Here is a 57,044-nt window from a genome sequence, read left to right on the forward strand (position 1 = left end):
TACATGGTAAAGAGTGGGAGAGTGTTTTAACACTCAAAACGTGAATTACACCTGTTGAGGGAAAGATGACACCAAGACTCTAATATTACTGCAACTCCTAAAATAGAGCACAGTTAAATTATTTAATTTATAACATCCATCCATCCATCTTCTTCCGCTTATCCGGGGCCAGGTCGCGGGGGCAGCAGTCTAAGCAGAGAACCCCAGACTTCCCTCTCCCTAGACACTTCCTCCAGCTCTTCTGGGGGGACACCGGGGCGTTCCCAGGCCAGCCCGGAGACATAGTCTCTCCAGCGTGTCCTAGGTCTTCCCCGGGGTCTCCTCCCAGTGGGACGCGCCCGGAACACCTTCCCTGGAAGGCGTCCAGGAGGCATCCGGAACAGATGCCCGAGCCACCTCAGCTGACCCCTCTCGATGTGGAGGAGCAGCGGCTCTACTCTGAGCTCCTCCCGGGTGACTGAGCTTCTCACCCTATCTCTAAGGGATCGCCCAGCCACCCTGCGGAGAAAGCTCATTTCGGCCGCCTGTATTCGGGATCTTGTCCTTTCGGTCATGACCCAAAGCTCATGACCATAGGTGAGAGTAGGAACGTAGATTGACCGGTAAATTGAGAGCTTCGCCTTGCGGCTCAGCTCTTTCTTCACCACGACAGACCGGTACATCGACCGCATTACTGCAGAAGCTGCACCGATCCGTCTGTCAATCTCCCGTTCCATCCTTCCCTCACTCGTGAACAAGACCCCAAGATACTTAAACTCCTCCACTTGAGGCAGGAACTCTCCACCAACCTGAAGTGGGCAAGCCACCCTTTTCCGACTGAGGACCATGGCCTCGGATTTGGAGGTGCTGATTCTCATCCCAGCCGCTTCACACTCGGCTGCAAACCGTCCCAGTGCATGCTGAAGGTCCTGGCTTGATGAAGCCAACACGACAACATCATCCGCAAAGAGCAGAGACGAAATCGTGTTGTCACCAAACCTGACCCCCTCCGGCCCCTGGCTGCGCCTAGAAATTCTGTCCATAAAAATCATGAACAGAACCGGCGACAAAGGGCAGCCCTGCCGGAGTCCAACACGTACCGGGAACAAGTCTGACTTACTGCTGGCAATACGAACCAAGCTCCTGCTCTGGTCGTACAGGGACCGGACAGCCCTTAGCAAAGGGCCCCGGACCCCATACTCCCGGAGCACCCTCCACAGGCCGCCGCAAGGGACACAGTCGAATGCCTTCTCCAAATCCACAAAGCACATGTGGACTGGTTGGGCAAACTCCCATGAACCCTCCAGCACCCCGTAGAGGCACTCCTCCTTGAACTGCCACCTTAACGTGGTGGAGGGGTTTGAGTACCCGAATGACCCTAGGAGCTATGTTGTCCGGGGCTATATGCCCCTGGTAGGGTCTCCCAAGGCAAACAGGTCCTAGGCGACGGGTCAGACTAAGAGCGGTTCACAAACCCCTTATGAAAAGATCACATAAAAGGACCGTGACGTCGCCCGGTATGGCGCAGCCGGGGCCCCACCCTGGAGCCAGGCCCGGGGTTGGGGCTCGTATGCGAGCGCCTGGTGGCCGGGCCTCCCCCCACGGGGTCCGGCCGGGCTCAGCCCGAAGGAGCGACGTGGGGCCGCCTTCCCGTGGGCTCACCACCTACAGGAGGGACTGTAAGGGGCCGGTGCTTAGAGAATCGGGCAGCAGTCGAAGGCGGGGGCCTCGACAGCCCGATCCCTGGACACGGAAACTAGCTCTAGGGACGTGGAATGTCACCTCACTGGCGGGAAAGGAGCCCGAGATTGTGCGTGAGGTTGAGAGGTTCCGACTAGCGATAGTCGGGATCACCTCTACGCACAGCTTGGGCTCTGGAACCACACTCCTCGAGAGAGGATGGACTCTTCACCACTCTGGAGTTGCCCATGATGAGAGGCGGCGGGCTGGTGTGGGTCTGCTTATAGCCCCCCAGCTCAGCTGCCATGTGTTGGAGTTTACCCCGGTGAACGAGAGGGTCGCTTCCCTGCGCCTTCGGGTCGGGGATAGGTCTCTCACTGTCGTTTGTGCCTACGGGCCGAACGGCAGTGCAGAGTACCCGGCCTTCTTGGAGTCTCTGGGAGGGGTGCTGGAAAGATTTCAACGCCCACGTGGGCAACGACAGTGACACCTGGAGGGGCGTGATTGGGAGGAACGGCCCCCCTGATCTGAACCCGAGTGGTGTTCAGTTATTGGACTTCTGTGCTAGTTACAGCTTGTCCATAACGAACACCATGTTCAAGCATAAGGGTGTCCATCAGTACACGTGGCACCATGACACCCTAGGCCGTAGGTCGATGATCGACTTTGTGGTCGTTTCATCCGACCTCCGGCCGTATGTCTTGGACACTCGGGTGAAGAGAGGGGCGGAGCTGTCAACTGATCACCACCTGGTGGTGAGTTGGATCCGATGGCGGGGGAGGAAGCTGGACAGACTCGGCAGACCCAAACGTACTGTGAGGGTCTGCTGGGAACGTTTGGCAGAGCCTCCTGTCAGAGAGATCTTCAACTCCCACCTCCGGCAGAGCTTCGACCGGATCCCGAGGGAGGCTGGAGATATTGAGTCCGAGTGGACCATGTTCTCCACCTCCATTGTCGAAGCGGCCGCTCGGAGCTGTGGCCGTAAGGTCTCCGGTGCCTGTCGAGGCGGCAATCCCCGAACCCGGTGGTGGACACCGGAAGTAAGGGATGCCGTCAAGCTGAAGAAGGAGTCCTATTGGGCCTGGTTGGCTTGTGGGACTCCTGAGGCAGCTGATAGGTACCGGCAGGCCAAGCGGACTGCAGCCCGGGTGGTTGTGGAGGCAAAAACTCGGGCCTGGGAGGAGTTCGGTGAGGCCATGGAGAAGGACTATCGGTCGGCCTCGAAGAGATTCTGGCAAACCGTCCGGCGCCTCAGGAGAGGGAAGCAGTGCCCTACCAATGCTGTTTACAGTAGAGGTGGGGAGCTGTTGACCTCAACTGGGGATGTCGTTGGACGGTGGAAGGAATACTTCGAGGATCTCCTCAATCCCGCTGTCACGTCTTCCATTGAGGAAGCAGAGGCTGAGGGCTCAGATGTGGACTCGTCCATCACCCAAGCTGAAGTCACCGAGGTAGTCAAGAAACTCCTCGGTGGCAAGGCACCGGGAGTGGATGAGATCCGCCCTGAGTACCTCAAGTCTCTGGATGTTGTGGGGCTGTCTTGGCTGACACGCCTCTGCAGCATCGCGTGGCAGTCGGGGACGGTGCCTCTGGGATGGCAGACCGGGGTGGTGGTCCCTCTTTTTAAGAAGGGGGACCGGAGGGTGTGTTCCAACTACAGGGGGATCACACTTCTCAGCCTCCCTGGGAAAGTCTATGCCAGGGTACTGGAGAGGAGAATCCGGCCGATAGTAGAACCTCGGATTCAGGAGGAACAGTGTGGTTTTCGTCCAGGCCGTGGAACACTGGACCAGCTCTATAATTTATAACATAATCTATTTATATCTAATCTATATCTAAACGATCTTGTCTTTTATCTTTTAAATAGTACAGATTGGTATATCTTCTTAGTTTTTGACTGTGCAAATGTAATGTTCTACAATATGAACTTCACAAAAGACTAAAGCCCCTATTAGGGCGGTATTGTTTCTCATGTGGACCGCTGTGAAAATAAATTTACATACCACCTCAGTGATAAACTCATGGATTCGGATGGCGATTATTATTGTTGTTAATTTAAAATACAGTATTTATCAATGAATGACAACATAGTTTTATATGTGTGCATAAACAAGTGTGAAATACCTAATTACGTTGCTTTTTCCTATCACTTAAAATTCTGACTGTTGACATTGAAAATGATGCATATGTTTTTTCGAGGGTATCGGTAAATCAATTGTAAATCAATCAAATGTTTTGACGGTGACTGCTTGCATAACCTATTTTAATCATATTCGGGAATTGTCTTTAATGTATTTGCCACCATTTGATCCATGGTAAATTTATCTAACGTTATTATTTATTATTTAGTTTTATGGATTTAAAATGTCAATTAACACCTTTGACTGACATGTTGTATCACATTATTTTGTTAGTTAAAGTTTTGGGCGTTTTTTTGTTGGAGTGGGCGGGTTTTTGTGAGCTTTTGGGCTGGAAATCGTCCATCCAATCTGGAAACACTGTTTGCATGAGCAGGTTAGTAGCAGAAGCTGCTTGTGTTGTATAATAAATGTGTGGTTCTGACTCCATGTACATAGTCTATTGGATAAATTGCAACAGAAGAAACACCAGTACCAGAGCCGTTAAATATGAGAGTTGCGACACTCTTTGATCTCGCCGCCACGCTGTCACGTGGTTCATGTAGCTCTCAATAGTTCCAAACAACTCTGCGCTGTCAACCAGTTTGAATGGTTTTAAGCGGGACAGACAAGCTTCAACTATATTTGCAGCAATTATAGGTAAATATTGACGCATAATATGTATTGATTATTACGTTGACACTTGCATTACATACATATAATAGCATTTTTTTCTGTGGAGTGGCGGAAACACGGCATTAATCAGTTTTGTGTTTAATTTTAGAGGGAAGATCGGGCGGCAACAACTATATTACAGCATTTTCCCGGCAAATATTAACGCCTATGAACTGATTACTGTGTTTACTACACTTAAAGTGTGTTCTCTTTTTGCAACTGTCAAAGGACATGTTTTTTTTGTTGATACGTGTATTAATGTTTTTGTTATAAATTAATGTAAATTTGAGTTCTTTCAATTTAAAACAGTTGTGATGTTTAAAAGTCTATATTTATAATGTATGCCCTTTGAGGTCTTTAAAGTCAGAGGTTCTTTAAGATTTACGTCGAAAACGTGATGTGTCACATGACCCAGTTTAGTTTGGAGCGGGTCTGAGTCATCTTTGGGTCAGAACGAATATGAATGCAGAGAAACGACACGTAGCCTTGTCTGAGAAGGAATTGCTTGATCTGCATGGTTTGAGAGGCGCACACAAACTTTATAATGTTTATAGTGTTGTTTTATATTACTTTTACGTGTAATGTGATGTGCTATTCATGATGTCGTATTTCTGTTGCAACATTCACGTGTATTTCAACGGACATTGGCTCGTGGCCTTTATGAAGGACTAAGAAACGCATAGTTTGATTATATGTTTTTTATTTCTTGTAGTTTTCACGGTGTCTACGGTGTTTACTGAAGAGAGAGATACAAAATAAACTACAAAGACATCTGTATGAAGCGTGGCCTTTATTTCATCAGACCAATGCAGCTATAGTGAAAACGTGACGCCATTACAGTCGACAGCTTAAAGAGTGGAACGGCATCGGCTGGATGAGAAGAGGTAACGAGATCGAGGGCGCATCGCGTATAGAAGAGACGTCGGATAAGAAGAGAAAGCACGATCGCGGGACTATCGCGTGGAGAGAGAATGAGTCAGAGACGAGGCTTGCCTGCACGCAGTTATCACTGTCAGGGAAGTACTGTGACCCGACCAGTAGAGGGCGACATTTAACCGCGTGACTACAGCTTCGCGAGTATCCTTTCTACAGGCTTCAGAGAAGAGTGTTTGTTTACTTCATCACTGTTACAAGCAGAAGAGTGCTGCTCTGCAATTAACTGCAGGTTAGACTGTGCTGTTTTTTACATCTTTATGGACATCAAGAGAAGAAGAAAAAAGTAAAGGAAAATTATTTGTAATTATATTGTTTGATTTTACAGCCTAATTGGTGTATGCTTTATAATTGACTTAGTGGTGAATAATTACAAGGTTTTTTTTTATCTGAGAGTAGTAGTTAAGTAACACTAGTACTTTGCTAAAACTTTTGCAATGTTAGTTCGTGGAGAAAAATCACAATATGATGAATCAAGTGAACAAACTGAGTCCCTTCATGCAGAGTTGACTAGCTTAACTGAACAGTTACAATTTCAAACTGATGATGCTGAAAGGGAAAGATTAGAGTCACTCATAGCTGATATTCATGCTAAAATACTTCAAATAGCAAAACCTACTGCTTCCACTTCAAAAAGAGATGAACCCAGGAAATCTTCACGAGAGAGAAAATTAACTCCAAAAATGCAAGAGCTTAAGCAGCAAGAAGTTTCTCAGAAGGAGAGTAAATTCTTCAAGTTGTATGAAAGCTGGGAAGAACAAGTAAGAACTACCCGTACCAAACTTAAGGATGAGTGCTCTGACCAAGACTTGGGTGACATGATGGACAGTGTTGAAGGGCTCGAAACTCAAGTAAAAAATGTGTACGAGCTTATACGATCTCAATCAGTACCTTCAACTGAGATTAGAAGAAAAATTGATTCCTGTACAGCAGTAACTACAGATTTGATGGGGCTGATGAAAGTACGTATGAGTGAAGTGGGACAGGAGGAATTTGATGCTAGTGCAGAAGATGCAAGAATTCATATGGTGCTTGACAAAGAGTATGCTAAGTCAATATTTTCAGCTACATGCTCCAAGTCTACAATTCGTAGTCACCGTTCAAGCTGCTCATCAGAACAGCAAAGCATCTCCGCAAAAAGAGCAGAGTTTGCCGCTCAGTTGGCTGCAAAGCAGGCAGAAATAAAGATGGAGGAGGCTATTGCTGCGCAAAGACAAGAACTTAAAAGATTGGAAAATGAGCGTGATCTTCAAGTAATAGCTGCAAAGCTCAAAGCATATTCTGAAGCTGACTCAGGTGAATCTAATAACGAAGGTAGAATAGCACGCAGTGAGGTAGCTAATTGTCCTCCAGTATCTTTCAAGGAAATGAAAGAGGAACAAATAATCCATTCCGATAGGGAAGCTTCAGTAGTACAAGCCCTACATGACACAATGGTTCTCAGCAGACTTCCTGCACCTGAGCCCTCAGTTTTCTCAGGGGACCCACTTAAGTTCTTAGAGTGGAGAACAAGTTTCAAGGCATTGATAGAACAGCGATGCACAAATTTAGCTGATAAGTTGTTCTATCTACAAAAATATGTCAGTGGTGAGGCACGATCTGTATTGGAAGGAAGCTTCTACAGAAAGGACGATAAAGCCTATGATCAAGCATGGGAAGCTTTGAATTCTCGGTACGGCCATTCATTTGTAGTTCAGCGTGCTTTTAGAGAAAAACTGAATAACTGGCCAAGGATTGGTTCAAGAGAATCAGTTAAACTGAGAGAGTTAAGTGACTTTATGACTGCTTGCAGCAATGCCATGCCACATATCAAAGGGCTTCAGGTGTTAAATGACTGTGAAGAGAATCGAAAAATGCTACAAAAACTCCCTGATTGGGTGACATCTCGTTGGAATCGCCATGTTACAGTGCAGTTGAGACAAACAGAGGAATACCCTAATTTCAAGGAGTTTGCTGAATTTCTGGCACAAGAAGCAGAAATAGCCTGCAACCCTGTAACATCCTTTCATGCCTTGAAGCTCTCTGAAGAACGGCCATCTAGAGAAGTTAAGCGTTCAAAGGCTAATGCATTCATCACAAATGTGAAAGCATCAGACAAACCAAGTACAGTGCCGAAAACATACAGTGTTGAGAGAAGCAACTCAGTGGTTCCAAACAGACCCAATAAAGTAAGCGCAGCACCTTTATGTTCATACCCAATCACTTGCAGGTGTTGTGGGGAATGTCACTCCATACACAAATGTCAAACGTTTGCCAGTAAGTCGGTGGAGGACAAGAGAAAGTTCATATTTGACAATAACCTGTGCTTTGGATGTCTTAGGAAAGGACATAATTCAAAGGATTGCAAGAGTAAAGCTACTTGTAGTATATGCAGGAAACATCATCCAACACCACTTCATGAAGACCGTCCGTCTTCTGCAGCACTTTCTCACGTTATGAAAACAGAAGAAAACACATATTCCCTTTCCTGTTGTGTAGACAGTAGTAACGGTGGGAGCACATCAATGATAGTGCCTGTATGGATTTCTTCAATTGACAATCCTAAAAGAGAGACCTTAGTTTATGCCCTACAAGATACCCAGAGTAGCAACACCTTTGTAGACCAAGAGGTATGTGAGAGGATGGGGGTAGTTTCAGAGCCTGTCAAGTTAAAGCTTACTACAATGATGGGAAAGGATTCTGTCGTTCAAAGTGAAAGAGTTAGTGGGCTCAGAGTTAGAGGGTTTTCCTCTCATGGCATAATTAATTTGCCACCTTCCTATACCAGAGATTTCATCCCACTTGAACGTTCCCACATTCCTACCCTGAAACCGCAAGAAGGTGGATGCATCTGAATAAAATAGCACAGGAAATACCAGAGCTGTTGGATTGTAAGGTTGGACTTCTGATTGGTTACGACTGCTCGAGAGCTTTAGCACCTCGACAAGTCATCACAGGAGGTGATAATGAGCCGTATGCCATCAGGACTGACTTGGGTTGGAGTATTGTTGGTAGTTCACCACAGGTTGTAAAGTCGACAGAAGTCACTGGTCTGTGTCATCGTGTATCTGTTAAGGAACTTCCAATACTGACTCCTGTTGCTGTCATCAGAGCCCTTGAATCAGACTTTAAAGATACAAACCCAAAGGAAAAGAGCATATCGCAAGACGATATACAGTTCATGCAACTACTGAATGAAAAAATTCATCAGAATACAGAGGGACACCTAGAGATGCCACTTCCCTTCAAGACACGCCCACAATTACCAGAAAATAAGCGGCTGGCTCTTGTGCGGCTGAAGTACCTTGCATGTCAAAATGAAAGAGAGTATCCTGCAGCAGCCAGTTTCATCAAAAAGAATTTCTATGTTGATGATGGGCTCATTAGTGTAAAAAATGTGGACGCAGCTATCAAACTAATCCAGGAAGCCCGAAATGTGTGTGCAAAAGGAAAATTGCGTTTACACAAGTTCATGTCCAACAACAGAACGGTTTTGGAGGCAATTCCTGTCAGCGAAAGAGCCAGCGAAGTTCAGGATGTGGACCTTGGTTCTGACGAACTCCCAGTTCAGACTGTGCTGGGGGTAAAGTGGAGTATAAATAGTGACACCTTTTCCTTTAAAGTTGCCCTGGATGAAAAACCAGCAACACGGCGAGGAATTCTCTCCACTGTGGCTTCTGTGTTTGATCCACTAGGTTTCCTGGCTCCTTTCCTTCTATTAGGTAAAAGGGTACTGCAGGAGATGTGCCAAAAGGGCATTGGATGGGATGAACCTCTGCCTGAAGAGTTAATGCCACAATGGACAAGCTGGCTGAACGAGCTGAAGAACCTGCAAAATCTCCAGATTATGAGATGTTTTGCTCCTGAACATCTAGGGACAGTTCAGAGGATCGAACTCCATCACTTTTCAGATGCGAGTAGTCATGGCTATGGTCAGTGCTCATATATCCGAGTGTTAAGTGAGGACAAAGTGCACTGCTCCTTTGTTATTGGCAAGGCAAGGGTTGCACCCACAAAAGTCGTGACCATACCAAGGCTGGAGTTGACCGCTGCTGTGATCTCTTCAGCAGTTAGTAGCATGTTGAAGGAGGAGCTGGAGCTCAGAATTGATCAAGAATATTTCTGGACAGACTCGAATGTAGTCTTAGGCTACATTAACAATGAAGCACGTAGGTTTCACGTGTTTGTGGCAAATCGAGTTCAAAGAATTCGTGAAACAACTGACCCTGCAAAGTGGCACTATATAAACACGGATCAAAACCCAGCGGATCATGCCTCCAGGGGCCTCAAGGTGTCAGATCTGATTCACTCAAATTGGCTAACAGGACCCAAGTTTCTTTGGGAAAAGGATATTATCACACCAAAGACAACTCCAGAGCTGCTTGTTGGTGATCCTGAAATCAGAACCACACAAGTACTACGAACAAAGGTAGTAGAAGATGAGAATTTTTTGGAGAGGTTTCAGCGGTTTTCCAAATGGCACACAGCATTGAAAGTTGTTGCTCGTATTCAGCAATTAGCAAGATACAAAACCGCTAAACCCATAAATGTTGAAGACATGAGAAAGGCCAGTATCGTGCTTGTAAGATTGGCACAAAAGGATGCCTTCAAAGATGAGATGGAAAAACTGAGTCATGGCAAATTGCCACATTGTCATCCATTGTTCCAACTTGACCCAGTACTGCATGATGGTGTTCTGAGGGTGGGAGGGCGATTGATGAAAGCTTCCTTACCTCTTGACTCGAAACACCCAGCAATCCTCCCGAGAGATAGTTTGGTTACACGTCTTATCTTGGATTACTGCCATGAAAAAACTCAGCACCAAGGCAGAGGACAGACCCTCAATGAATTGAGAGCGAACGGTTATTGGGTTGTTGGCGGCAGCAAAGTTGTGGCAAATCACATTAAGCAATGTGTTACGTGTAGGCGAAATCGCAGGCCAACAGAGATGCAAAAGATGGCGGATCTACCAGCTAGCCGTGTTGATCCCTCTCCACCATTCTCTTATTGTGGGATGGATTGTTTCGGACCATTTTTCATCAAGCAAGGTCGTAAAGAGCATAAGAGATATGGTCTCATAATAACCTGTTTCTCCTCAAGAGCAATCCACATAGAGATGCTGGAAGATCTCACAACTGATGCCTTCATAAATGCCTTGCGGTGTTTTATAGCTATCAGTGGAGCTGTAAGAGAGATCAGATCGGATCAAGGGACAAATTTTGTTGGGGCGAAAAATGAGCTTACAAAAGCTTTGAAAGAATTGGACAAGGACAGATTGACTGCTTATCTATCCCAGAAGCAATGTGACTTCATAATGAACGTACCTGATGCCAGTCACATGGGAGGGGTTTGGGAAAGGCAGATCAGAACAGTTAGGAGCGTTCTAAGCTGGGTTCTTTCGCAGAGCTCTGGAAGATTGGATGATGCTTCCTTGAGAACTTTCTTCTATGAAGCCATGTCGATCATTAATAGCCGCCCACTCACCACAGATACAATCAATGATCCCAAGGGTCTAGAGCCACTTACCCCAAACCATTTACTCACCATGAAAACCTCTGTTCCTCTGCCTCCACCAGGGAAATTTGTGCAAGAAGACCTGTATGGAAGAAAAAGGTGGCGCAGAGTACAATATCTGACAGAGCAATTTTGGAGCAGATGGAGGAAGGAATTTCTAACAAACATCACTCTCAGACAACGGTGGCATACTCCAAGACGCAATGTGAAGATTGGGGATATCGTCATTGTTAAGGAGGAAGGGGTTCCACGCAATGAATGGAAACTTGGAAGAGTGCTTGATGTTTGTGAAGATGAAGATGGCCTGGTGCGAAAAACCACAAATAGGAAATAGAAAGTTAGGGAAAGAGGGTCAGCGACTTACTAATCCATCCATTCTTGAACGTCCTATTCACAAATTAGTGGTACTTGTAGAAAACAATTAAACCTTATGCAATGGAACTAATCTCTTTACTCCTCTATACAAGTTGAGAGTTTAAAGTATTAAGAGTTTAAATATTTGACTTGATGCCAAGAGTCAGAGAACATTCTATTTAGTTCTGAAATTTTGGTTTGTAAAATTACTAAATTTATTCAAACTTTGCAAGTTTACAAGTTCATCATAAATGATAGTAATTTGGTGGGAGTGTAACTGTCAAAGGACATGTTTTTTTTGTTGATACGTGTATTAATGTTTTTGTTATAAATTAATGTAAATTTGAGTTCTTTCAATTTAAAACAGTTGTGATGTTTAAAAGTCTATATTTATAATGTATGCCCTTTGAGGTCTTTAAAGTCAGGGGTTCTTTAAGATTTACGTCGAAAACGTGATGTGTCACATGACCCAGTTTAGTTTGGAGCGGGTCTGAGTCATCTTTGGGTCAGAACGAATATGAATGCAGAGAAACGACACGTAGCCTTGTCTGAGAAGGAATTGCTTGATCTGCATGGTTTGAGAGGCGCACACGGTAATTTGCCTTTATAATGTTTATAGTGTTGTTTTATATTACTTTTACGTGTAATGTGATGTGCTATTCATGATGTCGTATTTCTGTTGCAACATTCACGTGTATTTCAACGGACATTGGCTCGTGGCCTTTATGAAGGACTAAGAAACGCATAGTTTGATTATATGTTTTTTATTTCTTGTAGTTTTCACGGTGTCTACGGTGTTTACTGAAGAGAGAGATACAAAATAAACTACAAAGACATCTGTATGAAGCGTGGCCTTTATTTCATCAGACCAATGCAGCTATACTTTTCCTTAATACGATCCATAACATTACCGTTAACGGGATTCATTTCAGTATGGTTAACTCCTTCATTCTTCCCTAAACATAGGCTAAACCTTCCCGAAACATAAGTGTACTGTTAATATTAACCTACAGTATGTCTGTATACTAATAATATATACACATACAAAAAAAAAGTTATCCTTAGAACTAATTTGTCCTAATAAGGTTTTATGACAACTTTAGATTCATTTCAAATTATATATATATATATATACACACACACACCCACACATGCATATATACACATATGTACACTGTAAAATATTTCCAGGATTTCACAATATATAACTGTAATATTTCACAGGTAATTGCATTATTACCACTTCACAGGCTTTAACTGTGATATTTCACAATATAATACCGTATTTAGACTTTTACTGTGAAAATAATGCAGGCGCGGGGCTTTTACAAGAAACTACTGTGAATTCCGTCATTTTCGCGCTGCAACTGCGTCATCTGAGCTCCCCTGAGCTCCCTGGCCTGATCTCCTCCATGGTCTCACTCGACGGATTCAGTGCGGTAAGTGTTTAATTTCAAACGTTGTCAATTTGATGACTGTTTTTAATATGAAATTTCATGTTATTTAAAAGTATTAACCAAATTAGCGTTAGTTAAGTTCTGTTTCATGTTTTTGTAACTTAGCTGGCGCAGACCATAGACTGTGTGGCGCAGACTCGCGTCTAGGTTTGAGCGCCAAATTTGAATGATCAGACGTTGGTTGTGTTAATAAGTGTATAGCTAGTTGTACCGTATTCAGTTATTAACTGTGAGGCTTCACGTTAACTACACCGTCAAAATTTAACTTTAGCTTTGCTCAATGCTTTTCTTAGTTAACGTTCGTTACTCTAACAGCACTCTCTCTTTTCCCACAGCATTTTTCTACCACCGGGAAATAAAGTTATAAGGTAAGCTGTGGCCTTAATGTGTGTATTATGACAGTTATGATCAACTAGATACATTATAGTGTTGTGGATTTGTGCAAAGGTGGAATAAATTAATCTCAAATTAGTAATGTTAGCTAGCTGGGCGTCGTCCATATTTTTCTGCCGTGTGTGTGAAACGGAGCAGCCGTTGTCTGTCTCGTCAACAGAAAAAAATAAAGTGCATTTTATTATAAAAAAGATATAGGAAAATAAATGTTTTTATCACTGAATTAGTGGAGCTTCGTTAGCTGTGCTATTCTAAAGTAAAACAGGTCGACATCTGGAGATATTAGGAGCCATTTTGTCTGTGAACGGGTAATAATTCTAGTGCTGTGTTCACACCAAATGCGAATAGAGCGTCAAATTCGCGTCTACCGCGTCTAGTTTGCCGCTTGACCATTTTGAGATCATTCGCTTCATTCGCGCGAGTAATTCGCTTCATTCGCGCGTGAAATTAACTTCACAACACACGCGAATTCGCGTCTATTGGTCATGGGGGGGCTTCTGCCAGCTGAGTTCACGGAGCATTTTCAACCGCCATTTTTATTCGGCTAATTTTCAAAATATTACTGTTATTGTGTCATGAAATGTAGTTTTAAAAGTATTTCAGGCCAGAATGTAGTTGTTTTAAACTCAAATATGCGGTTTATTTATAATGACAGTGTCTATTTAAAAAATGTGTTTCGCTGATCTCGGAGATGAGCTCCATGCCATCAGCGGGAGCTCCGTCATCATGTATCGCACGTCCTGATTTTGCTGAGTTAGATGTGTTCCTAGGTCAACATATTTTGTTGACCCTGGAACAACATTTTACTCCAAAAATTTATTCTTGACCATTTCCCTACACCTAACCCTAACCATGAGTAATCCCTAAAATCAGAGGAAATGATAGATGAATGACACTGATGTACAAGCACCAAACAGTGATTTTAAGCATAAACTTCACAAAATCTATAAACTGGTTCTTCAAATCTGATTGGTTAATCACAATGTTGCTCCAGGGACAGCAAAGATGTTGTCCCAGGAACATGTCTCACTTGGTAAAATCAGGTTCTGCATCATGTATCCGCCAAGAGCAGCCTCACCTCGGCTAGATCTTCTGACATTTGCCGCTGGCTCTGATGTCTCTTTAGTGGTTCAAGTTAAAATATAATTCGTTTGGGGTAAAGCGAAACGTTTCTTATCTTTGGCCTTTATTCAATCAATCTATTAATATGTTTTATATATATATATATATATATATATATATATATATATATATATATATATATATATATATATATATATATATATAGGTCCTTTATTTTATTCCTGTCTCTATAGAAAAATGAACTTTTGTAATATAGCTCTGGTTGACTGCTCACTGACAACATCAGTCGTTCCTCCTTGTTGAATGAGTGTAATGTGTGTGATTAACAAATCCCACACATCTAACTTACTTTGTTGCAGGACTATTCTCGACTGTGTGTTTGTGATGTAAATGTTTTTCAGTTGCTGTTAAGTTATTTAAATGGTTGCTTCCAACTTCAGAACAGACTAACGAAACACTGTCTTTGTTTTAAGCTAGAATTAGTTATGCAGTAAGATGTTTACTTAAGCTATTAAAGGGTTAGTTCACTCAAAAATGTAAAGTCTCTCATTAATTACACTCCCTCATGATGTTCCAAACAATTTTGTTCAACACAAATTAAGATAATTTTAAGAAGTCCGAGAGCTTTCTGATCCCGCTTATAGACTGCAATGTTATAACCGCTTTCAAGCCCCAGAAAGGTAGTAAAAACATTGTTAAAATAGTCCATGTGACTACAGTGGTTCAACCTTATTGCTATGATGCGACAAGAATACTTTTTGTGCGTTCCGCACTATTAAGTATTTTTGCATCGCTTCATAACATTAAGGTTGAACCACGGTAGTCACATGGACTATTTTAACAATCTTCACTACCTTTCCGGGACTTGAAAGTGGTAATAACATTGCTGTCCATGGAGGAGTCAGAAAATGTCTTAATTTGTGTTACAAAGATGAACGAAGGGCTAACGTGTTTGGAATGAGGGTGGGTTTTTGGGTAAACTATCCCTTTAATCTGTTCTACGAGTTTAGACAGGCTGCAAAATGTCAAATTCATTGTTCTTACGTTTATTTGAATTAAACATGCCTTTTCAATGTTATAGGTTATTGATATGTTAGAATAAAAACTTTACAATAGTTTTAAGTGTAAATTTACATCACATTACTGGCTTACTGAGTTGCATTACTATGTACGCATGTCATGTAATTTTTGCTTAACCTCATTCATGTTACTTTCAGAGTCGTTTGGTTTGTTGATTTAATATTAATTGATATAGTACTATTCACATGATTTATCTGATTTATCATGAGTTTTACAATTGTAATTTCTTAAATTGTACACATTTTAGGATTAGTTTTACAATGCGAGTACCATACTTGCAGGTACTTGCACCACAAAGTAACTTAAACTTTTTGTCTTTCTTATCTTTTGTAGATAGTGGACAGAACCCATACTATGCAGGTGCCTGCTGCAAGGGAAGGAGTGAGACACCTGCAACCCTCTCTTTTCCCACCTTTTTGTCTTTTCTTCCTTCTCTCACTCTCTCTTTTCTCTCTCCTTCTTTCTCTTTTCATCTCCTACGTTGTGAAGTACCATTATCACATAGTAAACACATGCACAGTGCACACACATAGACACACATTCCTGTTACCCAGTGTTCATTCCTGTTACCCAGTGTTTATTCCTGTTATTAAATTGTATTTTTCAAGTACCATTATCACATAATGGTAAACACAGTAAACACATTCACACACATATTGACAGACATTCATGTTACCCAGTGCTAATTCATGTTACACAGTGTTTATTCCTGTTATTAAAATGTATTTTTCTTCTAAAAAAATAAAAGTTAAACCATTGTTTTTATCAGTTTTGTTTGGTCCATCATTTATGCTAAATCACAGTATAGACATGGTTAAATACAGTAATTCTACAGCACCTTACTGTTAAATTACAGTAATATGATAGACTAACTGTAATTGCACAGTAAAATACTGTAATTATACAGCAGCTTACTGCTAAGTCACAGTAATATGACGGCATAGTTATTGTGAAGTCACAGTAAACAGCTGTCATTTCACAATTATTTACTGTAAAAATGATACGGTAACTTGCTGTGAAAGTCATGCAATTATTAACCTGCTATTTATTGTAAATTTACAGTGAAATAATTAAGTGTACATAAACACACATACTTTACATATGAGTTTGTGTGTACACATATACACGCATGTATATAAATTATATATATATATACACACATAAACACTATATGTAATGTGTTTATTATACACACACACACACACATATATATATATATATATATATATATATATAATTAAATAAATGTATATATAATATAGAGTAGTCAAAATTAGAAATGGATCAAAAAAGTGAATCAAAGTTGTCTTAAAACCTGCTTCTTAGGAATTAGCCAGCCACTGGCTGTCTCCAGACGATAGATGGATGTTCTAGGGTCCAACAGTTTTCTGCAGCTCTGAGCTGATGGTACTGCTGGACATCTTCTAATTGCAGGGCAGGTAAGCATGATGTGCCTTTCATCTGCTGCAGTAAGTTTCTTTGGGTGACATTGCTGACCAGTCCTCAGTTTCTTTGTGCTCAACAGAGCTTGGGCAGCACATCTGAAGCAGCGCATCCGTCTTGTGTCTTGTTGCTGCGTCTTGCCGTGGTATATGTTTTTTTTTTTTTTTAGCTGAGTTTGGCTGTTCCTCACCCAGTTCTGTTAATGTTAATATTACTGTATATATTGTGTGTATTTAAAATTTTATTTTGATGCTTTGGAAATGTTCTTATAACGTTTATGCCAATAAAATTGAATTGAATGAATTTTTGTGTTGTGTTTAATTTTGAAGGGAAAAGGGGACTGCTCCGATAAGGTATAATAATTTACAGTATGTGCTGTATATATTTTTCTTGTGCTTCTATGGTCATAATTACTAACATCCTAAAGTTATGTTAAGACACATTCACATAAATATATACACATGCACAACAAGTGAATATCAATGAATGCCAGAAGCTGCTCAGTTTAAGTCAAGAAAAAATGTCAACAGTGAAAAATATACAAGTCAACCAATTGCATTCAACAAAACATTTAATTAAACATTACATCCTGTGAGAGGGTAGATACATTTTCCTTGAATGTTCGGTCTTCAAAGAGACTCGCTTGACTTCCAACAAGGAAGCTGTAAGTAATGCAATAGTTACTTGAATTTATATTTACAAAGATGTATTCTGCTTTCATGTGTATACATTCCATTACACAAACAGGACTGTTAGATTAAAGTTCAATGTGTTACCAGAGCAGCAGTGTACATGTGCTTCTTTCATCAAAAATTTTAAGAGCCATGAACATGAGTTATGCAGCTGAAATTCTTCACTGTATTCTAAATAACTATTAAAATCATGACTTCAGTTTTTTGGTCAAAAGTCAGTCTCAAATGGTTTCACATGTCAGCCTCTTCAATTTAAAAATAGATTAATAATCTTTCTTTTTGCAATTATACTTTTTATTTGCTGGGATCATCCACATTTATGTTACATATCCTATCATCACAATGCACTGTCTAACAAACAGTCTGTGTAACTTTAATGACTAAATAAACCAAAGAACAACCTTGCAAGATACAAGTTAGCTATGTTATCTAGTTGAGCTAGTAAAAATAAATAAAAAACAAATTCTAGTTAAACTAGCTAAAGTTAATTGTAATCAGGTGTACTAATACGGTCGCAAACAAGTGTTAATCACTTTAACAACAAATCTAATAACCGACGATAAACGTTGTATGCCAACGAACTTGAAGAAAATTTGAGGTAAATGTAGCCCATCATCAGATTATGGTAGCTAATATTAGTTAAGTGTTTGTTACTTAAGCAGCGATTAAGAGTGTACCTACCTCAGGCTCCAATAAACATTAATAAAGCTGGCTACATAAAATACAACTATTATATAGATTCATGAGAGGTCGGCTAATGCGTTCAAATGTCGAAAATATAGTGATTTCATCAATTTACCAGCGAGAGTACTTCAGAAACATTGAAAATTTGTGGAGTTCAGCGCTGGAACTATCAGTGTTTGGAACTATTGGCTGCTCCACGACACGCGTTACTTCCGCATTCCAAAGTTCCTATGGCAGTCTATGGGAGTGTCGCAACTCTGTTTTTCAACGGCTCTGACCAGTACATGTTGTCAGAAGAGTCATTTCATGAACCCGAGCCTGCGTTCAACAGCACTGAGACTTGACGAAGATAGTGAACTCATCCTGACTTAAGCTGTTAACTTTTTTTTTAATGTGGCTGACACTCCCTCTTGAGTTAAAACAAACCAATATCCCCAAGTAATTCATGTACTCAAAAAGTACATCACATGGTGTGAAGAGAGAATTGAAGATGAACACCGAGTCGAGCCAGATAAAGAAAAACAGACTGACTCGTTATCGAGTAGCCTAATTGTTTTTCAAATCCTCAAGCCACTTCTTCCTGGAGCGAACGAATGCACCCTCCGCTTTCCTTCTGTAAAATTCGTCTAATTTGTTATGCGATTCTGTTAATTTTAGCCGATCTTCTTCTGTCAAATGATCTATGCCCTTCTCTATAATGGAGGAAATATGCACTATAATATTATTTTCCTCTGCCCTCCTAGCCCTTACACACATATCTCAGGAATTTTGCGCATTCGTTGAATAGCTCCTTGTTATCTCAAACAAGTCGAGCACACCTAATCTGTTTAAACTGACGACAGACGGCAGACAGTCCCACTATATCTGCAGCAATTTCTGTTAAATATTAAGTCAAAATGTTTCTTGCTGTGGTTTCAGCAGCAGTCATTAATTCGGGAATACTGTGTATATAGCAACACTGTTACGTTTAGATTATAAAGACAATAGGCCTGAAATGGTTTCGCTCATGTGTATGAAAGTCTAAATGAAATGTAGTAAATTCTTAAATTGTGAATTTTGCCCAAACATGTGCCAAAAGTTTTGTAATAAAGTGGGGGTAAAAAAAACATGTCCCAAGATGTAATTGTCTTGCAAGTTCATTTACAGTCAAGGTTCAGCTGTGCCCTGATATCAGTGTGTCAATGACTACCAGAGCTCTACATACAATCCGAGTCAGTATGCCAGGAAGCCAACAACCGAAAACAGGAAGTCCAGCAGGATGAGGAAGAGGCCCTCAGGTGGAGGGGACTTCTGTGCTGTGAAAATAAAACATTTCAAGGAAAGCCTCTGACTGAGGAGAGAAGAGGATGCAATATACATTTAATGAGCCGACTTCCATATTTTGCTGCAGCGGATTACTTCCCAACCTCTATTCATCTCTACATTCTTTGCTCTAGAATGTAGGCCCTCTATATAACAATTTGTGAGTGTACAAATCAATCTCATTTGAAAAGTAGAGCAGATTTGAAAAATGTTAAGGGGGTGGGGGTTAATAATTTATTGGATGGATTTAGATCATATGCAAACAAAAACCACCAGCATGCATTCAGATACAGTCAATGTAACTACAGAGCCAGATTTCCTGGAAGCGATTCTGTGGTCACTTGTCCTCCGTGACAGAGAGCAAATCGGTTTCTTCATTTCTCTCTGTGGGACCGCGGAGCTTCATACGAGGCAGAAGAGAGGCCTTTCATCGTCGTTTCAAACCACGTTTTTTCCTGCTATTAGAACAAATCACTGGACCTCAGTGAGAATAATGACTGCCCTCTTGTGGGAATCAGTGGATATAACATTAGCCACAAATACCAATGCATAACCTTTATTAAAAGTCAAGTGACATTCAGCCAAGTATGGTGACCCATACTCAGAATTTGTGCTCTGAATTTAACCCATCCGAAATGCACACACACAGAGCAGTGAACACACACACACACACACACACACACTGTGAGCACACACCCGGAGCAGTGGGCAGCCATTTATGCTGCAGCGCCCGGGGGTTCGATGCCTTGCTCAAGGGCACCTAAGTCGTGGTATTGAGGGTGGAGAGAAAACTGTACATGCACTCCCCCCACCCACAATTCCTGCCGGCCCGGGACTCGAACTCACAACCTTTCGATTGGGAGTCCAACTCTCTAACCATTAGGCCACGACTTCCCCCTGAAAATTCATCAGAGGAATGAAAGATTCTGTATATTGTCTGTAATTATTATATCTTATGAAAAAATGCTTTATGCTCTCCTTTTTTAATGAAATAACATGAATTATATGATTGAAAATTAACATGCACTGTGCTAGTATAGCTAAATGTTATCGTGCTGTATTTGGGGTTTCAGCAGTTAGGAACCTCACTGTTACAAGGTTAGGTTTCATGTTAACCAATAGCGACATCGTCTGGTCACAACTTACAATGCAGCTCTCAGCAGCTAGAATTAAGAAAGATATTGTATAAATTTCCTATCTGAATATTGCCCATTGTATGGGTGCAATCAAGAGCCTCCACACACAGACGGGTAGAGGAATTTGCTGAACCACAGACAACATCAGAGGCGTCTTTCCAGTGCTAAGGAGAAGAAGAACTGGACTGTTGCCCAGTGGTCCAAAGTCCTCTTTTCAGATGAGAGCAAGTTTTGTATTTCATCTGGAGGAAGGGTGGAGAAGCTCATAGTCAAGTCAAGTCACCTTTATTTATATAGCGCTTTAAACAAAATACATTGCGTCAAAGCAACTGAACAACATTCATTAGGAAAACAGTGTGTCAATAATGCAAAATGATAGTTAAAGGCAGTTCATCATTGAAATCAGTGATGTCATCTCTGTTCAGTTTAAATAGTGTCTGTGCATGTATTTGCAATCAAGTCAACGATATCGCTATGAAGCGACCTCAACTAGCAAGCCAGAGGCGACAGCGGCAAGGAACCGAAACTCCATCGGTGACAGAATGGAGAAAAAAACCTTGGGAGAAACCAGGCTCAGTTGGGGGGCCAGTTCTCCTCTGACCAGACGAAACCAGTAGTTCAATTCCAGGCTGCAGCAAAGTCAGATTGTGCAGAATAATCATCTGTTTCCTGTGGTCTTGTCCTGGTGCTCCTCTGAGACAAGGTCTTTACAGGGGATCTGTATCTGGGGCTCTAGTTGTCCTGGTCTCCACTGTCTTTCAGGGATGTAGAGGTCCTTTCTAGGTGCTGATCTACCATCTGGTCTGGATACGTACTGGATCCGGGTGACTGCAGTGACCTTCTGATTTGGACACAGACTGGATCTGGTGGCTACGGTGACCTCGGAACAAGAGAGAAACAGACAAATATTAGCGTAGATGCCATTCTTCTAATGATGTAGCAAGTACATCGGGTGTTATGGAAAGTGTTCCCGGTTCCGGTTTACCTAATTAATGCAGCCTAAAAATCCTTTAACGGATTTGGATATTAAAAGCATATTAGTATGTTATGTGTAAGCCAGGTTAAAGAGATGTTGGTTAGGTTATTCCAGCGTTTAGGCGCCAAATAGGAAAAAGATCTGCTGCCCGCAGTTGATTTTGATATTCTAGGTATTATCACATTTTTTTGAGAGTTTTGAGAACGTAGCGGACGTAGAGGATTATAATGTAAAAGGAGCTCATTCAAATACTGAGGTGCTAAACCATTCAGGGCTTTATAAGTTATACGCAATACTTTAAAATCTATACGGTGTTTGATAGGGAGCCAGTGCAGTGTTGACAGGACCGGGCTAATATGGTCATACTTCCTGGATCTAGTGAGAACTCTTGCTGCATTTTGGACTAGCTGTAGTTTGTTTACTAAGCGTGCAGAACAACCACCCAATAAAGCATTACAATAATCTAACCTTGAGGTCATAAATGCATGGATTAACATTCCTGCACTTGCTAGAAACGTGGCTTTCTAAGGAAAGATTGTGATCAAATAGCACACCTAGGTTCCTAACTGATGACGAAGAATTGACAGAGCAACCATCAAGTCTTAGACAGTGTTCTAGGTTATTACATGCAGAGTTTTTAGGTCCTATAATTAACACCTCTGTTTTTTCAGAATTTAGCAGTAAGAAATTACTCGTCATCCAGTTTTTTATATCGACTGTGCACTCTCATAGCCCAAGTTGCTTGAAGTCCAGTGTTAAGTTTCCACAGTCCGTGATGATTTGGGGTGCAATGTCATCTGCTGGTGTTGGTCCATTGTGTTTTTTGAAAACCAAAGTCACTGCACCCATTTACCAAGACATTTTGGAGCACTTCATGCTTCCTTCTGCTGACCAGCTTTTTGAAGATGCTGATTTCATTTTCCAGCAGGATTTGGCACCTGCCCACACTGCCAAAAGCACCAAAAGTTTGTTAAATGACCATGGTGTTAGTGTGCTTGACTGGTCAACAAACTCACCAGACCTGAAGCCCACAGAGAATCTATGGGCTATTGTCAAGAGTAAGATGAGAAACAAGAGACAAAAAATGCAGATGAGCTGAAGGCCACTATCAAAGAAACCTGGGATTCCAGACCACCTCAGCAGTACCACAAACTGATCACCTCCAGCTCCATGCCACGCCGAATTGAGTCAGTAATTAAAGCAAAAGGAGCCACTACCAAGTATTGAGTACATGTACAGTAAATTAACATACAGTCGTGGCCAAAAGTTTTGAGAATTACATAAATATTGGAAATTGGAAAAGTTGCTGCTTAAGTTTTTATAATAGCAATTTGCATATACTCCAGAATGTTATGAAGAGTGATCAGATGAATTGCATAATCCTTCTTTGCCATGAAAATTAACTTAATCCCAAAAAAAAGGTTAAGAGGTTCAATTCTTGTAAAGAAGGCTTCAGTGCGTCCAAGAAAGTCCAGCAAGTGCCAGGATCGTCTCCTAAAGAGGATTCAGCTGCGGGATCGGAGTGCCACCAGTGCAGAGCTTGCTCAGGAATGGCAGCAGGCAGATGTGAGCGCATCTGCACGCACAGTGAGGCCAAGACTTTTGGAAGATGGCCTGGTGTCAAGAAGGGAAGCAAAGAAGCCACTTCTCTCCAAAAAAAACATCAGGGACAGATTGATCTTCTGCAGAAAGTATAGTGAATGGACTGCTGAGGACTGGGGCAAAGTCATATTCTCTGATGAAGCCCCTTTCCGATTGTTTGGGGCATCTGGAAAAAGGCTTGTCCGGAGAAGAAAAAGTGAGCGCTACCATCAGTCCTGTGTCATGCCAACAGTAAAGCATCCTGACACTATTCATGTGTGGGGTTGCTTCTCATCCTAGGGAGTGGGCTCACTCACAATTCTGCCCAAAAACACAGCCATGAATAAAGAATGGTACCAAAACACCCTCCAACAGCAACTTCTTCCAACAATCCAACAACAGTTTGGTGAAGAACAATGCATTTTCCAGCACGATGGAGCACTGTGCCATAAGGCAAAAGTGATAACTAAGTGGCTTGGGGACCAGAATGTTGAAATTTTGGGTCCATGGCCTGGAAACTCCCCAGATCTTAATCCCATTGAGAACTTGTGGTCAATCCTCAAGAGGCGGGTGGACAAACAAAAACCCACTAATTCTGACAAACTCCAAGAAGTGATTATGAAAGAATGGGTTGCTATCAGTCAGGATTTGGCCCAGAAGTTGATTGAGAGCATGCCCAGTCGAATTGCAGAGGTCCTGAAAAAGAAGGGCCAACACTGCAAATACTGACTCTTTGCATAAATGTCATGTAATTGTCGATAAAAGCCTTTGAAACGTATGAAGTGCTTGTAATTATATTTCAGTACATCACTGAAACAACTGAAACAAAGATCTAAAAGCAGTTTAGCAGCAAACTTTTTGAAAACTAAATTTATGTAATTCTCAAAACTTTTGGCCACGACTGTACTTTCTAGAAGGCCAACAATTCACTAATTTATTTATTTTTAATTGGTCTAATGAAGTATTTTAATTTGTTGAGATAATGAATTGGTGGGTTTTTGTTAAATGTGAGCCAAAATCATCACAATTAAAAGAACCAAAGACTTAAACTACATCGACTGTGTGCATTGAATTTATTTAATACACGAGTTTTACCTTTTGAGTTGAATTACTGAAATAAATTAACTTTTCCATGACATTCTAATGTATTGAGATCATCACCTGTAAGAATGATTTCTGAAAGATCATGTGAAAATAGAGACTATACAGCTTTTCTATCACAGAAATACGTAAAAAAAATATATGTAAAAAAGGAGACTATATAAAATGTATATTAAATATATAAAATCTGTTATTTTAATATTTCACTTTAATATTTTTACTGTATATCTAATCGAATAAATGTAGCATTGGTTAAAGAGATTCCATTCACACACACACACAAAGTATGCAGACCATTACAATGTACTATTTGATGAAAGGAAGATAAGGTCTATGAGAAAGAAATGGAGTTTGGTCTCTCATGATGTGACATGAGATTGAAATGAACAAAGAATAAAAGTAACACTCATTAGCAAATCACAATGGATTTTAATCCAGTTTGTTTTAATCCAGCTCATAACCATTGTATATGCATTGTTTTGTACTAAAGCAGTGGGTAAAACTCACTACATAAACATGCCATCCCAATTAAACAGAAAATATTGTATAAGAAATGTAGAAAAAAGCCCTTCATCGTCACTTCACCTCAGAAATACAGTTATCCAAATATAAAATTAGAAAAAAATGCATTTCAGTATGTAAACTAGAGTTCTAGGAGACAGCTTCTTGACAGAATACAAAAAATAAGACACTTAAGAAAAAGTATTAATAAATCTTGAATTATGAAAAATCATAAAGAGGAATAATTCATTTCTCTGTCACTTCTAAGTCTATCACATTACAATACAACTAGCAGTTTATTTTAACGGACCAAGCTAGAAAGATTTGTCTAAAAGCAAAAAAAAGTGTTTGGAAATGGCCTTAGGGACAGCGACCGGGACATTGTTTCCTCTTACTGTATCTTCTCAGAAGCAGCTTTGATTGCTTCTGTTCTGAACTAACACTTGGGACAGCACCAACACGGAGTAGGAATGTCACGATTAACGGTTTGATGATAAATCATGATAAAATTCCCCCCAGTTAGTATCACCCTTTCATATTTGAATTATCATTAAAACCATATTAAATTACCGTGATTTGAACAAATTCACAATAAATAAATACTGCCCAGCATAAAACACAGTTTTCAGTAGGCTACAGTCTCATGTTCACACAGCACGCAGTTTCGTTTTGAGTGAAAACAGTCACAATTAGACAGATGGATATATGAATGAATTAATTATATGAATTCAATGGCATTTTGTTTCCATCTTTGCTCCATATAATACATAGAGGAAGTGTTCTTATTCGCAACACTGCTTTGTCCACTGAGTTTGTGAAACAGCTATAATTCAGCTTTTCCATAAGCGCCACCTGCTGTCAGAGAGTGGATTTACAAAGACTTACATTTATAATCAGCCTGTGTGCAGTTTCTGACTGAACTGAATGAATTTGCATGCCCTGCTGTAAATTTTGATCTGTTGATAAGAAAAAAAAAGAAAGAAAAAAAAGCTTATGTGGATTCTACACATTTAAACAATTCTGATCAGTTATCTAGAATTATTGATGGAACTGCTAAAATTCATATAATGATCACTTATTTTGACTTAACCCTTTTCTTTATTTAAAGGCTGAAATGTAAGGTTTTACTTTTTTTAGCTTTATTTGAACATTTAGATGAGATATTTGAACATGCTATTAAACTGTTGTCAATAAGTTGTCATTTTTAAAATCCAAACATCATTGGTAATGTTATTGTTTAAGTGATTATGCAAACAAAAATTAATTTTATTAGTTGTTTGTTGACTTTGTTGGTGAAGTGAGTTATGTGTCGGTACTTTTTGAACATCTCCAGCACATTTTAACAATCCAATGATAATAATGATAATTTTGGTCAGTATAATCGTGAAAAGAAATTTTCCTGCCATTTCATCCCTAGACTAAACGCCAGAGAACAACTGCTGAGATGAACAACTCCAGGCTTACTAAACCCCAAATCTGACATTGTCTACATCGGCTTCACTCCAAATAATAAAACCGTAGACACAAAAATCTTAAAAAGAAGAAACGCAAAGATATGAAAAAGCCTTGCACAACTTCATCCCGCAGACCTGTTTTGGGTCAGCTGAAATGGGTCAGTATCTGGAAGATTTTGCTGTGTTGCTGAAGGCTACAGCTGAAGCTAGTCAGCAGGATCTGTATCTAATGCCTGTTAGAGACATACTTGAACAGTTTTTTTTTTACTTACACCAGCACAGCAGATGGATCGGTGGGATATGCACCCAACCTAAATCCACATTCCATCTTTACCCACATCGCACCCGTCTCCGCCCGGAGTGACCCAGCCCCAGATAATAACACTTCGCATACATGCAGAAAAGCCATCAAGTGCTGTCATAACTAGGACGTAGTTATTCAGTAAGTATAAACCTCACTGAAGGATTTATATACACATAACCAAACTGAAAATACACTATTCTAAAACAATAAAAATTATAAAAAAAAAACAAGTGTTGATTTTCCCCTCTAGTTTATACAAATCATTTTAAATGAGCTAATAGCTCACTCCCATTTCAAACTCGCTGTTAACTAAAGTGCTCTCAGATTCAACTAACAATGAAAACCATAAATGAAACAGTCACCGTACAGTATATGTAGCTATACAAATTTTAAAGCTATTCAGACCCTGCAGAGCACTAACAAGAAAAGATCACTAGTTTCTTTAAAAGAAAAAGGTACAACAATCCTGATCGTAAAATGTTGATCCTAAACAGGATGTTTACAGGGGCTAAGAAAGTGAAGAACGGATGCGTGTATGTGGGTGATGGGATGTGGTCTGGTCTGCAGTGTTCCAGTTGTTGCTGGTGTGGAGAGGCTGTAACACTGCTGTTTTCTGATGAAGAGGGGTTTGCTCTCAGTATTTGGGCACTTTGGTGTAATCCTCCTGTTGGACACTCTTGCAGAGGCACATGGACAGGATCATCCCTAAAAGCTGAAGTAAGCAGAGCAGACGGTGATCACGGTTTGGTTCCCCACCTCTCTCTCGTGCACAACACAAGCTTCCAAGCTAAATCAGGGCAGACTCAGTATTTTATACTGACAGACTTTTATAGTTTACTTTGAATATAAATATAAAAGATTATGCTAAAATATTTGGTTTTTGGTCACTAATGAAACACACACACACACACACACACACACACACATACACTACTGTTCAAAAGATTGGGGTCAGTAAGTTTTTTTTTTTTCAGTAAGTACTGAATTAAAAGTGACTAAAGACATTTGTAATTTTAAAAATATATTGCTATTTCAAATAAATACTGCTCTTTTTTTCAGGATTCTTTGATAAATAGAACGTCTCTATTCATCAAAGAATCCTGAAAAAAAGTTTCATGGTTTCCACAAAATATTAAGCAGCACGACTGTTTTCAGCATTGATAAGAAGAAGAAATGTTTCTTGAACACTAAATCATCTTATTAAAATGATTTCTGAAGGATCACGTGACACTGAAGACAGGAGTAATGATGCTCAATATTCAGCTTTACCATCAAGGAATCGAAAAAAAAAAGTTAAAATATATATTCAGATAGCAAACAGTTATTCCATATTGTAATAATATTTCCCAATATTACTGTGTTTATTGTATTTTTGATTAAATAAATGCAGCCTTGGTGAGCATAACAGATTTTTTTTCGAAAACACAAATCTTACAAAGCCCAAACTTTTGAATGGTAATGTGTATTTTCAATAAAAATTTGAAATTATTATTATTATTATTATTAACTAATGAAAATGCTGAATAAAAACAAGTAGTTGCTAAAAAAAATGATATTTTTACTCAAAATGAATGTAACTGAATATAAACACATCAGAATATGCAATGTTTTTTTTTTTTGTTAATTAAAAAACAAACATTTTTTTTTTTTTTTTAATCTTGTAATTTTTTTTGTTTGTAGAAAGGGCCAAAATAACAGAAATTATAAAGGAATAACCTTGAATTTGGAATACATTTTACATGATAGGCTTTCTAGATTTACCTCAATCACTGCTATACCAACACAGACTCCCAGAATAACTCCACAGTTCCCAATGAGCCAGTCCTCCAAACTATATATACAACCCTGGACACAGGAAATGGAGACAAATTAAAAAAGAAAGAGAGAAGAAAAAAAACCCCACAACAAATAGGGGGAAAACAGTGAAAAAAGATATGCAGGGTTTGGAAATGATCCTGAACAGACACAGCTGTCCAAAGATAACATCAGGAGACAAACAGAACATATGCCAAACTCAAAGTTCAGAACAGTTTCACAGGAAACATTTGGACTGACAGCAACTTATTTGAACAGTAGGACTGGGTATATGCTACAAATATAACACAGGTTCCAAATGAAATAAAGCGAGAGCAATGGCATAAAACCAGAATCAGGAAAAAAAAATTAGGGGTTAGTTCACCAAAAACAAAAATTATTTCTTCTATGGAGCATAAAAGAAAATATTCTGAGAATTTTTTTTTGGTCCATGGAAAGGAAATCACTGGTCACCAAAATCATTTGTATAGCAACATTCATACAGTTTCTGAATGACATTGACAATATTTATTTTGGGTGAACTGTTTTGGGTCCCACCACGTCTACTCCGTGTGTTTCTCTGCACAGGCCCGGTGCACCCAGGACGCGATCTTCCCAGATGTCCTTCACTGCGACGCCGGGACACCACGGACCCTGGGTGCATCCACAGCGGAGGACGCGAGCCGGGTCCCGGGCGACGACTTCTCCCCCTCCTGCCTTCGACATCTCCATTCGGAACCGCTTCGCTCCCCTCCGCGAGACAGGATGCGACGCTGTGATGATCGGAGACTCCATCGTCCGACACGTAAGTGCTACGTTAGCCGAAGGTAAAGTGCACACTCATTGTTTGCCTGGTGCTCGTGTTCTCGATGTTTCTGCGCAGATACCCGCGATCCTGAAGGCCGACGAGAGCCCCAGAGCGGTCGTGCTTCACGCCGGGGTTAACGACACCACGCTGCGGCAGACGGAGACGCTGAAGAGGGACTTCAGCAGCCTGATCGAGACGGTTCACAGCACGACGCCCGCGGCGACGATCGTCGTGTCAGGACCACTGCCCCCTTATCGACGAGGACACGAAAGGTTCAGTAGACTTTTTGCTTTAAATGAATGGTTGTTGTCATGGTGTAAAGAACAGAAACTGCTATTTGTTAATAACTGGAATCTTTTCTGGGAGCGTCCTAGGCTGTTTCGCGCTGATGGATTACACCCCAGCAGAATCGGAGCGGAGCTGCTCTCTGACAACATCTCCAGGACACTTCGCTCCATGTGACTAGTAAGACAATTCTCTAATAACTATTATGATGAGTTTTGTTCCATCCGCTTAAATGATAAAAGTACTTGCGCTGTAAAAACTATTAAGACTGTGTCTGTTCCCCGAATAGTGAGGTCAAAATATAATATAGGATCTAGAAAAAATCTTATCGTAATTAAACCAGAAAAATGTAAAGTAAATGAACAAAAACAATTTTTAAAGTTTGGGCTCATAAATATTAGATCACTCACACCCAAAGCAGTTATTGTAAATGAAATGATCACAGAAAATAGTTTTGATGTACTCTGCTTGACTGAAACCTGGCTAAAACCAAATGATTATTTTGGTCTAAATGAGTCGACTCCTGTTATAAAACTACTGTTATAAGCATGAGCCACGTCAGACTGGTCGTGGTGGAGGTGTTGCAACAATATATAGTGATATTCTCAATGTTACCCAGAAAACAGGATACAGGTTTAACTCTTTTGAAATACTTCTGCTAAATGTTACACTGTCAGACATGCAAAAGAAATCTAATGTATCTCTTGCTCTGGCTACTGTGTATAGACCACCAGGGCCGTATACAGAATTCCTAAAAGAATTTGCAGATTTCCTCTCAGACCTTCTAGTTACAGTTGATAAGGCGCTAATCATGGGAGATTTTAATATTCACGTTGATAATGCAAATGATACATTAGGACTTGCGTTTACTGACCTAATAAACTCCTTTGGAGTCAAGCAAAATGTCACCGGGCCCACTCATCGTTTTAATCATACACTAGATCTAATTATATCGCATGGAATCGATCTTACTGCTATAGATATTGTACCCCAATGTGATGATATTACAGACCATTTCCTTGTATCGTGCATGCTGCGTATAACTGATATTAACTATATGTCTCAGCGTTACCGTCTGGGCAGAACTATTGTTCCAGCCACCAAAGACAGATTCGCAAATAACCTGCCTGATCTATCTCAACTGCTATTTGTACCCAAAAATACACATGAATTAGACGAAATTACTGACAACATGGGCACTATTTTCTCTAATACATTAGAAGCTGTTGCCCCCATCAAATTGAAAAAGGTTAGAGAAAAACGTACTGTGCCATGGTATAACAGTAATACTCACTCTCTCAAGAAAGTAACTCGTAGTCTTGAACGCAAATGGAGAAAAACTAACTTGGAAGTTTTTTAAATTGCATGGAAAAACAGCATGTCCAGGTATAGACAGGCTCTAAAAACTGCTAGGGCAGAGCATATCCACAAACTCATTGAAAATAACCAAAACAATCCAAGGTTTTTATTTAGCACAGTGGCTAAATTAACAAATTACCAGACGCCACCTGATTCAAATATTCCACCAACGTTAAATAGTAATGACTTTATGAATTTCTTCACTGATAAAATAGATAACATTAGAAATACAATAGCGAATGTAGATTCTACAGCGTCTAACACTTCAGTTTCATCCATCACACCCAAAGATAAACTGCAGTGCTTTACAAATATAGGACAGGAAGAGCTAAATAAACTTATCACTGTATCTAAACCAACAACATGTTTATTAGATCCTGTACCCATTAAATTACTGAAAGAGTTGTTACCTGTAGCCGAAGAACCGCTTCTCAATATCATTAACTCGTCGTTATCTTTAGGTCACGTCCCAAAACCATTCAAGCTGGCGGTTATCAAGCCTCTTATTAAGAAACCAAAACTAGATCCTAGTGTACTGGCAAATTATAGGCCTATTTCAAATCTTCCATTTATGTCTAAAATTTTAGAAAAAGTTGTGTCTGCTCAATTGAGCACCTTCCTGCATAAAAATGATCTCTATGAAGAATTTCAGTCAGGTTTTAGGCCCCACCATAGCACAGAAACTGCACTTGTTAAAATTACAAATGACCTGCTTCTTGCGTCAGATCAAGGCTGCATCTCATTTCTAGTCTTACTTGATCTTAGTGCTGCATTCGACACCATAGATCATGACATACTCATAGATCGATTACAAAACTATACAGGTATTCAAGGGCAGGCTCTAAGATGGTTTAGATCCTACCTGTCCGATCGCTTCCATTTTGTTTACTTAAATGGGGTGTCATCTCATTTATCATCAGTAAAATATGGAGTGCCACAAGGATCCGTCCTAGGTCCCCTTCTATTTTCAATATACATGTTGCCCCTTGGTAATATTATTAGAAAATACGGAATTAGCTTCCACTGTTATGCTGATGATACTCAGCTATTTATCTCAACGAGACCAGATGAAACTTTCCAATTATCTAAGCTAACAGAGTGTGTTAAAAATGTAAAAGATTGGATGACAAATAATTTTCTCCAATTAAATTCGGATAAGACAGAGATATTAATTATTGGACCAAAAAACACCACACAGAATCTTGTAGATTACAATCTGCAACTAGACGGATGTACTGTTACTTCCTCTACAGTCAGAAATCTGGGTGTTATATTGGACAGCAATTTGTCTTTTGAAAATCATATTTCCAATGTTACAAAAACTGCATTCTTCCATCTTAGAAACATTGCCAAGCTACGAAACATGTTATCTGTTTCTGATGCAAAAAAGCTAGTTCATGCTTTCATGACCTCTAGACTGGACTATTGTAATGCACTTCTAGGTGGTTGTCCTGCTTCGTCAATAAACAAGCTACAGGTAGTCCAAAATGCAGCAGCTAGAGTCCTTACCAGGTCAAGAAAATATGATCATATTACCCCAATTTTACAGTCTCTGCACTGGCTACCTATTAAGTTCCGTATCTGTTACAAATTATCATTACTTACCTATAAGGCCCTAAATGGTTTAGCTCCTGCGTACCTAACTAGCCTTCTACCACGCTACAACCCATCACGCACCCTAAGGTCACAAAACGCTGGACTTTTGGTAGTTCCTAGGATAGCAAAATCCACTAAAGGAGGTAGAGCTTTCTCACATTTGGCTCCCAAACTCTGGAATAGCCTTCCTGATAATGTTCGGGGTTCAGACACACTCTCTCTGTTTAAATCTAGATTAAAAACGCATCTCTTTCGCCAAGCATTCGAATAATGTATCTCTTAAATTGTGAGTGTAGTTGCATCTGCATTTTTATTCTTTAGCTTGGGTTAAACTAATTTTACTTTGTTGGATCAGCAGCAATGATGTCTCTATTTTGTTTCTATGTTTTGCCACGGGATTTACATCCCGTGGTAACTAGGATTTACACAAGCTCCAGTCTGCATCCAGAACACCTGAGAAGAGATGATGCTGACCCTCAGAGGACCCCAGATGATCCTAACCTTGAATCAACAAACAGAACTAACAATTATTGCTACATGTGTGACTGCATCATATAATTACTATTAATTAATAATATTGATAGTTCATCATCTAGCTGACTACGTCTTGTATTATTATTATTATTTTTATTTTTCTAAAATCCTGTCAAACGTGCACAAACTACTAGCTACTACTAAATATTGTAGAAACATAATTTTCTGTAAAGTTGCTTTGTAACGATTTGTATTGTAAAAAGCGCTATACAAATAAACTTGAATTGAATTGAATTGAACTATCCCTTTATATAGGAATATGCAGCTGTATATGTGCAGTAAAGCTGTATGTGTGTACAGTACCTTAGTGAAGACAGGCCACTGAGGGGAAAAGGTTTCACATAGGCCTGATTCTTTTATTCCTGTGCCATTGATGGATTCATTTGTGCAGGAACATGGGTATAGAATCTGAGAACTGTTCTTTTGACTGTTTATCACCACATTCTCGGTCCAGTTAGATGATCCAGTCCAACCACAGCACTTCATCTGTGAATGGAAAGGAAAAAAAAAAAACAGAAAATAATTTAATATTACAGTGTCAACAACAACAACAGCAACAACATAAAAACCTAGACACACTGGTGCAGAAAACCTAAATGAAAATAACTTGGTTTAGTTTGTTTAGTTTAGTTTCACTTTATTGTCTGTACAGATTTCCTGAACAGAAATGTATCTTTGACAATGGCATAAAAAATACGTCCTAACAGATAATACTATACATTAACATATCACATAATACAATACACAGAGAAAAAAAACAACAACAACAAGCTTGAACAAGCAAACAAGAGATAAAAATCCATGAGAAAAGTCCTAGACACTTAATCTTCTGTCATCTCTAACATGTGCAACAGATAATACTGTAAGAGACTGAGGGAATGATGGAAAAAGGCAGTGAGGGACGAAATGGCAGACAATAGCTGTAGGAAAAGCTCACCGTTCTCTGAAGGTAGTCCAAGGCTTGCTCAGATGTCTTGTTATAACCAGTGTAGTTCACCAGAATTTTGTTCACAATATTGGACATCTCATTTTTCAGCTAAAAATAAGCACATGGAGACATGTTAGGACACACCTTATGAAATTCATAACACTCACTGTACAACACCAACTGTTATCAGATGTTTCAACATTGTTAATGCTTGAAACCAAATAATTCAGCAAAATATTTGTGCATATTTTAGCCTATTACATTAATTGAAGCAAAACTAGTAAATTATTCAAATCCAGAGTTGTATTTCTTAACATTAGTTAGTGCACTATGAACAAACAATTTGCTATTGCCGCATTTCCACCGCAGGAACTTTACCCAGGAACTAGGGCCTGGTACTCTGTGTGTTTCCACCGCAGGAACCAGGAACTAAATAAAGTTCCGGGTAAATAAATGCCCCTCAGAAAGTCCCCGCTGGCGAGGTGGTACTTTTTCAAAGTTCCGGAACTTTCGGGGGCGGGACTTGGGCGCTAAACATGCTGATTGGTTGAGTTCAACCACCATTTATTCGGATCATTTTCAAAATATTGTGTCATGAAATGTAATTTTAAAAGTATTTCAGGCGAGAATGTAGTTGTTTAAAACTCAACTCTGTGGTTTATTTATAAAGACAGTGCCTATTTAAAAATGTGTTTCGCTGATCTCAGAGACGGTCAGCTCCACGCGATCAGCGGGCGCTCAGTGATCATCTATCCGCCGAGAAGCAGCCTCACCTCGGCTAGACCTTCTGATGTGTGCCGCTGGCTCTGATGTCTCTTTAGTGGTTAAACATAACATATAATTCATTTTGGGTAAATCTAACAGGTTATCTTTGGTCTGTATTCAATTTATCTATATGCTAAAATGAAAATAAAAAAAGCAAATGTATATAATATTTCGTTTCATTGTAATGGCTGTATATATATATATATATATATATATATATATATATATATATACACATATCCCTGAACTCAGTACATTTCTGCAGCTGTTATTATGCTTAAATGAAAACGAAAGGAGGCAGTGGTATTTGATATCCTATTTCATTTTATTGTAAATATACAGAGAGGAAAATTGCAGTAGCCAAAGCGAGCTGACTGAAGTTATGAAGTACGCTGCTTATTGCGTCGTCGCGGACATCACACTCCCGAGTCGAATTAGCAAAGTCTGAACTATCGAGGATGCACGTCCAAAATCAGCGTACTTCGTAGTGAGAAACGCGCGTAGACCTACGTCACCAGTCTATTTGCCTAATCTTCCCGGTACTTTACACCGCGGTGGAAACGCAGAAAGCAACAGGTCTGGGGGGGGAAATGTTCCTGGGAAAAAAAGTTCCTGGTACAAATGTTCTGGGTAATTTCGGTGGAAACGCGGCATATATTTCTCATTGTTAGTTCATGTTAGCTAATGCATTATCTAATGTTAACATACAAAAACTTTTAGTAAATTTTAATTTTGATATTTTAATACAATTTATTTCTGTGGTGGAAAAGTTGAATTTTCAGCATCATAACTCCAGCCTTCGGTGTTACACGATCCAACAGAAATAATCCTAATATGCTGCTCGAGAAACATTTTTCATAATCATCAATGCTGAAAACAGTGTTGCTTCTTAATAATAAACAAGGATCGTTTTTGATCATTTTAATGCATCCTTGCTGCATAAAAGTATATATATATATAAAAACAACTTGTAATTTCTGGACCTTCAGAGTGTCATCTAACTGATAAAACCAGCACAAACTATTTAAAAACAATTCTTTACATTTCAAAAATCTGTGCCAAAGACCTTGTGATAGCAAATCACTTTTCAGATGAATATTATCTTGTGAACATCTTATTTAAAGTGAATGCATGTTTAGGAGGTGTGGTGGAACAGACTGCACTGAGGGGGCTACGGCAATGATAAACTAAAATGGTAAAAAACACTGCTTATGCACATACATGTAGGGTGTAAGAGACTGTTGTGAACCTCGCCCAGTTCTGGGAAATGCAGTCAGCATGCCCTGTGGTGAAGCTAACAGAGAAAACAGAGCATGCCCTAGCATATACTCCAATTACCTGCTCTACAGGAAGGCTAGACACGCTATACTAAGTATATATCCAATAACGCACACAGAGAAAGAGACTAAGCACAACAAGTTAAGTTGAGCATTAAGCATGTGCTTATAAGCTGAGGATAAGCCTGGTGCTACTTCACTAGAACAGATTTAACCTAGGCTGACTAAGCACAAGTGAGTTGAACTCCTGCATTAGAGGATGTATACATCCTTCCTAACACTACAGAAAGGCAGATGACATGAAGAGCAGGTCCTGTTGTTTTTTACACCTATCTTGGATGTAAAATGTTAATGTATTTCTATTTTGCACCTAAAGAAGGTGCTGTTGTCAACAAGCTTCACGAGTCAGAGCAAGAGGAGCACAATCACCCGCATCAAAAACGACACCTGCACGGAAACATCTCGTCAAACCACACTCACCATCTTGTGCCGTAAGGTGAACGTTACGCTACAGAAAGTGAATGAGTCGCACCTCCCCCAATTTATTGAAGTAGGAAGTGGAATACTGCAGTGAATGCTCAAATCTTCCTTCAGCTACTTAATTTAAAATGCCAGTTTCCACACTGTCGCCACCTGTTAACTTGCTCTGACACATTTCCAGTTACCACCTAACAGGATGGGTTAAAACCAAAAGGTTAAGAAATTACAAAATAGTCACAAAAAACTGACTAGAAAAATGCAGTAGCAAGAAACACCCTTTTTAAACACAGCAGTGATATACAAACACCACGTTACCATAAAAACACATCTATTCACACTTCTGGTTCACTTAAGAGAAATGTACAAAATATTTACATATTAAAAGTGGTTCCAGATAAACTAAATCAGAAGTTTTCAGATAAGAATAGTTTCGGGGAAGCTACTGTTAAACTGTCCTTAGAAGCTATTCATAATACTTACAGTAAAGCTGCTTCTTCCTCTTTTTTTTTATTTTATTTTTTTTAAAAGGTTTGTTATGTTTGTTTGTTAGCTACAATACCAGCTAACAAACAGTAGCTAACTATACTGAAGCCATTTAAAGTAATAACAATACATCCCCCCCAAAATTAAAATTGTCATCATTTACACACTCTCAATTTTTTCAAACCTATGTTCTTTCTTCAGTTGTTAGCCTCCATTGATTTTCATGAGTTTGAAAAAATACTGTGAAAATCAATGGTGAACAGAACCTGGTTGGTTACACACTTCAATTCAAAATATAAACAGCTAAAGGGAATTTATACAGGTTTGGAACAACTTGATGCCAAGTAAATGACAGCATTTTAATTTTGAGTGAACTATCCCTTTAAGTAGGAAATATTATTTTAAGATGCATATATACATTTCTTTTTTATATATATATTTGTAAATATAACTATCGGATCTCATTTTTGGTGACAATAGATTGGATATTTGTATTCTACACATAAATGCATACTACAAAAACAACTAATTACAATGACGACGACAACACTTTATAATGAAAAGTGAAAATAATGTAAAAAAAAATCTAAAATTACATGTTTTGAAATATTAATAAATGCTATATTGGTATATAAATAGCACTGAATTAAGTCGAACACTTTCCGAGGTATGGTCACCTACCACATCTCGCCGGAAGTAGATAAGGACACCGGCCGTCACCTGGGCAATGAGGATGAGGAGGAGACAGGTGAAGACCTGCAAACAGAGAACAGAAAAATAAGTTCACAATTTACTGGACACTCAAGCAAATGCTAAAACCTCAAAACCTGCTACGTCATAGTTTTGTTTTCATGTTTTCCTTTGTCTTCGGAGAGTTAAAAGCTGTTCGTGCATACAGAAGATCCATAAAATTGCGAAGATTTAAGTCTCAAACCCAAAGAGATATTTTTTTATAAAATGTGAACCCTCAGCCATGCCCCCAAATGTCTACATCACTGTGTGGGAAGTTTTGCATTAACATCGCCCAAATGTATACTCAAAGAAAGAAGGCGTAACTTTTATTCTCGCTGTAGTATTGTTGCCTCCGCGGCCATGTCATGTAGATGCTGTGTGTATAATTGTGAAAGCCAAACTACTTTGTTTGGTCTTCCAAAAGAGGACACAACTAGAAATCGGTGGTTAAGTTTTATTTTTACATTTTTTCCAGAACAGTACAACCCTAAATATTCGAGTGTGTTCAGTTTCCTGAACCTGGTAAGGGGTGTAACATTTCCGTCACACACTTGAGGAATTCAGCCAATCACAACGCACTGAATAGCTGGCCAATCAGAGCACACAGCACTTTTCAGAACCGTGAGCTTTGTAAAAATCTAGGCGTTTCAGAAGGCGGGGCATAGAGGAGCATCAATAATGTACAGTATGTGGAAAATAATGTTTTTTGAATCTTAAACCGCATAAACACATTGCATTACATCAAATACACCCAGTAATGTCATATGACCCCTTTAATTAATTAGAAAAGAATCACAGCTAGTTACATTCATTTTCTAAATGGGTAAAAACAATTTAACAAAGAACCTTGCTGACCGCTAAGTTCTTGCACGAACATCCCCTAAATCTCACTGGCTTATCCCTGTCAGTCCAGCTCAGTAAATCCAGCAAAGAGCTATTTCAAACTAACTCTTTATCAAGCTAATGGGGAAGAGTTTTATGAAGCTCCCTTAGCAGACATGATTCTAGGCTTACAGTGACTGTGATTACCACAGCGTAGCAGCACCTCTATACCTGAAAGGTTCTGTGAATGGTCTTGGTTTTGCTGAAAAAGTGTCAAACCTAAACCTATTAACACTGTTATATTATACTGCATAAACACTGACCAAAGAAAAAATCGTAAAATACTTTCACCGAATATGGTTAGAAGCTAAATTTTTTTGAATAGCTCAGAGAACAGAATGAGCTAGCTTTGACGTAGTCAGCAGTTAATTATAGATAAATAAATATGCAAAATATAATAAAATAAAATAATAGCCCAGAGACCAAAACGAGCTGGATTTGATGTAATAGTAGTATTAAATAAATAAAATGAATATTATTTTTTTTATTAACTTAATTAACTTAAAAGACCAAAAAGAGCTGGCTTGGGTGTAGTCAGCAGTAATATTATGTCTAAATAAATATGCACTATAAAATAAAAAAATTCAATAAAGGAAAATGATAATAGCCCAGAGACTAAAATGCACAAGCTTTGATGTGGTCTGAAGTGATATTATTATGTATATAAATATGTACTATAAAAAAATAAAGAATAATAAAATAAATTATTTGTATTTCTTTACAATAAAATAAAAATCCAAATTAAAAAATAAATCACTTACCAGTCCAAGCAGGCAGCGGACCTCAAAGATGGCACCGATGCAGCCCAGGAAGCCAGTAAGCATGGACAGAGATCCAACCCCAATCAAGATGTAGGCACCAGCTTTCAGCGTTGTGGACTCTTCTGCATGAACGACAAAGACAGGAAACAATACTCACACTCTTTGCCAAGGCCAAATTTACAGAAAAGGTATAACAAAAAAAACCCTGCAGTTTAGATGCTGAAAATAAATCAAGATCATCATGAATCAAGATTAAAATTTGATCTAACACCAGTAACAATTAAAACCTCACTAGCAAAAACAGCCCTAACAAAGCTTAAACTGTGATGCAGCAGAGGTGGGTGGTGCTACTCCGAACAGCAGGAGCAGAGGCTGAAAATTAAACTGAGGTTTAGTGGTGGGGTGTGAAAGGAGAGGAAGGTACATGACAGATTTCCAGAGCTCATTTCTTTCTCTTCTGCAGCTACACATCAATCTTGCTTCAGGCTTTGCAGCTCAATTTCAGATGTGTGCAGAGGAAGACGTCAAAACGCTTCTCTTATCAAAATACTTTAGCAATATTTTCAAACAATGTGACCTAGAAGTATGCAGACTTTTTGATACGCCTAATAATGTTATTCACAAGCCTTTCAGACTGATCAAAACTCATTTCACTATTTGAGCAAAAGGAAGTAAAAGGGCGAACCAACTGTTATCCCTTCTATCAGTATGGCTAACACCCTCAAAACACAACAAACCTTCTAGGCTTCTATAGCTGCTCAGTATATATAAACGTGGTTTTAAAATTAGTCATGTGTCACGTGTGAATGTCTCTTATTAAAGTGGTACAGCGGTTGTTGCTGAGCTGAGCTGTGCTGCTTATGTGGGTAACTCAAGTTGTTCATACTATCCTTAGCTACATACAAATTCAGTAGCATTTGAATAATAAAGACCTGCAACTAGCAGTCAAGAGAGAGAAAAGAATAGTTTGCACAGCAGAGACAATCAAAGCTTGAGCCTCCTGCAATTCAAAACAGAAATGAGTTTGGCGGCTCATAGTTGTTCGTGAAGATTCTTTAATAGATAAACAGTGCAAAAACAAGTTCTTCTATTACCATGTGATCCTCAAACAAACAAATCACAAAAACAATCTCTAGCACGTGTACAGAAAATAGAGCAGTCAATTTAACACACTGATTTAGTGCAATTATATATTTTTTAAAAACTGTGTTTTATAGACAGACACTATGGTTCAAAAGTAAGATCAATAAGATTTTTTTGTTTGTTTTTAAACGATGCATTTGATCAAAATACAATAAAAACAGTAATATTGTGCAATAATATTAAAAAATAATGGATTACTATTTTATTCTGATTCATTAATTTTTATAGTATTTTATACATTTTTTTTTATTAATCAGCATATCATGTTTCTTATTGATTGACAGCCATAACAGTAAAATTTTCAGTTTTTCTTACAATACTCTGTCTGTCAGTACATACGTTCATCTAAAACATGAGGTTATTTTACCCTAGTACGACCTTAATAGAAAAACTGTGACATCACGGTTGTGACAGATAACTATTTTGTTATATAAACTGAGAATAATAAATGGACGGTAGATTAGCTCTCAACTGAAGCAAGAATTCTGTGTCACAATTCTAAACATATGCTTCCTGCCTGAAGCACAGCATCCGTCTGAGGTTACGTTTAAAATTTCCACAACCTCAATGTGAGTTTGCTCATAGTTGCTACGATGTTCTCAAGGTACAAACACTCAACAGCCCTGGCAGCAGTTTCTACTGGAAAAATTATCTTGGAAGGAATACAATTTTATACCACAAGCCAAAACCATTTGCTTGCAACCTTTCAAGCACTATTTATATGCTAAGAAAGGTAAATACAACAAAGAATTAGACATTTTATTTGTCATTAATATTGAAGATCAAGTATTTATTTTAACTTTAGGAACCTGAACATACTTAAACATACTGGCCTCTGAGGCTTCAAACAATCAAACATTGACACATGCTGTAACATGTTCTGGGACTTCAGCTGTATAACTCTATTGCACAAATGAAGGTGCCATTTAAAATCTTTATGTAAAGAATAGCAGTGAGATCACAACAATCTGGAAAATGAGAAAATCTCTAAGACTCCCTTTTATAGCTATGCAGTTGTGTGGAAGTCTATAAAAAAACAACCTGAGAGGAAGGGGAAAAAAATACACCCATTATTTTCGTGCTCAACAGGGCCCTAATCTACGGACTAACAAAGTCAACAAACAGAGTCCTTCTGCAGCACAGCGTGGGAGCGACCACGACAGGACCCTCAGAGTAAAGAACAGGTCTACTGGACCTTATGTTTGCAAAAAGCCAAGGGCAGAGTTGAGGGTCTCAAAGTATGAGGATATCCTAAGATATTCTCTGCTATCTCCAGAGGAACAGCTGAATCTGAAAAAACAATGCTTCTAAAATGGTCATGATAACAGAGGGCCCTATCATACACTTGGCACAACGCAAGTGCTTCTTGCTAGTTTCACCCTAATGCAGCTGCATCAATTTTTAAAATAGCAAATGCACTTGCGTCTATTTGTGCGCCCATGAGCGTGCTGGTCTGAAAACGATGTGTGTTCAGGCGCATTGTTGGAGCATTGATATTTTTTTGGCAACTGAAATAAGACACGCTTTTGACCAACTGAAACCTGGTGCAATATTTATTTATTTTTAATTTTTTGTTCATTAAACCGCACGTTGTTAATATGCTTATTACACACAATGGGACGCACAGAAGCACACAAACATGGCAAATATTGAAAATGAAAGGATTACAATGTAAAAGATTATTATTGGGTCCCGTTATTATGGTCTGCTCACGCTCTTTAACCTCACGTGCGAGCAGAACCTTTCCTCTCTGGAGAAGCGTTCAGTCTTTACTCTTGCAAATTCTGCCATGTAAATAGAGAATTGGCTGTGGCGCGAGCACAACTGGCACAACTGTAAACCTCCATCTTGACTTTGGGAATTGGTTTGGTGGCTTGGTCTTAAGAAAATATTTAAGTTTGAAGTCTATTTTCAAACACTGGTCTTAAGTTCTAAAAATTAGTCTTCTTTAGCAATGGTGTGAAAGAGACTTTAGCTTAAAGTAATGGCCTTCTAATCTTCATTTCATTTCATAAAATAATAATGTACTCGCCCTCATGTTATTCCAAATTTATATGACCTTCCTTCTTATGTAGAACACAAAGAATATATTTTGAAGAATATTAGTAACCAAACTGTTTTAGTGTTGACTGACTTTCACTTTAAAAACACTTGCTTGATTCTGATCGTTCAGTTGTGAATACTTCAGTATTAATAGCAGGCCTACAGTAATATTGTAAATGTCGGGCCTAAAGCGGGTGTGCTAGTGCGTGCCAGGGCCAGTCACATTTCCACTGTCATTTCCGGTGCTTGATCGTACCTCGTCGACGAAAACCTTGGGCCAAAGCGGGCCAGCTGGGGCCAGAGTGGGTTATGAACAAAGGCGGAGTTTCTCCACGTCTGGAGAGTGTCAGCGCGGATAATTTCAGAAGGCTAACAGAAATAACACCAGTATTAAAAACTTTATAAAATAAGTTGAGCTCAAAACTCACTTTCAGTCAGCAGTGAGTGTTTGAAATAATTTGATCCAATCCGAAGTGGATTATAATCAGCATAAAAGGCAGAAATATTTATAAGCGATGCAAAAGACATTAATGTTACTATAGTAAACATGGTAAACTGTGACCGCTTGAAGAATTCAGATGTCAGCCTCTTATTCTCTATCACAATCGTGCATTTTTTTAGTAACATTTTATCTGTCATAAGTCTTGTCTCTTTAGTTTTTGTTTGGGAGCTTTTATAAAAATATAGAAATTATCATTCTTTCTAAATGTGATGTATATAGGCTATTGTGACTTCAAATAAACAGAAACCGACTGAATAGCATACTATGTTCATAACATTTTATTTCTGTGTGACTAATTTTCCATCCTGATCAATTAATTCATTACGATCAATGTAACACTTATTATAGTAAAATATAGATGCTTTTGAATTTAAATATTTAATAAAGCATGCAAACAAACGGCCCGCTTTTATCGTGTTCTTTTGTGATCGCGCTAGTTCCAGTGACTTATTTCTTAATAGTTTTCTGATAATTTCTCTTTGTTGGTGAAATGATGAGGTTGTGTGACGTTGTTCATGAGAGGCGTGTAAAGGGCATGTTTTAGTGGAGCTTCAGGACCGACTGTGGAAACCCTGCGCTATTCTGGCCTCGGTGCTACTGGCCCGAGGCTATTAGCCCCGTCTGGCCCATTTGAAGCCCTGACTCACACTGGCCCGACAGTGGAAATGCGGCTAATGGTTATCCATTACTTATGGTCCACAGAAGAAAATCACACAGGGAACAGGGTGAGGGTGAGTAAATTATGAGATTTTTCATTTGTGGGTCAGCTATCCCTTGAAAATAGCATAAACTGAACAAGAAGCATTAAAAAATAAATCAAGAGGATTTACACTAGCTTTCCACCCTCGTTTGCCTGTTCTACTCTTTTTCAGCATAGAGTCTAGTGGCTTTGGCTGTTCAGACAGAGGCAGTATGGGTACGAGTATGATCCTCCACAAATCATGTACAGCTAAATCTGTTTGGCTTTTGTATCTTATTCATTTAACATTTCTCTCTTCCCTTATTTTGCTTTTTCTCTCTGTTTATTTCCTCTTCCATGAGTGTCATATGGTTTAATTAACATCTCTATGGGAGCATGTGTGCATATATAAACACAGAGAGTGAAGCATAGGAGGGAGTTTGTGGAAAACTAGATTAAAACTCCCCACGCCTAGCGCACAAATAGCAGCTGCTTTCACTGTGTATTCCCACCAGTATAAACTCAAGAGTGTAGACAGAAAAATGGGTAACCAGCAAGATAATGCTTGACTAAATGATAACGGTTAACTTATTCTGGTCTGTAATGTCTTTACATACATACACACATACATACATACAATATGAGTTTCAACTAATATTTAAGGGGTCATATGATGCGATTTTAATTTTTTCTTTCTCTTTGGAGTGTTACAAGCTTTTGGTGCAAGAAGAAGATCTGTTGCAAAGACTAAAGTCTCGAATCCAAAGAGATATTCTTTATAAAGGTTAAGCCTTGTCCATGCCCCCCTAAAACGGCTCGTGCTAACACACCACCACATCTCTATGTCACTGTGTGGGACAATTTGCAAAACACCGGCCAAATGATCAAGCAAAGGCGGCATTCCTTTTATCTTCGCTGTTGCTGCCGGCGCCATTTCTTGGAGAAGCTGTGTGTTTCATTGTGAAAGTGAAACTACTTTGTTTGGCCTTCCAAAAGAGCACGATATCCACTTCGTCATGGCTAGAGCTGATCCGTGCTGGTTGCTGAGGGAATACATCAACTTCGCGCTGTGGATCGCCAGATCGGCTTTCACCGTGGATGAAGCAGATTCCAGCCTGGGGTCGTCGCATGTGGTCGCCGCAACCCCCAGCCACTCCTTCGTCGAATCCGCCGGCCGTTCAGCGTTATAGCCACTGGCTGCCGCTCACTCAAGGTACGGGCCGTTCCTTACTCAAGCTGCTGGCCAGTCCTCACTCTTTGCAAGGACAGCCTGGCGCTTCTGACGCATGGTAGGCAAGTAGGTTTACATATGTAAAGGATTTGCCACTGATGATTCAAATGCGAATTTTGAGCAGTGTAGAGTAGCACTTTTTGTTTGTCATTTCTGCAATCACAAATGCAGACATGGTTTTATGTTTATGCAGCGTTATATGCAACGCAACACATAAAACCACAGTATAAGTCATTATAATCAGTAATTATGTCCATACTGGATGGAACAAATGCCTCTTTGTAATGGGTTTTATTGTTTTTGTCCTGTCATGCCCGTGTTCTGATCGGGACATGCCATAAAAGGACATGTTGAGGGTGTAACATTTCTGTCAGACTCTTGAAACATTTGGCCAATCACAATGCACTGGATAGCTGGCCAATCAGAGCACACACCGATGAGCTTTGTAAAAATCAACGCATTTCAAGAAGGAGGGGCATAAAGGAGAAACAATAATGTACATTTTGTGGAAAATAATGTTTTTTTTTTTTTTTTTACCTTAAACCGCATAACGCATTTAATTACACCAAATACAAAAAATAATGTTCTTTTTAGCAACATCATATGACCCCTTTAAGTGAACACCTTCGATTCTAAAAGCCAAGCTAGCTCATACTCACTGATTAAGCCACTTGTTACTAATGCATAAATAAAGCTTTTTTATTACAAACACTTCTAAATTGTAAATAAAAAACTAAATATTTTACAGTGAAACAGCATTTTACTGGTCTTTTTAGTTCCAATAATGTAGTTTTGGGAATAACTGCATGACAACATCATACTATAGAAAAATGTATTTCAAAGATTTATGATGGCAGCACAAATGTTTTCATGCTGACACATCACAATTAATTTTCTCTTAGTTTTGCATTAGTACTTTCCATTTCATTTCTGTTCAGATAGTACAGGTTAATCTGAATTCAATTTCAAAAATGGGTTTAAAAAATAAATTAATATATGTAAACCTAAAATAAATATATATATATATATTTTTTTTTAAACCAATGTTTAAGAGCTAAAGTACTGAGGCAAACTATGATAAAAACAATTGATATGCATCAATTTATGATTGTCCAGCATGAAAGCATCTGTCTGCCATCATAGACCTTTCCATTTCAGACCATTGGCAGACTGGAGATGTAAGCTTTTTTAATAAGACATGCTCTTATTGCATATATCAAAACAGGAAATCATGCTGGTGCTTTTGTACTTACCCAAAACCATGTTGAAATTCTGGTTATCCAGGATGACCCATAGTCCAACTCCCAAGAATAAAGCTCCAAAAATCTACAAGGCAAAAGAAACAGGCATGAACAAACATAAAGGACATGTGGCATGTATGTTTGACACCTTCTTGACCCGTTTGCTTCCTCAGAGCTGATCTTAGTTTAAGCTGGGACTGGACTGTGGATGAGAGAACTATGCTACCCTTAACATACTCTAGATAACTGCTAAAGAGAGACAGAAACTCTCCACTGAACAAAGTTCTCATGCACTCCAGCCCCAAAATGCAATGGGTCCAAGATGTCCTCTAAATCAACTGTATCAGAGAGGTTTAATTTCCTCTTGTCAGGGGGCAGTTCCCCTGTATCAGTCTGGCATCTGTGGCTTGTCCTCTATTCCACTGACGAGAGGGAGGCAGTAAAACACCAGGCTACTGTACAATTAAAGGGTCTTCAAAAAGAGAGGCACACACATGCTTTTCATTAGCCTTTGACCCTTTATATCAAAGACAGGTCAAACCGGAGGTTCCCAAAGAAATGCAACAGAGAGCAGGCCTGCTTCCTTACTAAGCTTGAACAATTTCCTAACAGGGATTTCCTACACCACACTGCTGGGTATACTATTTGTTAATATACTGTACTATACTAAATGTCTTCAATATACTATACTAAAATATATTCAATAATGTATTTAAAAAATATATATATATATGTATTTACATGTCCACACAGACCATGCCCAAACTGAAAATGTGGAAAATTAGATTAATGTAAATGAATAAATGAATGAGTTAAAAAAAATATGTATATGGAGTTTTAACTTATATTATTAAATGAATATTTAACCTATATTTGGTTCTAAAAGCCTTGCTAGCTCATACTGACTGTTGAGCCACTTGTTACGCATGCATAAATACAGTTATATTATTACAAACACTTCTAAATAAATAACTGTAAATAAATAAATAAAAATTACCCCAAAAACTGAATTTTACTGGTTTCTCTTTACTTCTAATAATGTAGTGTGACATTAATGCCAACTGCATTAACCACATTAGACTACAGTATTATTTGAGCAGTCAGTTTTCTTTCAAATCTTTTTTTTTCTCAGACATTTTGTGTTGCAATAAAGTTGAAACAGCAGCATTTTTTTTTACAAGCACAGAGGTCAGAAAATTATTTTTACATAAATACATTTTCTTCTAGACTTCCCAAGAGTCTCCATTCTCACTTCAGTTAGATAGTAATAGTAATAGTAACAGTAATAGCAATAGTAATAGTAATAGTAACCTCCCTTTCAACCTGCATTAGATCACATAGTAGACCTGAAGACCAGGGCTAATAACATGCAGCCACATCATGGCTAGAGCACTGCGCTCAAGGTCAGTGTTCCTGCTGAGACTCAACATAAAGATGTAGGAGTGTGTGCACTTACAAAGAAGAGGAGGTTGAACATGAACAGGAAGCACTTAGTGGCGGTAATACATCCTTTCCCCATGACTGCTGCTCTGTAAAAGAGAGGAAATCTCATCAAAGCTCTAAGAGACATGAAGAAGAAAACCAACTGAGACAACTGCTAACTGACACCGAGCAGGTCTTACATGACAACAATTAAAGAGTTCCTCTCTGCACATTGTTGCACATTCTGTCTGGTTGATTAGTTTCAGTTTAATTAACGAATTATATTTATACCACTGTAAAGAATTCAATCTTACAATTCCTTTTAGGTTTTCCAGTTTAGTTCCAGTGATGCTTTTTTCAGGATTTTTTGATGACTAGAAAGTTTAAAGAACATCATTTATTTGAAATATAATTTTTGTATTAATGCAAAAGTCTTCACTGTCACTTTTGATCAAAATGCATCCTTCCTTAATAAAAGTATTAATTAAAAAAAAAATCTTACTGACCCAAACTTTTTAGGTATATCCTCGTCAAGAGCAATGTGCAATGTCATTCAACTGCAATTCTGAGCAAAACATTGCAGTGTTTGTTTGTTTGTGTCAAAAGGAAGACACGTGACAGAAAATCATGCAAAGGCATAACTAGAAGGTGTGCCAGTTCAAAGAAAATATGTTTAATATAACACATGACTTATTTCAGGAAGTCTTTAAATAGGCAGTTGCTCTCTGCTCACTAAGCATTAAGTAACACATTACTGTCAACATTATCTATGTATTCTATTCATTTTATTCATTTGAAGCTTATTACACATGGACATGTTTAAATGAGATTTTGTGAAAATGTCTTTCTGGTCAGATTTCCTGAAGATATTATTCATAAATATCTTCTCTGCCAAGCATCCTACCATCCCTGAGGATAGTAATAAAATCATCATAAGACTTTTCTTTTTGGAGAAACAGATCATGAGTAGGCTATAACATACCAGTGGTTTTCAAAAAAAAAAAAAAAAAAGGAGGCTGGTGATGGGGGCGTAGGTGATAAAAGTCTTAGTTATAAATAGGCTTATTAACTTTTAAATGGAGGAGGGGAAAAAAGTACAATGATTAAATGGGTCTTTTTATTTGTGATTCATCATAATATTAAAAGGGTCATATGATGCAATTTCAAGTTTTCCTTTCTCTTGGTAGTGTTACAAGCTGATTGTGCATTGATAAGATCCTGAAGTTACAAAGACTAAAGTCTCAAAACCAAAGAGATATTCATCAAAGTTAAGACTCTGCTACGCCCGCCTTAAACGAATGAATCAGCTACTGCAAGTATATTTTGTTATTAGTTTAAGTATTTGTTATTGACTGTTCAAATGTGGAGTTTTGCACGTTGTGTGTACTCTTGAACTGATGGTAAAACTAAGGACATCATAAACTGTCTTTACATTTATTTTGAAAGATGAAGCTTGCTATTATGGAAAGGTGTGTTACATTTCCGACGAGTGCTTGGGGTGTTCATCCAATCACAAAGCACTGGGTCAGCTGGCCAATCAGAGCAGACTGCGCTTGGCGGAAGGAGGGACTTGTGTTTGAGAGAGGCGGGGCATAGAAGACCTACAATAATGTACAGTATTTGAAAAATATTGTGTTTTTTGAACATTAAAGCATGTCAACATATTCTGTTAAACCAAATACACAAAATAATGATATTTTAAAAAAGCATCATATGACCCCTTTAATACATTTCAATGCTTGATCCTAAAGACATTTTTGCTTACAATAAACAATTCTGGTACTGCGATGGCCGATGGGTTGCCACTTAATGTCCAATCATGCAAAAATCAAGATCCTAAAGCCAACCTAGTTGAGAACTACTGACTTACATCAATTACCAACCATCTAATTAATCTTAGATAAAATTGCTCTTAAAATATTGGAACTCTCTCTAAAAGCCTTTATGAACATCTAATGAAGACACATGGGAATAAAGTGTAAGATTTCTGTGAGGGGGACACAATACTTCCATTTCTCACTTAGACTATTTCTTCCTCTCATACACACACACGCCAGTCTGGAGTAATAAGCAATATATCAGGATATGAGGCCAGAGAATCACAAAGCCAAGCTTACTTGGCGTCATCTTTTCAAAGTACTCCAGGGACCTATAAACCAAACTCGCAACTTTTCTGTTCTGAATGCAGTCTTTTTCTGTATTTCAAATTAATTTACAAAGGGGAATTCAGAAAAGAAAAGAAAAACACAGCCAACGTATTTCCCCTCTTTCCACTGGTAAGCAAGTTCATAGTCATGATAAAAATAGTGTACAGCATAGGATTGGACTTTTCTCTCCTTGTTCAACATTCAGCAGTTTAGCCTGAGAAAACAATCACAAATATAGAAGGGGAAGTGCAAACGAAATTTCATCAGGTGTTAGAGGATTTGGCTTTCTATTCAGCAGTTTCGATACGCAAAACACACACTTGACTTTAGCTTGTGTGTGTGAATGGGTTTATGGTGTAGTTTGGGATACAGGATGTTTTGCCATCTGGAAGTTGAGACACCCCATCATCTCTGTTCTTTACTGATCTCTTCAGTCGCTGTCAGCTGCACGGTAACTCAACTGTGCAGATGTCGCCCATTCTCTGGTCAATCACATCCCCTCCATAATACAATGATGGCATACAACAGACAAAAGCAGTCCTATCCTTGCCTTTTTAGCACAACACAAAGGACCATCTGAACACACCTGTGCAAGCTTTACACTGCTGATGTTAGATACTTACTATATATCACATGACCATACATTTAATCCAGCCTAATCACTATAGACAAATAACTTCCCCCAGCAAGTGCTCTTTGGCTATTATTTATTTGACTAAGGACTTTACAGAGCTTCAGTTCAGGCATGCTTTTTACACATGTATGAGGTGTTAAATGTCCATAAAAAGAAGTTAAATGCCACTTAATTTGAATGATTTAAAGACCATGAGTGAACAGGGATTTCCTACACACGCCTACATCAAACTGCTGGGGATTTACAAATTTACAGATATGTAAACTACAGGAAAACTATAATTGTTATAGGGAACTATATTTGTTTATTCAATAATGGTGTGTGAATACTGTTATTGCAATTTTTATGTACTTCCTGAAGTATGCAATATCTCTCAGCAATTATTTTTTGCACATTTTTAACAGAGACAACACGCAGACAGGAAATTACAGGGAGGATGGGCACACAAGTTTGTCTTTAGTGTGGGAGCCACTGATTTACATGTCTAGTAAACATGTTTAAAAGGTAAGAGATTAAAAGGAGGTACGGCAAAATTCTTAATGCTGTCTTCAGGGAAAGGAGGCGGCAGAACCTTTAATTAACCATCAAGTTAAAAACACACCTAACACAACTAGAGGAGTTCCCAATCTCATTCTTGTTCAAATGTCAACCATAAAAAAACAGTTCATGCATTACCAACTAAGGCTTTTTGAGTTTGTTAGTAATTTAGGTGGAAGCAAATAACCAGAATTATAATAATTCACCCCTCACTGGGAAACTATTTTTGCATAACCCTATGATCATACTTTTAGGGCATTTCTATGGGAACCATAATTAAGGCAGAGTGAATGCTATACTTAAGAGGGGAATCAATCTCATGCCCCAGTTACCCACCAAGAGAAAGGCCAAGCCATAGCTAAATGAGAGCAGGGTCTTCAACGGTCACATAACAAGCATTATAATCATAGGGGGAACAATTTTCTTCTATACCATCAACTACATTTTCTGTGCTGCATTTGTTAACATGTTTGTTAGCCTCCATCATTCAAATGTTTACTTTTTTAAGTCACTCTGGACAAATCATAAATGTATCATATTGCATTAAGTGAAATAAGCCATGGACATCTAAAGCATCACATGCAACCTCTGCCTGACAAAAATCCTCTCCTCACCTGTGTAAAGGGCTTTGACACTTGATCAGACTTTCACTGGTAACTGGTTGCAGACCACAAAATAATACAAGTATGAAAAACAATGTGCGCTACAGGATTTTTTAAAAGTCCTAATAAAATCTGCTCTTCCGTATTGTGACGTACATCTGAGTGTAACAGATGAACGAAAGCAGAGAATTTACATCTCATTTCCACTCACCTCTAGCAGAAACTGACAGAAATTATTTTTTACAATTTGCATTGTATTCATGAAAAACAGATGCATTTGTCATTCTGCATTGGTGATTTGGAAACAAATTCCAAATTCACAAAAAGTACAAAAAAGCTGCCACTCTGATGACACAAACGTACTGTGTACTCTCAGAAATGAAGGTACAAAAGCGGTCACTGGGGCAGGACCAGGGTCTGAATTTCATCTTGAAAAATGGAGGGGAATTCCCCCTTTAGGGGACTTTTATTGAGGGGGGGGGGGTATTTGAGGGAGGAGGGGGGTTTTTTATACATATTTTTTAAACTACAATCATCTAACCTAAATGTTTGGTCACTTAGTGATTTTGTGTTTTACAATTTATAATTATGTGTTGATTCATATTTATATTGTTTGGAAGACACTTAAAAAGAACTTTAAACTGAGTTTAACACACTAAACAATTGAACAGATCTCAGTGTGAATTCCTGGCACTGTTTTGAATCCTTATGCAAAAATACCACCTTATATACACACATACCATGAGCTGATTTAGCCAAGCACACACCAGGTCTTGGATGTTTGGTAAGTTTGTCATAAAAGATGTCCAACCAAGAGCCAGAACTTGTCTGACCAACTAGCCATTAGCCAAGGGGTAATGAGTCTCATTTTCCGGACCAGTCTACATTTTTATGTAACTGACTTATAAAAGTTATGACCAGTATTAAAGGAAAAAAAAAACTGCAACCAGACACAGGTTGTGACCGTATGTATTATTGAGCTTTTTGTTTTGTGTCTTTAGGTTAGGTGTTAAAAATGATGGTGTGAATGCTAAGTGAACCAGAACTCTATTTTCTAACTTCTATTTTGGTCTGGACCAAAAGAACCCAAATTACAAGTTTAAACAAACCCTAAATGATTGGAGAAGTCCTGAATACACTGTCAGAGAGAAAATACTATTAGAAAAAATAATAAGTTTCTGCAGTGAACATGTCTTAGCAAGGCAGCTCTCAAACACATAGTGGCCTCCCATTTTTAGCTGGCTTCTAGAGCAGGAGTTTTCCAGGCAGAAAAAGGTAAAAGTAAAAGAGGGGGAGCATCTGTATGCGGGCCCTCTCTCTCCCTCTCTTTCTCTCTCTCATTCCTGGTCTGCCAGCCCTTTACCTTTCATGGACCTAAAGCATCATCCACTGCTTAGCCCAAACTCAGTGACCAAACTCTGACCGATTTCCACATATGTGCTTTCATTAAAGACAGATGTCACAGTCCTGACAGCAGACCAGTGACCCTGGAAAGTTAATATTCTGGAAATATCACAGAATATTGTTATTAAATGTTGTTAATGTTTTTGTGTTGTTTTTGTTCAGGAGCAACAGTTTGAAAAGAATCTTGCTGAACAGGTTTCGTAAAGTCAATATGTTTATAGCAATTTAACTGAATAATAACACATCTGGTTTAATGGCACACACATTTAACTCTGTCGACTCCTTAAGTATTGAGATTTGCTACTGCTAGTCAAACTACAAATATTAATTATACAAAGTTCGTATTTCTGAGTTGAGAAATTGTAATTACAATGGAAGGTGCATTCAAGTCACTTTGGAGCAAGACTTGTCTACAAAAAATTCAGCTTATTTTGAAAACTCAGCTTCTAACAAAAATTATGAACAAAGATCGATGCATCTGTGTGTTTTTGCTTGTCATAATTTTGTATCATTTTTGAATGTGTTAAATCAATATACATAAACTTAGTGTAAACGTACACCATTGTATTTTGCAAATGCAACTTAGTTTTATTGTAATGGGGAAAAAAATCATTTAATTTTAACAAATTTACCAAATTTACTTGTTTTCTCACTGACACACCTCCAACTCGGAAACTCTGGGTTTAAATAAAGTTCTAAGTTTCCCACTCAAAATTAAGACGTTGTGGTGGTGTTCATGTGCATTAAACTCATAAATTCAATCTTTCCAACATGAATTGAATGCACCATATATATAATATATATATATATATATATATATATACACACACACACACGCACACACACACACACACACATACATATACACAGTCATGGCCAGAAGCTTTGGTAATGACATACATTTTGTGTTTTGCAAAGTTTGCTGCTTAAGCTGTTGTGGTTTTCATTCACATTGTTTCTAGATTATTGTGGAGAGTGATCAGAACCATTTAATTATTTTAAATAATTGCTAAAAGCTTCATTGGCCAAAAATTCACATTACACAAAATATAAATAAAAATACAGTTTTTTTTATATTCCAACTTACATTTTCTGACTAATCATATCAGCAGCACATATTAAAGTGTGAATGAGTACTAGGCTGCGTTTACACAAGCAGATCGGATCACCCGTCAATCAGAACAAGACGCATTTACACTTGGCAGCATCAGCTGACTTTTCTATCTGGAAAACCGATCGGATCTGTCTCTCCCGCACAATATTTAAATGAGTCTGCAAAGAATCCCCCAGTGCAAACTTCAACCTGAAGTGGTGGGGTTTCTTTTGAAAAGCATTTTCAGCTGCGGGACATTTTACAAATTAAAAATAAGTGTAGGAGTCTAACTAGCACTCCACACAGGTGTTCTCCGTCTCTCTACGGACAGTTTGCGAGAGAGGGGGTGGGGTTTTGCGTGACATCTGTCCTCCTGCAAATGCAGACACGATGGCTGGATTGCGTTTACATCTGATCGCAATGCATTCTCGAGTACCTCTGGACCAGGACACGCTGAATACGAATATAATTCTTTTCAATGTGTATGTGGACAACATCAGGATACAGGTCACATGTTAATGCCAAGTGTAAACGCAGCTCTAGTCAGGCGAAATCACTATCATACTAATTAGATTGTAAGAGCAAACTGATTGCTATAAAAGGAGGGAAGAAGCACTTTCAATAACTGTGTACTTGTTAGCAATTATTTCCTCCAAAGAAGCATGCACAGCCATCATCGCTTTGCATCAACATGGCCTCACATGCAAGGAAATTGCTACAAAGCATATTGCACCTGAAAGAACCATTTGCCGTATCATCAAGATCTTCAAAGAGAGAGGTTCGACTGCAGTGAAGAAGTCTTCAGGACGTCCCAGAGTGTCCAGAAGCATCAGGACCATCTCCTCCTCAGGAGTCAGCTACAGAATTATGTCAGCAACAGTGCAGAGCTTGCTCAGGAATGGCAGCAGGTTGATGTGAGCGCATCTGCACACACAGTGAGGCCAAGACTTTTGGACAAGGGCCTGGTGTCAAGAATGGCAGCAAAGAAGCCACTTCTCTTCAAGAAAAACTTCAAGAACAGACTGAAATTCTGCAGGAAGTACAAGGATTGGACAGCAGAAGACTAGTGAAAAGTTATTTTATCTGATGAAGCTCCCTTCCAACTGTTTGGGACATCTGGAAAATGGATTGCTCAGAGAAGAAATGGTGAACGCTAGCATGAGTCCTGTGACGTGCCTACAGTGAATTATCCTGAGACCATCCATGTGTGAGGTTGCCTTTCAACCAAGAGAGTGGGCTCTCTCTCATAATTCTGCCCCAAAACACTGCCATGAATAAAGAATGGTATCAAAGCTTCCTGCAAGAGTGTCTTCTTCCAACGATCCATGTGCAGTTTGGTGATGATCCGTGCATTTTCCAGCATGATGGAGCACCATGTCACAAAGCAAGAGTGATAAAGAAGTGTCTCGAAGATCATTACACTTACATTTTGAATCTGTGGCCAGGCAGCTCCTCGGATCGCAATCCAATAGAAAACCTGTGGTCAGTCCTCAAAAGGTGAGGGGACAAGCAGAAGCCCACAAATTGTGATCAACTTCGAGAACTACGGTAATAAGGCAAGAATGGACCGCTATCAGTCAGGATTTGGCCCAGAAGCTAATATCCAGCTTGTCAGAGCTGAATGCAGAGGTTATGAAGAATAAGGGTGAACACTTTATTTTTTTTTGCCAATAAAAGCCTTTAAAACTTATATGTTTATCATTGTTTATTCAGTATACCAAAGAAACCTGTGGAAAATTATCAACAAATACTTAAGCAGCAAATTTTATTTAAAATTAAAATAAAATAAATTAAAATTTATGTTACTGACAAAACTGTTGGCCATGATAAATATATATATACACACACACACACACACACACACACACAAACATCATCATTTTATGATTTCCATAATATTTTCTATTGAATTACTCAATCCTCATGACATGTCCAGAACTCAGAATGACAATTTTACAGTTCACTTATATATACATTTGTTCCAGGACCGTGAGAACACACAAAGTTAATACAATACAAAGAGCTGTGCCTACACTCCACGCAAGCGACTACTGGAATGCAGCTTCTTTAAACCCCAGGCTCTCAGACTGCTCACGGTTTTAGAATAAACAACTTTTTAGTGTAGGCTTCCGAGATTCAAAACAAGTCTAATCCTCAATAAAACTAGCGAAACCGCAGCACAACGCATCGGCGCGCGCGTGAAGCCGTGTCACATTCAGCTGTTTGAGATTGTTCACTGGAATGCGATGAAAACGGCGCGAGCTGCCAGCGCCACATCAGCGATCAATTAAAGTTTTATACAAAGAACAACACCACGCTCCAAAATAGCACAGCACTAGTTCACCACGGTAGAAAACGCGTATAAAGTTACAACGCTCCTCAGGACCTCATTTACTAATAAAATCAGATTAACGTATTGGGACTACTTTAGTTCAGCAGCAAGTTAAATTTTAATACTTTCTGTACTTATATTTAAATAAAAACGAAAATCACTTACCTCTTTTGTGTCAAGACGCAAGGAAGATCCGTTGAGCAGCTGTCAGTAAGTTCGTTGTCGTGCTACTAGAGACTGAACAAAAAGAGAGACTAGCTGCAGCATGAGAAACCCCCCCCCAAACCTTTAACCCTTTACCGCCCTGCCAGGCTTGGCTTAACACGGGTTACCATGGTGACCATAGCTTCCGCCACAGAGCTATGCCATAACCGCTAGTTATTGCTCCTACTGTAATACACCGAAAACATATACTTCAAATATTGTTTCGCGATGGTTGTCATTAAATTTAGTACATATTTAATGACAGAGGTGGGAAATACAACGTTTCCTCCCTTTTTATTGTCGTAACTGGTATTTCCGATGAAACTCATTCCACATCTTATACCATATTGGGCTTTGTGTTTTACAGCTTTATGGAATGGAAATGTGGTAATAAAAATCATTTTATGTATCACACATACACAAACATATGGCCTTAATCTGCATGATGAACAGTTATGCAGATTTGATCAATTATAAGGTTTCAATCCAAGGATATTTGTTAGTAGAGCAGCTGTGTTTAAGCTCAAATAAGAGCCTGTTGGGTAAAGGTAAGGAATTTTTATCAAATTCAAGTCTCTGTTAAGTGTAAGGTCGAAGCCCTTTTTATGTTGGCCAAACGCATTTTCATTAAAAGAGTCCAAAAATGTATTTCACATACAACTTTAATGTAATTTTCTATGATAAGAGCTGGAACTGCTGAAGTCTGATCCCATTACTGTTACAATGCA

The 57,044-nt window shown here is 38.9% G+C and overlaps 1 protein-coding gene across 3 annotated transcripts; it reads right to left on the bottom strand.

Annotated features, from left to right (window-relative positions):
* Window positions 1-26,636: 26,636 nt before the first annotated feature.
* Window positions 26,637-56,457, bottom strand: LOC132156054 (CD82 antigen-like). 3 transcript variants are annotated; one of them, XM_059564877.1, is made up of 9 exons: window positions 56,278-56,457; window positions 47,398-47,465; window positions 45,954-46,026; window positions 39,103-39,224; window positions 37,409-37,483; window positions 33,732-33,830; window positions 33,098-33,280; window positions 28,180-28,263; window positions 26,637-27,130 (listed from the first exon to the last, which is right to left on the bottom strand). In XM_059564877.1, exons 2-9 carry the CDS (start codon window positions 47,458-47,460, stop codon window positions 27,053-27,055), a joined length of 777 nt encoding a protein of 258 aa, XP_059420860.1. In that variant the 5' UTR covers window positions 47,461-47,465; window positions 56,278-56,457; the 3' UTR covers window positions 26,637-27,052. The 3 variants fall into 3 exon arrangements, with proteins under 3 accessions (XP_059420860.1, XP_059420859.1, XP_059420858.1); XM_059564876.1 differs by having other exon boundaries at window positions 47,398-47,470; window positions 56,278-56,450; XM_059564875.1 differs by lacking the exon at window positions 56,278-56,457 and adding an exon at window positions 54,514-54,634.
* Between the last annotated feature and the right edge of the window lie 587 nt (window positions 56,458-57,044).

Source organism: Carassius carassius, chromosome 13, assembly GCF_963082965.1.
Source record: "Carassius carassius chromosome 13, fCarCar2.1, whole genome shotgun sequence".
NCBI lineage: Eukaryota > Metazoa > Chordata > Actinopteri > Cypriniformes > Cyprinidae > Carassius > Carassius carassius.

Coding starts and splice junctions, on each gene's coding strand:
- LOC132156054 (XM_059564875.1), bottom strand. CDS start 54,619: ATGGTCCTGATGCTTCTGGACACTCTGGGACGTCCTGAAGACTTCTTC. Junction 33,831..37,408: donor TCTACTTCCGGCGAGATGTG/GTAGGTGACCAT, acceptor GCTTATTTTTAG/CTGAAAAATGAGATGTCCAA. Junction 28,264..33,097: donor AGTGGCCTGTCTTCACTAAG/GTACTGTACACA, acceptor TCCTGTGTCCAG/GGTTGTATATATAGTTTGGA.